The sequence below is a fragment of the Carya illinoinensis genome, chromosome 4, assembly GCF_018687715.1.
Source record: "Carya illinoinensis cultivar Pawnee chromosome 4, C.illinoinensisPawnee_v1, whole genome shotgun sequence".
Lineage (NCBI taxonomy): Eukaryota > Viridiplantae > Streptophyta > Magnoliopsida > Fagales > Juglandaceae > Carya > Carya illinoinensis.
In genome coordinates, this window is record NC_056755.1 from 4952649 (window position 1) to 5024255 (window position 71607).

The following is a 71607-nucleotide window of genomic DNA, read 5'->3' on the forward strand; positions in this document are numbered from 1 at the left end:
GTCATAATCCACGAAGCAACTCCAACAAAAGCATTTCATCCAAAACTTGGACATGAATGAATTAATGATTTTGTGATGCGTGAAAATTCCACGAAGTACCAAAGTCTTGATCCTGTGACATGGTCGGATCTTGAGACATGTCAAAAGCAGTTGCATAACTTTCTGGCATATTCCTACGAACAAAAAAAGAAGTTAATATTAAAAGACGAATAAATAAAAAATGAGAAATACAAATATACCAAGTGACATAGTATTCAAACATGTCAAACGCAGTTGAGATAGAGCCCGGTTGTGAATCTATGTGAAATATAGTTGAGCTTGGTTCCCCCATATGCCTACAAAAAAAATAAAAAAATAAAAAATTAGATTCCTTAATAAAGTAAAAAACTGGATTTAAGTAATTAATTAGAAACATAATTGTCACATTCTAAGTACCTATTTGATGTACAATTGGTTCTAACATGGCCCTCTTGTTTACAGATACTACATCGTCACTTCTTGGTTGGACCATTTTCCTTTGGGTTCTTTTGGTGTAACAATTTGGGCCTTCCTTTAGGCATAATATGTGGAGGATTTTGTAAGGTGAAATTTGAGAGTACTTGCCTATTGACCGGTTGTGCCTCTTCAACGTTCCTGTCATCAACATTCATTAATTGAAGTTCTTGCTGGATATTCTCTATGCCCCTTGAGACATGCTCGTATCTTTGGATAGACTGCGATCCCATTTCAACAACTTCATAAAACTGTCTTATCAAACGATGTTTCATGACAAATGCAGTTGGGATTGTGTCCACTAGCCCCTCATCGCCACATATGCGATGTATCACACGACTCTTTGCATTGATTGTCCACCTCTCTAAGACATATGATTGCAGTATGATGTTCATCATAGACTTTTTTCCCAAAATATGTAAGCTGTGGCGGCATAAAAATTCAATAAATTCAAATTGACAACATGTACAAGAAACATTGAGCTTCTCCCTCCCAATTGTTACTTCATATGCAGGACTTTCTTTCCCATCAGGTGTCACCAAATATATTTTTTCTCATCTTCCTCACGTGTTTTAGAGGCCTTGTATCGTTGGCTTTGAAATAGCTCTTCTTGAAAGTGAATAAATGACTTTCTTGTATAGATCTTGGCTGCTTCCTCTTCCACTTTGAAACAAGTTCTCATAATTGGTTTCGTAGTTTTTGTCTTCACATCTTTTTCTTTCTCACTGAGATAACGAGCTTTTAATGCTTTATCATATTGATGGACAAAATCACGAACCATTGTACTTAAACGAACAAAGTCTTTAAAAAACTTGTTCATACTCTCACTGCGCTGAGTTGTGGACATTCCAGCACAAAATATGCCTCTCAAATAAGCTGGTACCCACTTTTCCCTCCTGGCATAAATGCCCTGCAACCAACTATTGTCTTCCAATTTATACTTTAATAATATTTCAGTCCATTCAAATTCAAATTCTTCAATTGTGAGTGTTTCATGAATACAATGGTAAAAATCTTGCTGAAATTGTGGGTACTTATTATAGACACGAGCTAGATGTTCAGGAACTTTTTGTAACATATGCCATAAACACAATTTATGAGTTGTATTGGGCAATACCTCTGCGATGGCCTTAGCCATTGCTTTGTCATCATCAGTGATTATTGTTGTTGGAGCACGACCAAGCATCGTCTCTAGCCATGTTTTCAGCAGCCATGTATAAGACTCTGTTGTCTCATTTATGAGTAAGGCACATCCAAACATCACAGATTGATGGTGATGATTAACTTCAGTGAATGGAACAAAAGGCATCTTGTAGCGATTGGTGAGGTACGTGGCATCAAAAGTCACAACGTCCCCAAAATACTGATATGTAGCCCGTGATCTAGCATCTGCCCAAAAGCAATTTTCCATCGATCCATTTTCATCAACTTGGATCGAATACACAAAGCCTGGACTATTATGTTCGCTTTCCAAAAAATAAGTGTACAGGCTTTGTGCATCTCCCTCTCCCAGAAACTGTCTCCTTCGATTGCCCAAATAATTTTGAACGTTTTTATTAATACAACCAATATTATAGTCACCACCAGACTCCTTACTCAAGACGGACATTATTTTCCGTGTTGGTATCCCCGACTCATTTAGTGTGTCTATTAAATTTTTTTGCGCTGGTGTTACCCGTCTATGCCCACGCAGAAAACTTGTACTCCTAGGTGTCAGCAACTCATGATTATGCTAGAGTACAAACTTAGACACAACCCATTTTTCTCCATCCTTCCTTATTGTCATCATTGCTTTACACCCAATTTCGTTTCTGCAGTCTCGGGTCTTACTCTATCTTTCGATTTCAAATTCTGGCGACGGAATCCTTCCCTTGAACAAACATATTCTATCCCAATTAGTGATCTGTCTTCCTTTGCCAATCGGGTATGGTTTGTTCGAATGCTAAAACCAGTTCGTCTAGAGAAGGCTTTATAGCAAGTATGTGCATCTTCTACATCATCAAATTGTAACCCCACATACGGCTCCACATATGAAGATGACCCGGTATTTGGTTCATTGGGCAAGCTCTTATCTTCTTCAACCTCAACATCCAAATCATCAATTATTTCAACTTCATCGGCACTAGAATTTGCAGAATCAAATACCTCAACATTATCTCTAGAAATACTCATCTTTCAAATTTTTACTCCACCTAATATCATGAAAAATATGTCATTTAGAAAACAAAAATCTCATACACAATAGTTAATAATTTAATGGAATTGTACCCAAAAATAAGATTGGCTATAAACATCATTAATTAAAATAAGGTTGCACTACTGGTTGCACTCTTGGGCAAGCTCTTACTTTTTAGTTCCAATTATTATTATAGAGGAAACAAATAAGGAAAAATTTTGGTGATTCTATACCTTAAAAAGTAATCTAAACATTATTATCACAATACACGTTTTTAACTTAAACATATTTTATTCAATCATGCTGGTAAACTCAAAAGTTTCTGGTTTGGGATCATGTTCTTTACTATTTGAGTTTTATTAAATTTTTGGTGGGCCGTTATGTTGCATATCGGTAATTTGTAATAAAAAATTTTTTTATTTTTCTTCATGTTGGTGTATATGGCTTCAACAACAATCTAAAAAAATCATTTTCAAATATATAAAAACAAATTTTTTTTGTCACAATGCTATGCTACATATTATTAAGTTACTAAGACATTTTATTTTGCCTTTAAAAAAAAAAGATTAATGATAAAAAAAATAAACTTTTTTTTTTTAAAAATTTGATAAACTGTTTTGTGAGACAGGTTAATGCTACAAACTAAACATATTATTTTGCAGTACTTATCAAAGCAGAAAAAGAAAGCTTAAAACAAAAATAAAATGAAATAAAATATTGAAACACGTTAAAAATATCTCAGTTTGATCTGAAGAGAACAACAACATGTAAGAAATATGTCTGAAGAGAGCGACAGCGAGTGCGAGAGGGTAAAGTCTGAGAAATGGTCTAGTAACTTTAGTTTATCCGAATGAGGGAGAAAGAGATATTTGGTAGGGGTGGGGGTGGGTGAGGCAGGTGTAAAGAAACATAAAAGGTGGAGAGAGGAAAAAAAAAAAGTAAAAGTTTGAAAGAGAATCAGAAAAGTGTAACTACCGAGTAAAACATTAATTGAAGTGTAAAAAATCTCCTATATCTAAGTTATATTTTACTTTTAAAAAAATTATTACATATCATCTTGTGAGTGATTGGTGTAAAACATATATTTACATCAGGCTGCCAGGCGCTCTCTACTAATAATATAAGTAGTCTTTGCAAATTACTTTTCACGGCATTTTCGGATGTAGTAGTTTTTATTATATTATATTTTAAAAGTTTTTATCACTGATGATACAGTGATAGGACAGTAGACACGCTCCCCCTCCCTGATGACACAATGATAGGACAGTTTGTTTAATCTATTAAATAAAAAAAAATGATATTTATAATCGTGATTTTATAAGTGACGTGCAGTCATTTTAAAAAAAATAAATTAATATGAGATCTATATAAAAAAATTAACTTTTTAATCGTGTACCTCACTTTTTTTCAAAGCGATTATACAACGTTTATAATTTTATAATTATATATAACATTGTTCTTAAATAAATATGCAAAGTCATTTTTATATTATATTCAATTCATTTCATTAAAATTTATAAAATATTATTATTTATAATTTAATTTAATTGATTTTAACATCCAATGTCGTAGTAGTTTTAAAGGCTGACAGCCATGTTGATCGACTTTTTCTTCATGCTTATTTATCATACCTTTAAAAATACCTTTGAGTGGCACACCAGGTTGGTTGCATTTCCTTTACTAAAACTCGTAGGAACTACGTAACGGCGTACGAAAGTTCAGAGCAGCTTCGCTTCTCGTTGACTTGATAAGCTTGAATTTTTCGCACAAAGACGTGAATCAGTACGAGTCTTGGAAAATATAACTTAATTCAATTTATCTTATCTTCAAAATTTTTATAGTTTGTTTTCAAATATTATTAAAGTACATATATTTTTTATTTTTAAATTTTTTTATCTAATTATCATATAATTATTATAACTTTTTCAAAATAAAACATAAAAAATAATAATATTTTTTAAAATTTTAAAATAAAAATTATATTAAAAAATTATAATCTAAGGCGGCTTAAATGTATTTTGTCCATAATAAAATAATGAGTTAAATAGTTTTAACTTTTAGATTATGTTTAGTTGTTAAACTAAATTTAATTTATCTTAACTCCTTTTAAACGAATATCTCTTACTTACTTAATTTTTTTATTAAAAAAATAAACTCATTTCAACCTATTTATATATTTCAATCTAAAATTTTAAATCGTCTTAATCTAAACAATTCTCATTGCTACTGGAAGTGGGCTGTGAGTTCTTTTTTTTAAAAAAAAAAAAAAAGAGGATGGGCCACATGTCCAAGAGTGACCCTGCCCCAATTTTATACAAAAGATCCTCACGTATGGCGGATGAAAATAGTGGAACAAAGCAGACACTTAGGGAGTTACAAGAAACACCCAAAACCCAAGTGTAAAAAAGACATATTAAGCTAAAGACAATACCAACAACAAAGAACCACATCCGAGCGTGTGGAAAAAGGCAAAAATAAGAACTGGGTTTTACTTTCTGAGGGCATACAGACCCATTTTGTCCACTTTTAATATCCCTTTTAGTTTGTGAGGAACATCATTGAAATTCACCTAAGTTCCATATTTTTTTCCCGAAGCCAAACGAGCTAGAAAATCTGCCCCTGCATTACCTTCTCTAAAGATATGCATCACCTTAAAATCTAATGTATTTAGAATATCCAATATCTCGTCCCAGTAGTCTTCAAGGTACCATATGATACATCTCCCTCCTCTCAACCAATTTGCAACTAACAAAGAGTCCACTTCGATCTCTACTTTCTCAAGTACTAAGTCCTTACAATATGTTAGCCCATGATATAAAGCTCGTAGTTTGGCTTCATTATTGGTCCCAACCTCCATCTCTTTTGCATAGGCCCACATCATACGACTCTTATCATCACGAATTAGGCCACCAGTGCCCATCTGACCCGGGTTGCCCAAAGAGCTCCCATCCACATTAAGTTTAGCCCACCCCACACTTGACTTGTTCCATTTCACCAAACAAGGTGACGGACTATGTCCCACTTTCATTGGGATACCAAGGTTTTGTAAGACTTTGTCATCCCCATCATTAAACTTTTTGCTAGTGCGTAATTTTAAACCAACCCAAGCTAAGGCAGCTTTTATAGTCCCCCACAATTGATTTCCAGTTTGTGTCTTTCCTTCCATACAGGCTTTACATCTCCAAACTCAAAGAGACCAAGTTATAATACTAGGAACAATGCCAAGAAGCGTACCTTTTTTAGTTGAATGGGATGCTTTGCGAAACCATAGTTCCATATTTGCCTTCCACGGTCTCCTATGGTCATATGGCATTTCCATAAGAATATAAGCGCTTCTCCATATGTCTGATGCAGTCTTCCCTGTAGCAAGGACATGGTCTTGATCTTCTATACACCCATGCTCACAACACTCGCATCTGGAAGCTAGGGGAATTCCCAGGTTTCAAATGCGATCATCAACACTAAGGCTATAATTCAAAGCCTTCCAGATTGTAACCGAATACTTCTTGGGGAGGGCGGGGTGCCATATCCAGTTGGCCCATTCAGATTTTGGCGTGTGAATACGAATACACTCCCAAGCCGACTTAGATGAGAAAACCCCATTCAAGGTCGGTTTCCAAATTAGCACATTTGTGCCTTTTTTGTGTGCCCTTAGGCTATTTAGAATTTCTTCTGCTTTTGTTTCCCCCACCAGGTTTATTAACAAATCCACATCCCAACCATTCTGAATTCTGCACTCCCTTACCTTTAAAGACGGTTGTGCACTCATCTCGCAAGACTCCACCAAAGGGCCAGACTTTAACCAAGGATCCCGCCAAAAGGAAACTTGTCCTTCCTTAATCCACCACCAAGCATTATTAAGAATATTCGGAACCATAGTCATAATACATTTCCAAAGAGGTGATCCTTTAGTGTTATTAACTAATGTCACATACTTTCCCTTACAGTATTTCTTCCTGAAAAAATTTGCCCATAAAGAGTCACGGGACATCAGGTTCCAAGCAAGCTTCATGAATAGGGAAGATTGAACTTCTTCAAATTTTCTTAGGTCCAGCCCCCCTTCTTGGTCGGCATACAAACCTTTTGCCAAGCCATCCATTTACGCTTCTGTTTGCCATTTGAGGTACCCCAGAAAAAATTGCTCATAATCCTGTTTAGTGAGAAGACCACTTTCTTGGGAGCATGTAACACTAAGAGTAGATGAACCGGGATGCTTGATACCACATGGCGTAGTAAAAGGAGACGAGCACCAGCTGATAGGAGCCTATTTTGCCACCCCTCTAGACGATCAAGGATACGGTTCAGTAAATCCTCAAAATAAGACACCTTTATCCTTCCACTAAAGAGAGTAACACCCATATATTTAACCGGAAATAGGCCTTCCAAGAAGGAGGTCAACTGAAGAAGGTTTCTTTTTCGAGCCGAGTTGACATATTTGGGGAAAAAATGGATGACTTCTCCTTACTAACCACTTGACCAAACCAGCTTTCATACAAGGCAAATACATCAGAAATGGCTTGCAGGGAGGCTCTACCTCCGTTTGTGAAGACCACAATATCATCAGCATAAAGTAAATGGGAGACCAAAGGTGTGCCACGAGGGTGGGAGTAAGGTGCAATTTTCCCCATCTCAAAATTATGTTTTAGCAAGCAAGATAGGATTTCTTCAACTAGAATGAATAAGTAAGGGGACAAAGGGTCACCTTGGCGCAGCCCCACGACCACTGGGAAAGAAACCTTTAGCCGACCCATTTATAACCACTGAGAACCATGGAGTCGAAATACATTGTCTAATTAATTCGCAGAACCAGTTAGAGAAGCCAAAAGATGTCATGACATGTAATAAGAAATCTCAGTCAAGACTATCGTACGCTTTGGCTATGTCCACTTTGATGAGTACATTTCCCCCACAGACCTTTCTGTTTATCATGTGAATCATTTCTTGGGCCAAAGTGATATTTTCAAAAATGCTTCTCCCTGACAAGAAGGCCCATAGTTCAAGAGATATAATTCTGCTTAGGATAGGGGACATCCGTCGCACCAGAATTTTTGCAAATACCTTGTAAATGACCAAGCACAAACTTATGGGTCGAAACTTATCAAAACCTGTGGGTTGTTGCATTTTTGGAATAAGAGCGATGTACGAAGCTGAGTAGAATCTTGGCATTAGGACCCCACTATGCATGTCTCTGACTGCTGCAACCCCATCAGCTTCAACCAAATCCCAACACACTCTATAGAATCCTAAGCCAAACCCATCAGGACCAGGACTACTATCTACGGGGATGGAAAACATAGCCTCTTTTACCTCTTGGATCGAAGGGAGCTTTAGGAGGCTGTCATTCTCCTCCTCTAGAATAGTGGTCTGAACATAGGCCGACAAATCTAGGAGATCTCTATGAGGTCTTGCTTGAAGAAATGAGCTAAAGAAGTCCACCGCACCTGAATGAATGGATTCCGGGGTGGTCAAATGTGAACCATCCCAAAGTCTCATCTCCAGAACCACAGGCTTGGATCGTGAGACATACGTCCTGAAGAATTGTGCCGATGCCTCCCCTTTTTCTGTCCAGTTAAGCTTTGCCTGTTGGTTAAGTCTGATCTCTTCTCTTTGAAGCCATGTAGCAAGATTTTCTTTAGCAACTAACAAATCTGATTCAATAGATTCCGAGAAATCAATCTGAAGTTGGTTTTCTAAATCCTCGATCTGCTTTTCTAGATTCTGTATGTTGGTTTCAATGTGCCCGAAAACCCACCAGTTCCATTCCTTTAAGATCCCTTTCATTTTCTTCAATTTGGTAGTCAAACTGAAAATACCCCTGGGCACAATTGGGTCGTTCCACACATTTTTTACCACATCTTTGAAGTTCTCATAAGAGGCCAACATTTGTTGGAACTTAAAGGGGGTGGGACCATACCGAGTATAAGGGGAGTTTAGAACAAAAAACATTGGGACATGGTCAGATGTCGTGCGAGCTAAGTACCTGCAAAAAGCATCTGGTAAGGAGTTGGCAGCCAGTGAGTTCAGCATACATCTGTCAATCTTCGACCAGCTTCTGGAGAGACCCTTCTGGCCATTGCACCAAGAGAATTTACTTCCTACTGGCTTCATTTCCATGAGTCCACAATTATCAATAAACTCATTAAAATCATCCATAACAATCCTCAAACGAGGTCTCCCGCCTCTTCTCTCCTCCTCCCTGCGAATAATGTTAAAGTCTCCAAGGCATAGCCAAGGAGTGTCTTGCACGGCATCCAGTTGTAACGACCTCCAGAGTTCTCACCTTTCTAAATAACTACATCTGGCATAAACTACTAATATGAAGTAACGTTGAGAATTTATAACCAAGGATATGGTGATGTGTTAGGAGCTGAAATTAGTGACTGTGATATGTAAGCCACCTCCCCAAAGCACCCAAAGTTTCCCACCAGCACACTGATTGGAGAAACTGTGTTCGAACTTCAGTCTATTTTTCAACATATCCAACCTGTTCTCATTTGCAAAATGTTCAGCAAGCATAATTAAATTTAATTTCAACTTTCTAACCAACTTACCCAACCTTATTCGGGGATGATTTGAGGCCCCGGATATTCCAATATAATGGACTACAATTCATAAATCCATGCATACGGGCTTGCGAGGAACCCGAGTTGAGTTTCTGAGTTTTTTCCTACCCTTTCCTTGAGTTTTCTCCTTTTTTTCATCACTGTCCGATGGATATTGTTTATTTTTATTCAAGTGTTCCGCAATTTCATTTTCTGGTTCTGAGTAACTTTCTTCGGCCCTACCATCTTGTGTATTTCTAGAATTATATTGGTCCTCTTGTCCAGTATCTTGCGACTAGGGGTGAGCATTGGCCTGTCTGGATCGGCAAAACCGACCGGACCGGACCGAATTGGAACCGGTCCGATCCGGTCCGGTCCACTTTTTAAGGGACCAAAAAGATTCGGTCCAGTCCCGGTCCGAGGGATTTTCACCCCGGACCGGACCGAATAGAAATTAAAAAAGAAATTATTTATATATATTATTTATATAATAGTTGTATATAATTAATTATATAATTATATATGGTATAAAAAAATATTAATAGTCTAATATAGACTATAATTATACTAATATAGTTATACTAAATCACTATAACTAATACTTCAACAATAGCTATAGTGACCTATACTTATAGTCTACTATTAATACTAATATACTATTAATAATTTATATAGTTATACTAATCACTATAATTAATACTATGTATAGCTATATAGTATATTTATCACTTTAATTAATATAATTTAAATATCACTATACTAATCATAATAAGTTAATAACTAAATCACTAGAAATATAATTATATATATTTAGTATGAATATATTATTATATTATTTAATATATAACTATAATATATAGTACTAGTATATATTAATATATTATAAGAGTTATAGTATAAATATAATATATAAATTATAATATACTAAATCACCATAACAGTAACTAGTACTAATATATAGTTATACTAATAGTCTACTATTATATAATTATACTAATCACTATAATTAAAACTAATATATAGCTATACAATATACTTATATAGTTGTACTAATACTATTAGTCTATTATATACTCTAAAACTCAATTCTAATATAGGTTATATAGTTATAACTAATACTAATATTTATATTAATACTAATGATGTAGAATATAGTTATACTAACTAATTGATTCAATATAACTAATATTACTAATATAATATAGTCAAATTGAATTATTAATAGTCTAATACTAATACAATTATATAGTTATACTAATCATAAATTCATAATAACTAAATCATTATAAGTCTATAACTATATATATTTAGTATCAATGTATTACTATATTCTTTAATGTATAATTATTAACTATAATATATAGTACTAGTATAACCGATCAAAAATATATATATATATAATACTAGTATATATATTAATCTATTAACATATTATAAAAGTTATAGAATAAATTATAATATATCATATATTTGTAAATTTATAATAGTATTAGTATAGTTAGCTTAATATATAATATGTTAGTATTAAATCACTATAACTACATAGAGTATTAGTAATAAGAGTATTACTATTATTTAATATAGTATTACATATAGTATTACTATCATTACATATAGTTATTAGTTATAGTATTAGTACTAGTATAGTTATTAATACTAGTATAGTTATTAGTACTAATAGACTAATAGTATTAGTTATTGGTATTACATATAGTTACATATCACTATTACTATTATTACATATAGTTAGTAGTTATGGTATAGTTATTATTACATATATTTATTAGTTATAATATTATTACTAATAGACTAATAGTATTAGCATATTACTAATATATATACATATAATAGTATACTATATGTATATATATTAAATATATTACAATATAATTACATAAGTATTAAAAAAAATGTCATTAGAAAAAACAAAACAAAAAAGTCAACCTTGGACCAACCGGACCGGACCGGACCGGTCCTGATGGAGTTCGGTCCGGTCCAGGGTGGGAAAACCCTAGACTGAATAGGTCCGGTCCGGTCCACAAAACCTCCCTGGACCGGACCGGACTCACCCCTACTTGCGACTTCTGAACAAACATTTCTTCTGACCTAGTTTCCGGTACCATTTCCATACTTATTTCATCACTACCCACAATGGCATCCCCATCTAAGCGTAGGAGCAAATTTGCAGTCTGTTCCCCTATCGGTGAGAGTTCCAGAGTTTCACGAGAATTGCCTTGAGCTTCCATTACTTGGTTTTCAATGTTTCCCATCACGGCTTCCTGTTCCCTTTCATACGACCACAGTTCCACTGTATTTACCTCCCTGTTTGCATCATCTTGCACCTCTTCTCTTTCTGTCAAAGGCCCTTCTGTTATTGGTTTATTCCCTGTAGCCGAGTCCGTCCCCATTCTGGAAAATTCAGTCTCTGTCTCTTGGGTTAGTTCGGCAATCACTGGTTCGGTATTTCGGCAGTTCAGCAACTCAATAATTACTGGATTATTATTCTCACCATTTTCCCCGTTAGCTACCTCCCCCATTTCCGTTCGGCAGTTCAGCAACTCAATAATAACTGGTTCATTATTCTCACCATTTTCCCCGTTAGCTACCACCCCCATTTCCGACCACACCACTAGTTCATTAGCCTCTGTTTCGGCCTCTACATCTTCACCCTGTTTATTTGATTTTTCCTTTTCCATTTCCATCAGACAAATTCCTGCTTCCACTTGAAAACTCACGGTATTATCCACCTTTAAACCAATCGGACCAGCACCCCCAGTTTCAACCATTTTCAGCTACGGTAAAGGCTCTGTTTCTTTACTTTCTTTTTCTCCATTTGTTAAGTTCTGAAGCTGGCAAGTTTTTTTATTTTCCTCCCTTTCTTTCCCGTTTTTAACTCCAGCATTCTTGGCCCCCTCATTCTGTTTACACTTCTGGAGGTTATGGCCTTGGACTTTGCATTTAGAGCAATAGGCAGGGAGTGTTTCACACTCTATATTCACATACAAGCTGGAACTATGGTTGGGCGTGCCAATCCAGATTTCTAGGACTGGTTCTGCGGCAGTGTCCATCTCCAAGCAAACTCTCGCTTCATCTGTCTTGGTAGTGCATCTTGTGGCATTGTCACGGCGTAGGAAACGCCCAAGAGGGGAAGTGATATTTTCAAAAGGGATTCATGGTAAAAGTTAGGAGGCAAACCTGGAAGGAAAACCCACACTGGAACTAGGGATGGTTCGGACTCCTCATCAAAGTCCAGATGCCAGTGGAACCCTTGGTAAGGAACTCCATCTACGTTTGTTGCTTCTCTCGATAATGCCTTGACAAAATCTGGTTCATTTGAGAACCGAATAAACACGTTTCTGGCTCTTCTCATTGCCGAAATCACAGGTTGAAACTCTAAGCCCCATCTTCTCCAAATAAAGGCACGTATGGCATCTAGAGATGGCCTTTGCTTGAGAAACTTCAAAACCATTGAGTATTTGAAAGGGACGACATACCTCTCAATCTCTTCTTTAGAGAAAATCACACAAATTTCTCCATCCATCACCTTGGCCGGACGAAAAGGGATTTCGACCTACGGTAAGGGCTGAGGAGATTGAGCCACCATGTCCGCGAAGTTTCTCTGCCGCCCAGCATTCGCCGTTGGCCCAGGGCCCCTAGCGGCAGCCATACGGCATTACTCTGCTTTGAAACCGTCCGTCGTACTTTGGGGTGGGGTGTGAGTTTTGGTCGAGCTTTTTCTGGCGTTTTGATGGCTACCGCTCTTACGAAATTGAAGAAGCGCTTGGGTTTTTCAGGGAAGGCGAGAGCCTTATCACTGCCCGGAGAACTATGCCGCTACTTTTCTCTAGACGAAATCAAAACAGCAACCCACGACTTCAATAAAGAATTAATTGTCGGTGAGGGTGGCTTTGACACAATATATAAGGGTTTCATTGACAAGGGTAACTCCTGGCCTGTTGCGATAAAGCGCTTGAGGAAGGATTCATTTCAAGGTGAAGCAGAGTTCAGGACGGAGACTATATTGCTCTGTCAAATTCGCCATGTCCACCTCATTACATTCATCGGATACTGCAAAGATGAGGGCGAGAGGATCCTCGTCTACAACTTCATGGCCAACAAAACGCTACGACCATCCCTACGGCATCGACAAGATCCCCCTACTGTGGAAACAGAGGCTGCAGATTTGCATCGGAGCGGCGCGTGGCTGCACTGCCTACACACGGGGTTGAAGCACCCAGTTATCCACCGTGACGTGAAGACGACCAATATTCTCTTGGATGAGAATTGGGTAGCCAAGGTTTCAGATTTCGACTATCCAGACAGGTTTTGAATGACATCAAGTCTAGTAACCTCATCGGGTACGTGAAGGGTACGAGGGGACCTTTGGATTTTGAATTGTCCGAATAGATTTCGAGTAACAGTACTACGGCTAGTTACGGTTACTCTACGATGGCAAGGGGTACGCTTGGATATGCGGATCCGGAATACATTAGGAGTGGACGATTCTCAGCAAAATCCGATGTATTATCCTTCGGCGTGGTACTCTTGGAAGTATTATGTGCCCGAAAACTACTGGATTTTGAACTGATGGAGGAGCAATCCGAGCAATGGAGTTTGGTCCACTGGGCCCGAGAATGCAACGATAATGGGAGCATCGAAAAAATCATAGATCCGTATCTGGAGGGGAAGATAGCTCCAGAATGCTTCAAGGTTCACGTGGACGTTGCGATGACTTGCTTGCAGCTTAAGGGTATCCAACGGCCTACGATGGTAGATGTGATAGAAAGACTCGAACTTGCACTGGAGCTGCAAGAGAAGGCGGATTCGGAGAGGGAGAAGATGATGAGTCCTGGTAGTGAAAGCATGTCGGACTCGGGTCAAATTACAAGGTACAATGATATAATGGAAGATTTGTCCACAAATTCACAAACACCGTCGAATTGATCTCGTAAAGCTTCTCCCGGGGTTTGAGGTGAAATAATAAACAAAATGAATACCCCTTTTGATTTGTCATTAATTTAGACATATTAACTAATTATTTTAAATCTTTTAATCCTAATGCTATCAGCTTTGATAATTTTAATGGTTTCGTAATTAGTAAATGTATTCTGTGGCTAGTTCTAACTCTCGTCCTATCCATTTTATTTTTATTTTTATTTTAAAATGTATCCTTGGTGACCACAATTCTATTATTCTACTAACAACGTCTGGTTTGGTCCAAATCTATATATATTGCCTATAGCTAGTTTTTTTAATTATTTCCCAAGTGCATAGAACATTAGGTCTTCATGAACCTCGAGGAATTTTGTGGGAAAAATCTTCAAAATGTCAAATTTGTTAGTAAAAATAAAATAGCAAGTTTGAAAGAGACAAACCATAGCAATTTAGTTGCTGCTTTCCATTCTTCCTTGACTGAAATTGTTCACTGCTGAATTATTTTTACACGGAGAAATTGTTTGTCGATCTTAAGTACTTTTGTAGAAATAAAAATAGTTGATAATTTTTGTTTGTTCACTTTCTTGGAGGCAAGGCGAGTTCAATTCCGAGTCACGTAGCTCGACTTTTTATATTTTTATATTGGACTGTATCCTTGAGCAAGACTCCCATGCATAGCAAGTAACATATTGTGTATGGTGAGGAACACTCCACATAGTGAGCAATTGGTGAGGAACACTCTGTGGGTGAGCAACTGATGAGGAACACCCTCTAGGCGAGCAATCGTGGTGAGCAACACTTGTGGGCCAGAAACTGGTGAGCAACACTCCACGAAACCCACATGTGGCGAGCAAACCATGTGGGACTAAAGCACTGTGGCGAGGAAACACACTGGCCGCAACTAGTAGTGGTGACGAATGGAACTAGACCTCGGTGCTGGGCACGTGAGGACTTCTCATGGTGGCACTTATGATGGAGCTAGGCAGTGAGTTGGGGCAGTTTCTTCTTGGTCGTGGTTGGGAATCATCACAATGGCGACAGAAGTAGTCGACGAGCTAGATGATGACTGCTATTGACCTCATGAGCTCGTAGTCTTCACAAGAGCTCATACATAACTGTGCTTGGCTACGAGGGAATGGCGAGGAACATTTTGTGGACGAGGAACTTCAGTTGCGAGTACCGTGGTCGGGGACCACCATGTCGGTGACAGAAGAAGCTAACGAGTTGGGTGTGGCCAAGATGGTTCTCTCATCACTGTATATATATACAAGTGCACCCACAATTGGTGGGATTACAAAAGTAATTAAAAGTATTGGATTACATTCAGAAAAGGAAAGTACAGAAGCTAATTACATTGAAAGGAAAGTATACAAGCTAGTATGATGGAAGAAATAAAGCAGGACAGTTGACACTTTGTCATCTTGGTCTGTCTTTCCATATCTGTAGTTGGCCTTCACTTGATCCACTAATTAAGCCTCCATCATCTCCATTTAATCCTCCATTTGATGATGGTAATGAATCTGAATATTCTCTATTATCCCCCTTCAAGCTGATGAGTGAGGGAGTCACTCTCAACTTGTCTCGTAGTAGCAAAAATCGTGCTGAAGTAAGCCCTTTTGTGAAAATGTCAGCTATTTGATCAAGTGTAGGAAGGTATTTGATAATGATATCCCCATTCACAACTTTCTCTCGAATGAAGTGATAATCAACTTCTATGTGTTTTGTTCTTGCATGAAAAACTGGATTAGTTGCCAATGATAATGCCCCTAGGTTGTCACACCAGAGAGTAGGAGCTGCATTTAAAGGCACCTGAAGTTCTTTTAGAAGCATTCTAAGCCAATAGAGCTCAGCTGTGGTTACTGCAAGTGCTCTATACTCTGCCTCTGTGCTGGATTTGGACACTATACTTTGCTTCTTAGCACTCCAGCTAATGAGACATGAGCCAAGGTAGATAGCATAACCAGTAGTGGATCTCCTATCATCTGGACTCCCAGCCCAATCTGAATCACTGTATGCATTCGGGGTGAGTGACCCTTTGGTAAACAACAAGCCATGATTGAGTGATCCCTTTAGGTATCTTAAAACCCTTTTGGCTGCTGTCCAGTGAGCAGAGGTTGGAGTGTGCATAAACTGGCACAATTGATTTACAGTGAAGCTAATGTCTGGTCTTGTTAAAGTTAGGTACTGCAAGGCTTCAACAAGTTGTCTGTACTCAGTTGCATTTTCCAAAGGATCACCATTGTTTTAAGAGAGTTGAGAGCCTACTGGTAGTGGTGTCTTGGCTGGTTTTACTTCAGTCATTTTGAATCGAGAGAGCAAATCCATAATATATTTGACTGAGAAAGTAGCATACCAGTAGATAAATGTTGAGCATGAATTCCAAGGAAAAAATTTAGAGAGCCCAGATCCTTTATAGCAAAGTGTTGCTTGAGGCAGTGGATCAAATTTGTCAAAGCTGGAACATTATTGCCTGTGAATATGATGTCATCAACATAAACCAATAAAAACATGTGGATGTCAGCATGATGGAAAACAAAGAGTGAGTAGTCCACTTTAGATTCTTGGAAGCCAAATGCAAGAAGAGCTGTGGCCAATTTGTTAAACCAAGCTCGAGGAGCCTGCTTAAGACCATATAAAGATTTGTGAAGTTTGCAAACATGATGAGGATGCTTTTGGTCTTTAAATCCTGGTGGCTGTTCCATATATACTTCTTATTCGAGTGTCCCATGCAGAAATGCATTGGAGACATCAAGTTGTTTCAAGTTTCAATTGTAGTGAACTGCAAGAGCCAAAACAGTTCGAATTGTAGAGGTCTTGACTACTGGACTGAAGGTTTCAGTGTAGTCTATTCCATATTCTTGCTCATATCCTTTGGCTACAAGTCTAGCCTTAAATCTGTCCAATGAACCATTTGTCTTTTGTTTGATTTTAAAGACCCATTTTGTTGTGAATAACATTTTGGTTGGCAGGTCTTGGGCACAGAGTCCAGGTATGATTGGATACAAGAGCCTTGAACTCCTCTTCCATGGCTTGAGTCCAATGAGGTGAATTTGATGGCCTGTGAAAAGAGTTATGGTGTTGGTGGCAGTGTAGTGGTGGGATTGGAGACATGCAGTGCCATAAGAGGATGTTTTGTGGCATTGTAGACTTTGTAATCTGAAAATGTTTTGGCGTTCCTGGACCCATCCATTGATTTGGTGACCATAGAATGAGAAGGGACAATAGGAATAGCAATGGGTTTTGAAATAGGTGCTGCAGGTGCTACTGATCCTTCTACCAGAGGTGAATTAGGTAGAGAGGATGCAGTGGAAATGACTGGTTCTTCAACTTGAGTGTGGTGTTGAGGTGGAGATATTCCATCTTCTTTAAGGAGTGGCTCGATTTGTGGTAAACCAGTGAGTGTATTTTCAGAGCCTTGTGTGGATGCAATGTGATTTAAGGACAACATGACATCATTTAAAGGTAATGGACTTACTTGTAGAGAAGGCTCTTGTGCAGTGGACTTTGATAGAGATGGCTTCAGTCTAGAGTAGGGAAGGAATGCTCATCAAAGACAACATTCCTGCTTATGAAAATTCTGCCAGTCATAGGATCAAGACATCTGTATCCTTTATAGTTTGAGCAGTAACCAATGAAGATGCACTTTTTGGACCTGTACAGAGTTTGTGAGTGTTGTATGGTTTGAGGAGTGGATAACAAGTGCACCCAAAGACTTTGAGAAGAGATTAGTCAGGGGCTTTATTAAGAAGCTTGATGTAAGGACAAGCATTGTTGAGCACAGGAGTAAGGAGTCTATTTATAAGATAGACAGAAGTATTAAAGGCATCCACCTAATAAGTATTTGGGAGTTTAGACTGTGCTAGGAGAGCAAGGCATATTTTCTACAGAAGAACTTGTTAGCCAAAGAATCATCATTCTCCCCTTTTTGGTGTAGATAATAAATTGATCTCACAAATAGCGCCAATTATTAATGCAAAAATTCGCATAACGGATTGGAACGAAGGAAATAATTATCCTCGGCCAATGATAGTAATTTGAGCTTTGATACGATACTCTTCCTGTTCATCCATAAAATAAATAGCAAATAGAAATAAATAAAAAGATTTACGTAGTTCAACATAAAAGCTTACATTCACGGGTTATTTAGGGGTAAAATCTACTATAATCGATAATTTTACAATCTCTTATAACTTCATATATCGTTAAATATAATAGAAGAATTTAGTTTAGGTGTAGAGAAGTCGTCTCGAGCCTATGGAGAGCCTATTTATTCTATAGATATTTATTTCCTTAGAGTGATTGAGTCTAACTTATCTTATAAAATTTTTTCATTTTAAGAATTAATATGAAGCAACTTCTTTTGATTTATCTCTTTTATGTCTTATTTGCCTATACTTTTGAATTCATCTCTTTCCATATTATTAACGATAGATTTTCAAAATCCTGGACCAGTTAATGTAGTCCTTAGCAGCTTCCAGAGTTGCTAGCTTCTTTATTCAACAATCTTACTGGAGATTGGACTTCAAAAGAGCTTAAAGTTGAAAACCACCTATCTCTCCATTCTCTTTCCATTCCCCCACTCTCCGTCTCTTTCCCTCGTTATCATTACATTGCTGGCCCATCCGTGTTATGACCATTGACTTTCTCACGTCAACTTAAGGGAGTTGAAATGTATTTTTCCCGGGAATAGAAGAATTTTACGAGAGATTTTTCATATATTTTGTAGAAAAGAAAAAGAGAAAGGGACAAAATCTCTCTCTCTCCATATATTATATGGCTTTTAAAGTTGTTGACGGAGATGTTGGTCTACTTCTTCATCCATCTTTATACATTTTCATGGTTATTTTTGCATCTCATTTCATCATTGTTGCCAACAAGGCAAATACTAGAGAAAGAGATTCTGCCGACTATTCCTTCATTTCGTTAAAACGCGTAAGATTTTGTAAATAAAAAAATTAAAACGCGCTTACGAAGGTTCAAAGCAGCTTCGTCGGTTCTTTGACACGAAGGATGAAATTTTTGCACACTGATACGAAATGCTACCGGGACTCACTAAATTATGTTATCTTATTTAGTTATTATACTTTTTTAAAATTTATAAATAAAATATAAAAATCATTTAGTTTTATTTAATTTTAAAATAAAAAATTAAATTTTAATAATATTTTATTTAACTATTCTTTATATCATAACGAAATAATTTTTATTTTATATTATTTCAAAAACTTCGCCCAAACTTTTGATTGGCTGAGGTACATCACTGTTAAAGAATCTTTCTTTGTCTTCATGATATATATTATAATAATAATATAAATATGTATCTTCTAAATTTCTTGTGGTCAGCAATCTTTGCGTCACGACGTAAATTGCAATGATCTTGTGAGTCGTGAATGCAATGATTGCAATCTTTGCGTCACGACGTACATTGCATTGATCTTGCAATGATCCTGTGGTCAGCAATACAAAGAAAACAATTTTCATTCCCACTGGAAGTGGGGTGTGGGTTTTGGTCGAGCTTTTTCTGGTGTTTTGATGGCTACCGCTCTTACGAAACTGAGGAAGCGCTTGGGTTTTTCAGGGAAGGCGAGAGCCTCATCGCTGCCCGGAGAACTATGCCGCGACTTTTTTCTTGACGAAATCAAAACAGCAACCCACGACTTCAATAAAGAATTAATTGTCGGTGAGGGTGGCTTTGGCACAGTATATGAGGGTTTCATTGACAAGGGTAACTCCTGGCCTGTTGCGATAAAGCGCTTGAACAAGGATTCACTTCAAGGTGAAGCAGAGTTCAGCACGGAGACTCTATTGCTCTGTCAAATTCGCCATGTCCACCTCATTCCATTCATCGGATACTGCAAAGATGAGGGCGAGAGGATCCTCGTCTACGGCTTCATGGCCAACAAATCGCTCGGCGACCAGCTCTACGGCACCGACAAGATCCCCCTGCCGTGGAAACAGAGGCTGCAGATTTGCATCGGAGCGGCGCGTGGCTTGCACTGCCTACACACGGGGTTGAAGCACCCAGTTATCCACCGTGACGTGAAGCCGACCAATATTCTCTTGGACGAGAATTGGGTAGCCAAGGTTTCAGATTTCGGACTGTCCAGACAGGTTTTGAATGACATCAAGTCTAGCAACCTCGTCGGGGACGTGGAGCGTACGAGGGGACCTTTGGATTTTGAATTGTCCGAACAGATTTCGAGTAACAGTACTACGGCTAGTTACAACGGCGACTTAAGTGGTTATAGTACGTTGGTGGCCGGCACGTTAGGATATGCGGATCCGGAATACCTGAGAAGCGGTCGAGTGACAACAAAATCCGATGTATATTCCTTCGGCGTGGTGCTCTTGGAAGTATTATGTGCCCGAAGATCATTAAATACAAAATTGGAGGAGGAGCAAAGGTATTTGGCCGACTGGGCCCGAAAATGCAACGAGAATGGGAGCATCGAAAACATCATAGATCCCTATCTGAAGGGGAAGATAGATCCAGAATGCTTCAAGGTATACGTGGAGATTGCGGTGACTTGCGTGCAAGATAAGGGGATCCAACGGCCTACGATCGTAGATGTGATGGAAAAGCTCGAACTTGCACTGGAGCTGCAAGAGAAGGCGGATTCGGAGAGGGAGAAGATGATCAGCGCTGGTAGTAATATAATGGAAGATTTGTCCGCAAATTCACAAACACAGCCGACTTGATCTCGCAAAGCTTCTCCCGGGGTTTGAGGTGAAATAATAAACAAAACAAAATACGCGTATGATTTGTCATTAATTAAGACATATTAACTAATTATTTTAAAACTTTTAATAATGCTATCAGGTTTGATAATATTAATGGTTTCGTAATTAGTAAATGTATTCTGTAGCTAGTTCCAACTCTCGTCCTATCCATTTTATTTTTATATTTTTAAAAAATGTATCCTTGGAAACCACAATTCTGCTAACAGTCTGGATTGATTCCTCAACTAAACAGATTGCAATCTTCACCAGTAAATGTCTAAATAAGTTCAAATCTCATCAAATATAACTCCATTATTAATGTATAAATTCTATTAATATAAGAGTACTGTATACTGCAATGTGTGTGTATATATATATCATAATTAAATACAAATCAAATCTATATTGCCTATAGCTAGTTTTTTATTATTTCCCAAGTGCATGCATGTGCAATGTAGATCGGTAAACAAGAGGCACCTGATCCTTTTGCATGCTTATTAACTGTTTCCGCTTCACATAATTTTTCTCGGTAGAGCAAACAAACAAGCCTCGTACCCAACCCGAAGGTTTCCCCTACTCTTCATCTCATCTCCTTGTTATCATTACATCGGTGGCCTATCTGTTTCATGACGTTATCGCGTCAACTTGAGGGCGGCTTAAATGTATATTTCTCTTAATACTATAATAAGTTAAATAGAAAACTTTTACTATAGATTTTTCATATATTTTGTTAAAAAGAATAAGATAAAGGTAAAAAATCTCTCTATATATATAATATATATATTATTTAACTTTTAGATTATATTTAGTTATTAAACTAAATTTAACTAACTCATTTCAAATAAATCATTAATAAGATTTACTACTTAAACTTTTCATTAAAAATTAAATTCATGTTAATTTTCTTTATACATATTAACAAAAAAGTTAGACCATCTCAATCTAAAAAAGTTAAACCCTTTTTAATAGAATTTACAAAATAATACTATTCACAACTCAACTCAATTCAACTCATTTCATTTCATGTCATCTAATTGTTACAAATTTTCTATTTTAACCGGCTTTTTAAAATTATGATATAAATAACTATTTCAAAATATATATTATCCCTTTATAAAATTTAAATATTTATTTTTATTCTTCTTCTATATTATTTTAATATCATGAGAACGCGAAAGTTTATTTTTAAGTTTGTTCAGTTATACAAATCATTCAATCTCATATCACCTCATCTCATTATTATAACTTTTTAAAACTCATACACAAAACACAATAAACAATTTAATTTTTTTAAATTTTAAAATAAAAATTATATTCTAACAATATTTTATCTAACTTTCAACTCTTATCTTATCTGTATAACCAAACGAAGTCTCAAAGTCTTGTTATCGATACCAATAAAAGGTACCGTACGTTATAGTTTGGACTGATAAGTGCAAATGTACTTTTATTTATTTATTTTTCTTATTTTAATTATTTTTTATACATCTTTAATAATTTTTAAAAAATTTTAAAAGAATACAAATTTAAAAATTATTTCTATTGTCAAATTCCCGACGGACATATTCTTTGACCATAAAACTACTCAGATTTTTTTCACCAGTTTTATCCACTTCAATGCAATTTCCTTTCCAGATTAGAACTTAGTTTGTCCCAGTGGATCATTTTTATTTTTTTGCAAAATAACAATTCATAATTGACAAAAAATTATAGACATCTAGACAACTTTTCATGGAACAAGAAAGATCAACCTCATATGATCGTTCTAAAGGATCGAGCACATTCAGTAGGCATGATCTAATGGAAGCTCACCAAAATCTTATTCCACAACTATTTCATTGAACAACTGGTATATGTACGTCCACACACATATTTTTTTAAGAAGTTTTCAAATGAGTCATTTTTTTTTATAATGCTTGCATATGGTATTATGGCTAATTTTATGAATGACTATTTGTACATCGAAAAAGCCACCTATAAATTCGACCGAGATGATATTGCTAAATTGCTAACTTTTGGCAGTGAAAAGTACGAATTTTTAAGTATGTTACAAATATTATTCAACTCACTTGAAATAAAAGAACATAAGAGTGATTACAGATATCCTTAAAAGAGCTGATAACTTTTATTTTATTTTATTTACAGTAAATTTTGTGCCCAGTATTTATAGTTTTTATACTACACATCATCTATATTGTATGTAAATCATTAATATGGAACTACATAAGAACATATTTGATAACATAATTATTCTTAGATATTATTAAATTAATTTATTATTTATATATAATTTATTATTATTTACAAACTATTAACTACGAAAAGAGAGAGTATATATAATGGAATCATAGCATAGGCCGGCCCCGTAACCGGAAAATGCAACCAGAAAACATAAATTAAAATCGACAAAACATGATTCTTTTTAGGAGAAAAAAGAGTCAAGGGTAAATGAGAAATTACTCAGCAAAAACAAATTAAACTAATATTCTTCAGAAACACAAAATGCTATTTATAATTTTTTGTCTGGAGTAAAAAGACTTGCTTCCGTAGTGGACATGGTTGATTTGTCCCAAGAGAGAGAAACTAGTCCCAGCCATGTAGTACCCATCAGTAGGGTCCGAGTCCTGCCCATCCGGAAAATCAAGAACCCGATAATCGAAGCCACAATTAATCCGGTTACTCCACCAACAGCAACGAAAATGGCTTTTCTTCTATTGCTATTTGAGTTCGTCAATTGTTTTGGGGGCTCAACCGTCGGAGGGGTCACCAGAATTGGGTTGGGGTTGGGTCCGGCGAGATTGCCTTTGGAAGAGTCGCTTACTTTGAAGATTTCGATACCGTTCATGATTGCATCTTGGTAAAAAGTCATCCACCTCCACGATTATGCTCCTATAGCAATGTAGAGGTTCACCTTCTTGTCTCTTTCTTTAGTGAACATTGAAACGGCGTAGTCTTTATACGCGGGCACACCATTTCCACCACTCCAGAGAATCACGTCGGCATCTTTCTCAGCGGTTTGATTTGCTATGAAAATACGGAACTTTCTGTCGGACGTCTGGACAATCTCTGGCTGAAACTCGCAAAAGTGTAGCCTTATGAAATAAAAGAAACCAGAATCAAAGGGGAATTCCCAAGTCAGATTGTAGCTCAGGTTGATATCCGTGTCGTTCCCCAGAGTTCGGGTAGTCCGAAAGACATATTCCGGTGCAACGTACGCAAGTACTGTAGTAAAGCTTAGATTAATGGTGTCGTTGAAAGGTAGAAAAAGTACGTCATATTCTTTAAGTACTTGTAGCAAGAACCTAATTTCGAGCTCCAAGAAGCAATCTACAATTGCAAGATCAAGTACCCAGATTGAATACAAGGTTTTGGCTCATGCCACTTGTGAAGTAATATGGCTGCAAGCAATCCTATCAGAATTGGGCGTTTTTTTTACCAAACCTCTCATACTCTATTGTGACAATTTGGGAGCAACATATCTGCCCGTAAATCCTGTGATGTATTCTCGCACCAAACATGTGGACATTGACTACCACTTATGCGATCGGATTTAAGCAAAAACTCTTCAAGTATCTTTTCTTTCCAGCATGGACCAAATTGCTGACATCTTCACAAAGCCCTTATCAACATCAAGATTCTACACTTTACGATCGAGCCTCACAGTTCTTCCATCACAGCTTAGCTCGTAGGGGCATGTTAAGAATATCAAGATGCAGCACCTCCTACCTCAAAGAATCAGTCTGCTCCACCACAAGCACTGCACTGCTCCACTACCAACACTGAGTTGAGTCTACAACAATAAAGAATAGTCTAGAAGAACTTTATACATACACGTGTCACTCTCTTATACATTCTGTTATGCAAAAATATTCTCTATATTTGTGTATAAATAGTCTAAAGTGTACTGAATCAATTCAATGAGAAAATACAAAAGAATACTTTCCATTTTTGTGTACTTTGTTTTTAACAAGGTGGAACGCCCTCCAACGTTGAATCTGTATACTGTCTCGAGAGTAGTGCTGTTCTTGATGCTGTACAGGTTTTGCTGGCCAATAAAATCCTTGATCGTCCACCCGAGTGTAATAGAGATTTGGAGGCATCGATACGATTTCGATTCCATTGATAAAAGCTTAGGAATCAAAAACGGCAGGAGATGGAGTGTAGGTTATGTTCAACCTCTGATCTTCCTCAATGTTGACACAGTATTCTCTGAATATGGTATCGCTCGGATCCCTATCAGCATCTACTGTGAGTGAAGCGTTGAAGTTGCTAAAAAGAGTAAAAGGATCAGCTTTGACGGAGAAGAGGGCTTTAGAGCGATTAAAGTCGGAGTACGAATTTGGGTAAAAGTATAGTCGAATGAACTTTTGTCCTGCATTGACGGGGAGATCGTAGGTGAACGTGGAGAGAGAGATGCGAGCTGTGGCAAAGGGCACTTGGGTAGCAGTGGGGGATTGTCTAGCTGCGATACGAGTGATAGATGTGTGGTTGTTCAACAATTATTCAAGAGGGAGGAATTTTGAATTTGCTTCTCCAATCCAAGTCCGACCATCTAAGGCAGTTGAATTGTCAGAGGAGCCACAATTGAAGAGAATTTGGTCGATGGGTGTGTAAGAGCACTCACATCCGTATCCCCATCCCCATCTCTATAATTTAACTTAAAATCATATTTTTTCAAATTTTTTCCTAAATTTTATTCATCTTCTAAAAACCTCCCACATCCCATTCCCCATCCCTATCTCTATTCTATTAAATAATATTTCTCTATTCTTTTTTTATTACTTTTTTCTCTCTCTTCCATTTACAATCTTAACTACTAACTCTTTTGTCTTATTATCTTTTTTTTCAAATATCAATTTCTATTAAATTTTTTTACGGTTTTGACTATCAAATACAGTATTTTTTTAACCGGAATTAGTAGTATAAAAATAGTAATTTTTTATTTAATTAGTGAATTTTCTAACGTGATGGTCATATTGTATTATTTAGTATTCTTTATTCGTTCTTTTAAAATTTCCTCTCACGTATTGAATATAAAATTTAAACTCATTTTTTTAACGGTAATATTTTTTGTCTTCTCTCAAACGGTAACATTTTTCGTCCTATGTGTAACGGTAACTTTTTCCTCCATAAATACTGCGATTTTCTAACATTCACTCTCACAAACTCTTCTTTATTTTGATCTATAGAACCGAATTTCAATAGTCTCCCCTGATCTCCCACTTCTTTCATCAAATGGCTCGTACTTTCTTTCGCAAATTGTTGACATACGTATCCTCTGAAGATGATAGCGACATTGTTCTTAATGAGGAGGCCGATGGACAGTCATCGAGGCATCATAACAATCGCCAACGTCGTAAGTTTATTCGGCGTGATCATATTGAGGGGCACGAGCGGCTATTTCGCGATTATTTTGCAGAAAATCCAGTATATCCCTCGAATCTATTTCGAAGGAGATTTCGGATGAGCCGTCCCCTATTTCTTCGTATTCTAAATGAGGTAGAGTCTTACGAGCCGTACTTCATCCAGAGAAGAGATTCCGCCGGAAGACTCGGTTTATCTTCTATGCAAAAGATAACTGCAGCACTTAGAATGATGGCGTATGGGGTGACTGGAGATTTTATGGATGAATACATACGTATTGGTGAAAGCACCGCAATGGAGAGCCTGAAAAAATTCTCTGAGATAATAGTAAGTGTTTTTTCAGATGAATATTTACGTTCTCCAAATGCCAACGATATTACCCGATTGCTTGCTGTAGCTGAACAACGAGGATTCCCAGGAATGCTGGGCAGCATTGACTGCATGCATTGGAAGTGGAAAAATTGTCCCGCAGCCTGGAAATGTATGTACTCTGGCCACATCCGTGAACCCACTATTATTTTAGAAGCAGTTGCTTCATATGATCTCTGGATATGGCATGCATTTTTTGGTATGCCCGGTTCACATAACGACATTAATGTTCTAGAGAGATCTTTTATTTTCACGGAGCTTGCCCAAGGGCGTGCTCCTCCAGTCAATTACACAATCAATGGCAATGACTACACTATGGGGTATTACCTTGCTGACGGTATTTATCCCAAGTGGCGAACTTTTGTGAAGACGATTCCGTCACCAAGAGGGAATAAGAAGAAAAATTTTGTGAAAGCACAAGAATCTGCAAGAAAAGATGTCGAGCGTGCATTCGGGGTTCTTCAACAACAATTTGCTATCATTCGTGGACCTTCCCGAATGTTCAAAGTGAAGGATCTAACGTATATAATGAAAGCATGTGTTATTCTGCATAATATGATCATTGAAGACGAGCGTGATGATAGTGAGAGTCTGAACATTGAGTATGATCAACTTGATGATGATCTCCCGGAATTGTCGCGTAATCATACATCTGAGCTTACGGACTTCATCCAGCGTCATCATCAAATTAGAGACAGCTCGGCGCATAATCAGCTTCAAGAAGATCTAATTGAACACCAATGGTTATTATATTCCCAACATTAGTCGCGGTCGCGTTATATTCTATTATTTCCACCAATGTTATTTTAAACTATGTTTGAATTAATCTGTTTTGCATTTGTAATTCCTTAATATTATTAGTGATTATATTAATTGTAATCAAGTTTGTTGTCGTATCTGTGGGAGTATAATATGGGGATTATTCGAGGTAATTTATCAAGATGTCTGAATTTGTCTTATCCAATTTACTTGCACAAAAATATCAATTTATACAATAATAAAAAAAAAAAAAACACAAAAAGATCTAATTTTACTTTTTACACATATATCATTGTCCGAAACTAAATAAATATCAAATACATAAATATAAAATCAATCAGGTCCTTGGGCATGACTACATCTCATGATGATTTCCCTCTGGAGTTGCTCGAAATATAGCCGATGCATTTTTGGCATGACACTCACATCCATCATCATAATGCGCTGATCTGATTCCTTCTTCGCAAGCTCCACTTTCTCAGCCTCCAACCTCAGCCTTTCATCCTCTTGACGGATTTTACTTTGCTCTTTTGCAGCTTCAATTTTAATCTTCTCTGCCTCCAACCTCAATATTTCATCTTCAAGACGTAATTTTTTCTCCTCTTTCTCCTTGTCATACTCCATCTTCTCGGCCTTCAGGCGATAAAACTCTTTCTCCTGAGCGCGTGACTCCTCTAACATAGTATACTTCAGCTTTCTGAGTTGGTAATTTTCCTCTGCTTGCCTACCTTGGGCCTTTCGTTTTCCTTTTTCAGCTTTCCTTCCCATTGGCCGGTCCAATTCGATAACCTCATTCTCTATCACATTCTCTGTCTCGAGATCAAAAACTGAATCCTCCGTAGCCGCGGAACATCGAGTCGGGGTCGGGGTCGGGGATGGGGACATCGTCCTCCTTCGCTTTGGATCCTCCTTTGTGGCGCGCCAAATCCACTTAGGTTGGTCCTTTAACAGGTGCCAACAATGCTCGAACTGAAAGGTGCATTTTTCTAACGATTGGTACATAATCTTCGCCTTGTCAAACTAACATGTAAACAAATAAAATTCATGTTAAACCAACTTTAACAAAAAATACTGTGAACGTAAAATACTAAGAGTAACAAAATTCTACCTTATCTTGGTCGGTCATGCCACTTTGATTCAACCCTTCAATTTGAGCTAGTTTCGCACAAAATTTATTTGTGGCCTTTTGAATAATTGACCACCGATGTATTAGAGACTTTATTGTCCGCTCATTTGTGGTTTTCTTATATTGCTGAAAGTAATCAAAGATTTTTTCCCAAAGTTGGGAGTGTTTTTTATCCGTTCCTTGGACGGCATCAAGGCTACAATTTAGCCATGCAGAGACAACTAACTTGTCTTCTTCAGGGGTGAAGTTCGCACCCCTGACTGATTTCCTAACGCCGATAGGCTCATTAGGGGGTAGGGGTGGAGAGTCACCAAGAGTCATAGGAGAGGATCCACTTTGCCCACCGGAAGTGGGGTCGAGTTGAGGATCTTGACTAAGGAGGTTGGTGAAGTACATATGTCCATGGTCTTGTGAATCCATCTCTAAAAAAATGTTTAAATGTTAGAACCAACAAGTTTGGGGTCGGGGTCGGGGTCGGGGTCATTGGCTCAGAAACCGATTGGTGACATAATGGAAATTTGGCCACCCACTCATGGCTGCAACGTCCTGTTGCCACTACTTGATGGCCGTCTGGGTTACCTAGTCATTGAGGGAATGAAACAAATTTTCGGAATGCGTGCCAAGTCCAAAACATCATCACAGCCGAGTTCGATTAGTTTCCACAAGCCAATTGTATTACAACATAACAAGAAAACAACAACCAAACAACATGCAAATCATAAGAATTCAAGAAATAAGAGCATCCCCATCCGGTCTAAATAATATGTGGATATATATTTATAAATGTGGCTCAGAATGGTGTAAATATTGACAGCATGCAGAACAAAATTGCCAAACATCAAATGGCTGCAAAACCCCACCCAAACCCCGATTGCCTTTTGTGGAAAGTACCACAAACTGCAATATGTCCATCTGGGTGGGGATTACCCCGCCATATTGATGGGACCCCATTAACACTTGTGAAACAACAACAACTAAACACCATCATCATTGCCTAATAATACTCCCCCTTCCCCCACAGATCCGAGACACTGCAATGGACCCAATATGATGTTAATCACAGCCTAATTAACACTTGCATGAACTTTTGTGAAAAAATAACAATTTTAATAATGTATAATATGATATAACAGTTAGCTCTTAGGTATATTTGATATTAAGCAAGGACCCCACGATAAAAAATTTCCTACATATTCATTAGATTGTTTATAAAAAGAGAATATATGCTAGATGCTAGTGGACCCCACAATAAAATATGGTTTTCATTTTCACAAAGAGAATTTGAATCCGAATATAGTATGTTGATATTAATCCATGAATATCACTGCATGTGCATCCAGCATATCACATGCTTAAACTAACTACAAGAGTAAACCATGCATCCAATTAAATAGTCCAAGTTATGACATAATAGAGGAAACGAAGATTGCATGAAAGGGGGGACAAATAACTCAGATTCTAATAGTTTAGCACAATAAATATTCTATCAACTTTAGTACAATTAAAGTTGCAGTCTATTTTGAAGGAGAAATGTGACAATTCGGACAAGAGAGAGTTTAACATTAAAATGGCAAAATAGACTACAATGGGTCTGCACAGACCAACCCATAAAAATGGCATTCAAAACCAACAGCTTTCAAACCAACAATCAACAACCAAGTCTCATTTCAACCATCCATTACAACTAAGTTCAAAATGATAAAGCTCCATATTTGTCACAACTACAATGGGTCTGCACAGACCAACCCATTAAAATGGCATTCAAAACCAACAGCTTTAACACCAACAATCAACAACCAAGTCTCATTTCAACAATCCATTACAACTAAGTTCAAAATGATAAAGCTCCATATTGTCACAACTACAATGGGTCTGCACAGACCAACCCATTACAAGTATATATAGAATAGTACAATCAACCAAAACTTACAACTGAGTAGTCATGAAAGAAAAGAGATGGCAATGTGTAAGTACATATGTGCAAGAATAAGGTTTAGATATCCAGCCCCCAATAGATAGATACTAAATTAACAATTTCACCCTACTTGGTACACCTAAATGAGATATCAAATACTAAAAAAGGAGCTAATATTGCACGGCATCAAGTCATATTATTGGTCACAGAAAATCTCAGTGCAGTTCCACCACAAAACTCAGTACAATGCCAATACAAGTTGAAGATTTATCAACTTGCCAAACCCAGAGCTGAAATATACAACTACAGAAATCTGTTTTGCCAAAAAATTCATACGTATTGCAGTGTTTTTGAGTAGAAAATTCCTAGCTATTGCAGAAAAAATTTCAGCCCCAAAGTCCAACAACCATTTCGGTCCTTCAACAGATCCTCATCCCCATATGTAATCTCATAGCAATGGTAATCAAAACTTACAAATTCAGAGCAACCATAACCGAAACAACAAAATCAGAGCAACCCAAATCGAAGCAACAATTTCAGAGTAACCAAAATCCAAACTCAATCGGGGACATCAACGATTTTGAGCAAGAATAGCTAGGGTTTTCAGACTGTAATACATGGCTGCATTAATCTATATTTTTCGCAATAATCAATCTCCAAATACATGCAACCATGGAAGGAACCGAGTGAATTTCTAAGAAATGATAATGCAGAAGCTCGGTGGCCAACCATGGAGGATCCCGATTGAAACAAAGCCCAACAATTTTCAGATGCCGAAACTCAAGGTATGCAAGAGAGAATGTGAGAATCCGGCCATGGAGGAAACCGAAAGGGAAGAAAATCACTTACAATCGATCGAAGATTGCTTGGATGGCGAGGGAGGAGGTGAAATCGCAACAGCACCCAACTGTCCAGAGCAAGAACCGCGGGACAAGAGAGAGAAAATCAAATTTGGGGATGTACAGTCGATGCACAAATATGGGGATTTACTGTACAAACCGGAAACCCAAACCCCATTTTAGGGAATGGGATGGAGGAGCCAAATTGGAGAAAACCCTATAATTTTCCCCAAATTATAGGGAAAGTATCGGTATGGGGATGCTGCTGGGGATGCTCTAAGGAGATGACGATTTAGCGGAGACCGTGCAGATAAGGTGGTGCAGCAAGAAGAAGAAGAAAACAAGGTAGAGAGGTGTAAAAGGAGGTAGGAGGAGGGAATTCCACTTCAAGGCAGAGAGAATCAAGTGAGAAGATCAGGCAACAGAAATGAGTTTTTCCTCTATGTTTTGTGTGGGTAGGGGGAGAACGCCAATTGAGAGTTATCATAACAAGGGGTCAATACTTGCAAAGTTTGACGCAAAGGGTTTTAAAAAATGGACCCTTCTATAGCCACCGTTGGGAGCTCCCGTTGGGCTTAGAATTTTTTTTTTTTTTCACATCATTTTTTAATACTTTTAAACATTTAAAAAAATTCATAATAATATTAAATAAAATTTTCTTAATCATTAAGAAAAAGAAAGAAAATAAAAATAAAAAAACACTGGGAGCAGTAGCTCCCCATCTAGCATTTTCCTTAAAAAATTATGACCACAGCAGACTTCACGCGTTAATATCTAGACCCTGCACCGAAGTAATTTGCACTTCATAATTGAGACATGGAAGCCAAGCAACTTGTCCTGCATCTTCGGAGGCAAGGGACCCTTGGCCTTTGTTGTGTGGTGTAGGCCATCATTTGGATATTTATCTTCATCCAAGAATACAAGTTCGCATTTGTGAATGTTAAGTCCGAGCATGTTTTTTCAACAAGGTGAAACTATTTTCACTGGCCTTCAAGCAGGGGTGGGCATTGCCTCTCAAAGTCGACCTCAAAAAGTTTGGCTACCTAAAATCAAAGTTCAGGTTTGGGCTCCATATCTTTTCAATGTTTTTTAATATAGATTTTCTTTAAATTTTCAACTTCATTCGAAAAATATTTTAAATCCAAAAAATTAAAAATTATTGCATGCTTTAAAATTTGTTTAATATATAATAGATATATACTGATTCTCCTAATCCAAAAGACCCACACTGATTACAAGTCTGCGTCAAGCAATAACACAACAATCTATCATATACTAAATTAGGCAATGAAGGACTACAAATTTAGTATCCAGTCAAGAGAATCCAAAACAAGTGCTCCATGCCCAGCAATCCTTTGCCACTGAAAACTTCAATGTTATAGGGCCAGACCATTCTTTCGCCTCCACGATCATTTAAGAGACTGCTCCAACTAAGGTGCCTGCACATGAAGAACTCTTTTCATAGGTGATTTGTTGGGAGCGAACACATTAGTATTAGCTTCCCTGAGAGTCACAAGTACCTCTGGGTGATTTGAGTTGGGATGGATGAAACAAAGATATCTATATATATGTATGTATGTATATATGCATTAACTTTATTTTACTCTCTTCTATCTTCTCATATAGATGGTATCTTTGTTCTCTGGATCAATGATTTATTACCGGTTTCATCGTGATTTCAAGGGAAAAAGTTCCGTGTCTATTTGGAATTGTGTTGTTTTTCCTTGGATTGCTTTTTGTTTTTTTCCCTTTTATGCTTCCCAGTTTGGAATTTATAACTCCAAATCCAATTTGGAAGTGAATTTGTTGAAGTTGATAGCAAGAAAAAAAAAATTTTGATGCAGTGAAAAAGAAGCAGGGATTAAGGAATTAGAGTTATTATAGAAGGCGGCAACAAAAAAAGACCATACAAACCTGATATTCCGATTTCAGTTCAGGAAAATAATGGATGGCACATGCTGGACTTTGAAGAAATCCTCTCCTTCAAGTCTAAGCTTGAATGTCCTTGGCATCCAACGTATCTCCAGTTCCTGAAGGGTAGAGACAGACCTTAATCCATCTGGAACCATCTTCAACTTGATGCAGTTTGAAATCTTCAAATAGCGAAGACTGGGCATGGCACCTGGCTCAACTGTCCACTCCTCCAAATTGAGCAAACCACGTAGGAGTAAAGATTCCAGTTTAGGAAAACCATTTTCCAAGCAAACCATCTGCTTCCCTACAAAAACTTCCCATCCACTTAAGACCCTCAAGTTAGGCAGCTTCCCTAGTGTTGGCATTACGTCTTCCACTAGGCTGGATCCCCACAAAGTTAACTTGGCGAGGTTCTGAGGAAATTCGTGACAATCTGGTAGCTTCTCTATCCGTCCTTCCAAGTGCAGCTTCCAAAGACGAGGACATCCTTGCACTACTTGTTGTATATCTATTACCTTATGAGGGAATGAAAGCAATCCAGCCTTCATGGACAAGGACTGAAGGTTACGTAATTTTTTGTTGGGGTGATTGATGATTGGCCCGAACTCATGGAAGTGTCTCGAGTCATTCAGCACCAATTTTCTAAGATTGGTCAAACTAAGAAGATCTCTTAGGTCACATTTGTTTGCGGGAAGGTTTACTAGTGTCTGCAAGTTTCTCAAATTTGTCAGTTGCAGTTTATCATCAGTTGAATTGTCACACCACTTGGGAAGATAAAGATGTCTCAATTGTTCCATCTTCCATATAGCATCCGGTAATTCTACAGTTGATTCCCAGCCCAGATCGTCGATGGTTTCTAGATTCAAGGTCTCTAAGCATACTAAATTGCCTATGGAAGAAGGCAACTTCCTCATACCAGTTTTCTTTAAGCTCAAGTACCTCAAATGAACCAATCTTCCTATTTCCTCAGGTAACACTACATCCAGTAACTGTATTCCTTCTACATCCAAAACTCTAAGTAATTTGAAGTACTCAAACATGGATTCTATTTGCTGGTTATTTTTATTAAAGTATAAAACAGACCTGATGGGATTCTTTTTGTAGTTTTCTGGGAGAAAACTTCCAGAAAAGATGGCAAGTCTTCGAATCCTGCCAGTTGAACTCACCCTCCGTACGCTGTGTGAAGAAATGGGATCTGTCTCATGTCCACTAACAATATGGAGAAAATTTTCCTGCTTTGCTTTTGACAAACATAGGTCGCGCATAAGATCATGGAGGCGGCAAGATTTAATCCTTCCACTCGCTCCAATTACACCCACTTCAACAATGCATCTATTTATCAAGTCAATTAAGTACAGTTCTGCAATATCTTCCAGCATTTCATCTCCCTCTCCTTCAAACTCTGGTGAAACAAAGGCTTCCGCCACCCATAGCCGAACCAATTTCTTTGTGGGTATATCAAAGTCCTCTGGGAAATGGCTCAAATAGAGAAAACAGAGCTTTAATTGGGAAGGCAAATCATTGTAACTTAAAGCCAACACGTCGTGAATTGTTGTTTTTTGTCTTTGGCCACTGCCTCTCCCTAAGTATGATTTGATATTTTTGTGCACAATCTCCCACTCGTTCAAAGTTTCTTTAGTTGCCAAAAGTCCCCCAAGCACAATGATTCCCAATGGTAAGCCACCACACCTTGCCACCATATCTCTTCCTAACCTCTCCTTGTCTCTGCAAATGCTGAAGTCTGCATGACACGACGACAAGAACAATGAGTCCAGCAATAAATTCATTGAGTTTCCATTAGACTACTAATTTCTTAACGGGTAGAAGCACAAGAGCATTTAAAAGATGTTTAGGGTTATTCTACCCTCCAACCAAGCGTGCAATCTCGCTTGATGAGGTCCTACACTTATAGAGAGAGCTTATCAAGGGCCAGCTACCATTTAAAGTTTTGTTCAGCTGTAAACAACACTTAATAGAATAACCCCGTAGCACCAACTGCCATAGCTTTCCTTTTCCGCACTTTGATGGTCTCTGTATCATCAAGTCGACCATTTTTGGTATTATTTTGACTATTTTAGTATCCCCTGTGATTATACTTGTAAGAGAATGTTTATGAGATAGTCTTATTAATTAGATTTTTGTTTATGTAAGTTTGTTTTATTACATGCTTGGATGAAGATTAAGAATTTTGCCAAAAAACCGAAAATGTGTGTTTTCTACATAAATATATGGTTGGATGAGTACAAACCTGTATCTTTTCTGGGAAATGCCTTTTTCTGAAACAACTTCCAACTCTGTTCTCCATTTAAACACTCTGGGTTATGTAAACCTCCGGGATCAATATGCAATGCTAGTTCTCTATTGCGAGTTGTTACTAACATTTTGCTGCCCACTTTTCCAGATGGGAAGCCAGGACGCAGTGAATCCCAATCGTCGGTGTTCCAAATATCGTCGAGGATCACCAAACATCTCTTCTCCTGCAGAACTTCATAAAGCTTCTTTGCTACCTCTTCATCTTTCATTTGTGAGATCTGATCCCTCTCGTCTTTGGATGGAGAGGTAAGTTTGATTAAAGTTCCTTCCCAAACATCTCTGAATTTGCATTGTTGAGAGATATAAGCCCAAGCGAAACCTTCAAAATGACGCCGAATAGTTCTGTGATGATAAACTTCCTTGGCAAGAGTGGTCTTGCCTAGTCCACCCATCCCCCAGATGGAGACAACTTGACAGCTCTTTTCTTCGTTTACCAGCTGTTCAACTACTTGGACTATGTTTTCATCTAACCCCACGATGTACTCTTCAACAACATGGGAATAAGACCATCTCAACTGTCTTTGCCTCTCGAAATCTGAACTCGAGCCTTCATTTCTTACAGCACTCGTTACTCCGTAGGTTTGTAGGCTTCTAGTGAGGTCGGAGATTGTAGCTTTAATGGCCTTGATCTTGGAGCCCAGTTTGTGAAGTTTTCTGCCTTTGTCGAAAGAAGGAACGAACCTTTTGAGTGAATTTTCCGATCTCTTGTTGGAGTACGATATTTCAAGGGCAAAAGTTTCTATGGCGTCCTCAGCATCGTAAGCAGCGTCCCGAATCTCAGAAACCCAATTTCGGACCCTCTCGTCTTCGTTCTGTCTATTATCGGCGTCTTTCAAGAAGCATTGCATCCGCGTTAATTCGGTTTGCAACTGCCTTAGTTCATCGCCCACACCTTGTAAAAACGCGGCTTCTTCAATTAGAAGGTTGCCGAGCTTTTCTACAACGAAGGACACCACAGAGGCTGCCATGGTATGCGCGGCCAAGCTCTAGAAACTAATGGGAGTTTAGAACTTGTTTGTGGCCTGCACAAATGTTATCCGTGTTTGCCTTCTCTTTGCTCAAGCAATCATCATTACATTGTTGGCCCATCTGTTTTATTTATGACTTTATGACCTCTCAGGGGGTCTGATTTGTATTTTTCTTATGAATAATATAAGTAATCTTTGCTTAAAAAAAAAAAATTCTTCTCTCTCTTAGAAAAAAAAAATCATTTATATTCTCTATTATTGCTAACCTTTAATGGTTTACCTCTCGTGGGCCCCGACGTGGTCACCCTCTGCGGCGTGTATTTTCAGATGCCTCTAGTTTTAAAACGCGCCAATTACTTTAATAGGTGTTGTATGACTTTTAGGTTGTGATTTCCCTTTAGAAAATCACAGGATTATTACTATTTTATTACTTATTTATTATTTATTATATATTTAATTTTTTAAATTTTTTATTTTACTTAATGGTTAAGGAGGTAACTATTAATAAAATTCTATATTTTTTTAGTTTTTTTTAATGGTTAAAGATATTAAAAAAATACTTAATACCTTATAAATAATAAATGGGTAGTGATAGGATAGTAAGCCTATCATTACCTTTGGCTTTTAGGTTGTTGAACCAACCACTCATCTGACATCTCAATTTATTTTAATTTAGTTATAGCTGAAATTTGTTTTTTTTAATTATTTCTAAAAAATTAAATTTATTTTAATGTATTTTATATTTTTTAATTAAAAAATTAAATTTATCTTAAAAAATTACTACAGACATAAAAAAAATTATATAAAATAAATTCATAAACTGATATTACTTTATATGATCCATTAGATTTACTTTAAAATAAAAATAATTTTATAATATAATTATATTAATTTATAGATTTATTTTTATGTAATTCTCTTATTGTTAAGATATTTTCCTTTTTAACAAGTTTGACAGGCTGACAGCCATGTTCATTGACTTTTTCTTCATCCTTATTTATCATACCTTCAAAAATTCATTTGAATGGCACGAGGTTATGTTTACATTCCATTAACTTTTTAGGTTGAAATATATTAAATAAATTATTTATAAAAGTTATTATTTTTTTAACTTTCAGTAAAATAAATAAATTCATGTCAACTTATTTTATATATTTTAACTTAAAAAATTAAATCATCTTAATATAAAAAAGTTAAATCTATTTTAATAAATTTTTAAAATATCATTATTCATAACCTCAACTCAACTCATATGAAAATGTAGCCTTTTAAGTCGTTGACAGTGATATTGGTAGACTTCTTCTTCATCATTCTTTAGTTTTTTATTTTACTTAATGGTTAAGGAGGTGACTATTAATAAAATTTTATATTTTTTTAGTTTTTTCTTAATGGCTAAAGATGTTAAAAAAATACTTAATATCTTATAAGTAGTAAATGGGTAGTGATAGGGTAGTAAGCCTATCATTACCTTTGGCTTTTAGGTTGTTGAACCAACCACTCATCTCAATTTATTTTAATTTAGTTATCGCTGAAATTTGTTTTTTTTTAATTATTTCTAAAAAATTAAATTTATTTTAATGTATTTTATATTTTTTAATTAAAAAATTAAATTTATCTTAAAAAATTACTACAGACACAAAAAGATTATATAAAATAAATTCATAAACCGATGTTATTTTATATGATCCATTAGATTTACTTTAAAATAAAAATAATTTTATAATTTAATATATCACATTTAATTATATTAATTTATAGGTTTATTTTTATATAATTCTTTATTGTTAAGACATTTTCCTTTTTAACAAGTTTGACAGGCTGACAGCCATGTTGATTGACTTTTTCTTCATCCTTATTTATCATACCTCCAAAAATTCATTTGAATGGCACAAGGTTATGTTTACATTTCATTAATTTTTTAAGTTGAAATATATTAAATAAATTATTTATAAAATCTATTATTTTTTTAACTTTCAGTAAAATAAATAAATTCATGTCAACCTATTTTATATATTTTAACTTAAAAAATTAAATCATCTTAATATAAAAAAGTTAAATCTATCTTAATAAATTTTTAAAATATCATTATTCATAACCTCATCTCAACTCATATGAAAATGTAGCTTTTTAAGTCGTTGACAGTGATATTGGTAGACTTCTTCTTCATCATTCTTTATACCTTTCCATGAATATTTCTTCATCTCATTTCATCATTTTTGCCAAGCAAATGCCAGAGAACGATTTAATTCCCACAAATAGCCATGAATAAAATGAAGAAATTTGAACGTATAGAAAGTTGAAAGATAATGCTATAGGTACCGAGAAACCAATCGAGAAAATCGATCGAATGATTCTATCATGACTGATGACACCTTGCTTGACAAATGATCAAAAAGAAAATGATATTTACCGTTTCGGAATGCTTAAGTATTGTATAATTTTTTAAAAAAAATAAATAAATACAATATTTTCATAAAAAAAAATTTAATAATGAATCAAAATTTTTTTAAAAAATAATTACGTGTTACTTACATATTTAATGTAGCATTACTTTAAATAAATAAATAAATAAAAGGTCTAAATTGAAACTAGTCTGAACCAAATTTCTTCCTCATTTAGCAGTCTCTTTCCTCGGAAAACACTGGAAGATTCACAAAAAACACTTTCAAATTATTCACAAGAGCACACTTTCAAATTCACCCATGTCAACCAATTAAGTAAGAAAACATATAATAGAAAAATAAAAATTAAAAGGATCGAGCACAGTGTGCCAAGCCAGAAATGTAAAATAAAGAAGTGCAAAATACTAGGAAGCAACCTGGACTCTGCCGCTCGGTCTTTCGGACTCACCTCGATTTTTCGTAAAAAACCAGCCACCTCAGTCGGTCGACTTTTTCAGTTTGAATTGTCGATCGAGTATTTTTTATGGAGGGCGCTTCTAGAGACACCGCTGTGGGAACTCTTTTTTTTTTCATTATTTTTTAATATTTTAAATATTTAAAAAAATAAAAAATTTACAATAATATAAAACAATTATTTCTTAATCATCGAAGAAAAAGAAAATAAAAGCGGAGGATCCTATTTTTTTATGGACAATGATACGAAACACTACCGGCGAATCATCTCATATTATTTTATTTAATTATTATAATTTTTAAATAAAATATAATAAATAATTTAATTTTTTTTAATTTTAAAATAAAAATAATATTTTATTTAATTTTTAACTTTCCTATCATTTTCTTCGCGTAATCAAACGACTAATTATTTGTACAGTTTTTCTACGGGCAGGAGACTTGGCCCAGGGATTGCGCACACCTGCCACGTCCACTATAAGTCAAGAAATTAAAAAACACGAATGAAATGAAAAACACAAAAATTATCTCTCTCGCCTCGTCTTCTCACCTTTTTTGTCCGTTTCTATTAACTTTCTTGTTTTCCTAATTTTCTGTATCGCAATCTTCATAATTACCTTTTTAGATTCTAAACCCCCCTACTTACTTAACACTGTTTCTCATTTGTTTCTCGAGAAAATGTTTTTCTGGACCTCTTTTTTTTCTTTTGCCGCTTCTCTTTCTGATTGTGCTCTTGCATTCTGTTTTGTCCTTAACTTTGGAGGTCCAACCCCAATCTACCATTCCTCTAGCTCCTGTTGCTAGATTTTTCCAAATTTTGGAGGTAATTTCTCATACGAACCATGGACTTAAATACGAATGAAGGATCAAATACTTTTCGTTTTCTTTTGGTTTGGTTTTTCATTTATAATCGTCTATGTCACTGGCATAATTCTGAAGTTGTTCAACGACTCAATATTTTATCGCTTCGTTGTTAATACTCTTGTGCATGCTCGTATATAATTCACAACAACGTCGATTCTCTGGACTCTGACTTTGAGGACGACTTCCAAGCAGTAAATTCTTTATTTTTTTTTTACCTGTTGGAGACTTGCTAGTTGCTACATATGCAAGTTCTAGTTTATTGAAGAGCGGGAATGACGATGAGTGAGTTTATGCTTGATTTGGTTTTGGATCTATCGAGCAAGCCAAAGACTGATACTTTTGCTTTGGAGGCTAGAAATGGGAAGGACATACAGGAAATACCATGAGAGAGGCTTAATTTTACAAGAGATAAGTACCACGAGACGTGATTTACAGTGGAAGAGCTTGACAAGGTAGTTTTATGGTGTGCCATTTTTCCTCGTTGGTTTTAGCCCTCTCTTGTCATAATGAAAATAGAGGAGGAAGATGAAGGAAGGGAACGGACACGCAAAACATGTGAAACCAAAACGCACCGCATCACTTTCTACGTTGAAAAAAAAAAATCAGCTTTTCGTGCGCAAACTCTCCTGCAACCATCATTTTCCTTAGGAAAAATAGGAAAAATATAGTTGCAAGCACAATTGTGCACTAATCTATGCACCAATATGATGTGATTAGTCAAAAAGTAAATTTTATTGAAAACAATGTTAATTTAAATTTTAAGTATGAGTAAATCAATATTGGTACACAGATTAGTGCGCGACTGTGCTTGTATGTAGCAAAACTCGGAAAAATATAGTTGCAAGCACAATTATGTACTAATCTATGCACCAATGTGATATGATTAGTCAAAAAGTAAATTTTATTGAAAACAGTATTAATTTAAATTTTAAGTATGAATAAATCAGTATTGGTACACAAATTAATACGCGACTGTACTTGTATGTAGCAAAACTCTTTTCCTTATTTGTATAGTGAGTGAAGCAATTTTTATTTTATATTATTTTAAAAACTTCGCCCAAACTTTTGATTGGTTTAGTTATATCATTATAAAAGAACCTTATTTTGCCTTCATGATCTTGTGAGTTGTGTCCAAGGCCAATACAAAGAAAACAATTTTCATTGCTACTCGAAGTGGGGTGTGGGTTTTGGTCGAGCTTTTTCTGGTGTTTTGATGGCTAGTGCTCTTTCGAAACTGAGGAAGCAATTTTGTTTTTCAGGAGCTATCGAAGAGAAGTCAGGAAAGACAAGACCCTCATCCCTGCCCGGCGAACTATGCCGCCACTTTTCTCTAGATGAAATCAAAACAGCAACCCACGACTTCACTAAAGAATTGATTGTCAGTGAGGGTCCCTTTGGCATACTATATAAGGGTTTCATTGACAAGGTTAAATCCCGGCCTGTGGCGATAAGGCGCTTGAAGAAGAGTAATATTTCATGGCAAGGTGAAGAAATGTACAGGACTGAGACTCTATTGCTCTGTCAAATTCGCCATGTCCACCTCATTCCCTTCATCGGATACTGCACAGATGAGGGTGAGACGATCCTCGTCTACGACTTCATGGCCAACAAAATGCTCCGCGACCACCTCTACGACACCGACAAGGCCCCCCTTCTGTGGAAACAGAGGCTCCAGATTTGCATCGGAGCGGCGCGTGGCTTGCACTACCTACATACGGGGTTGAAGTACACAGTTATCCACAGTAACGTGAAGACGACCAATATTCTCTTGAACGAGAAATGGGTAGCCAAGCTTTCAGATTTCGGACTGTCCAAACAGGTTTTGACTAACATTAAGTCCGGCAACCTCATCGTGGACACGGAGGATACGAGGGGACCTTTGGATTTTGGATTGTCCGAACAGATTTCGAGTAACACTACGGCTAGTTACAACGACTTAGGTTGTTACACTACGACGGTATCGGGTACGTTGGGATATTTGCATCCGGAATACGGATATTTGGATCCGGAATACGCTATGAGCCGACTACTGACAGCAAAATCCGATGTATATTCCTTCGGCGTGGTGCTCTTGGAAGTATTATGTGCCCGAAAACCACTGGATTTTACACTGAAGGAGGAGCAAATTTATTTGGTCGACTGGGCCCGAGAATGCAACGAGAATGGGAGCATGGGAAAAATCATAGATCCCTATCTGAAGGGGAAGATAGCTCCAGAATGCTTCAAGCTGTGCGTGGAGGTAGCGATGACTTGCTTGCAACATCAGGGGATCCAACGGCCTACGATGGTAGATGTGATGGAAAAGCTCGAACTTGCACTGGAGCTGCAAGAGAAGGCGGATTCGGAGGGGGAGAAGATGATCAGTGCTGGGAGTGACATAATGGAAGATTTGTCCACAAATTGACAAACACACCCGAATTGATCTCGCAAAGCTTCTCCCGGGGTTTGAGGTGAAATAATATACAAAATACCCCGTTTGATTTGTCATTAATTAAGACATTAACTAATTTTAAATCTTTTAATCCTAATGCTATCAGCTTTGATAATTTTAATGGTTTCGTTAGTACATGTATTCTGTAGCTAGTTCTAACTCTCGTCCTATCCATTTGATTTTTTTTTTTTTTTAAATGTATCCTTGGAAACGACAATTCTGCTCACGTACAAAGTCTGGTTTATGTAATCACCAGTGATTAATGAAGATAGTTAACTAATCAGATTGCAATCTTCACCAGTAAATGCCTTTTTTTTTTTTTTTGGAATAAAACTATCTTCATTAATCACTGGTGATTACATAAACTCTCACTTTCTACAATTCTTTGAATACAATCAGGTATATCTTCGAACCAAGCGAAATCAATCTGTATAGATAAGCTTTCCTTTGCTAATAAATGGGCGGCTTCATTGTTAGTTCTGTGAGTATACTGTACTGTCCACTCAGTCCTTTGCTTCAGTAACATTTTCATGTCTTCGATTAAGCTACCATAGAAGGAAAGATCTTCAGTTGCCGAGTTAACTGCATTAACAACCACTTGAGCATCCCCTTCAAACAGCACCTTAACCAGGCGAAGTTCTCTGCACACATCTATAGCCTTCCACAAAGCATAAGCCTCTGCTACAATAGGTTGATCAACATTGAGCTTCTGTCCTTCCACAGCCACTAAAAACTCCCCATCTTCATCTCTAATTACAACCCCTATACCCACCTTCTTTTCCATCTTTCTTACTGCTGCATCCTAGTTTACTTTCACAAAACCCAAGCTTGGTTTTTGCCACTTTAAGGCTCTTCTGCAACTTCCCTCAGTGCTACTGTCCCTTGCTTTAACCAGCTGTTGAGCCTGCTGAAATTCCAACAAATCGTTCTTTGCTATTCTTAAGACTTGACTTGGGGTTTTGAATTTATCCTCAAAAATACTTTCATTTCTCCTCAACCATAAACCCCTCATCACTGCAACTGTCACCTCTAACTCAGCCTCATTCAGTAACTCCCTAAGTTTATCCCACAGTACCAACAAATCAGGTTCATTGGTCTTCATTTTACACAAGGAATCTGACCATACATCACAGGCTGCTGGACATTGTCAGATTACATGCATAATGGTTTCCTCCCTTCTACAGATATGACACAATGGGTTGTTGATAATTTTCCTCAAAAAGAGATTTCTTTTAGTGGCCAGGAGTTCATTAGCAGCTTTCCAAAAGAAAAGTTTGGTCTTTTCTGGTACATTCAACCTCCAATTACTGTCCCAACTTTTTTCCCTCTCTAATTGCCTTGAAAATCCACCTCGAGTAGCCTGCTTCCAATCATTCTCCAAGTGATATGCACTTTTAACAGAAAACAAACCTTTATTTGAGGGTCCCATATCATCCTGTCCTCCACCCATATTTCACTCAGTGGCATGCTACAAATATGATCTGCTTCCACTTTGTTAAAAATGCTCCTGATCAAAGGTTCATTCCACACCCCTCGACTATGCATCTAACTCACACACATAGGCTTCTCTATCTGGTACAGAAACTGGAGACTGTACCATACCAGAAGATGGTAATGCAAGCCATCTATGACCCCAAATCTTGATTTTTTCCCCATTTCACCAGTAAATGCCTGGGCCTTCATAGGTGTCTAAAATTTGTATTGATAGGTGACCTTGTCTTTGGGTGCCACTATCTATAATTGTTGTAGGAGACAGCTTGTTAGAAAAATTAGCTCGAAGATAAGTATGTAGTGCAAGGAACAAAAATATTTGGCTTTAGATAATACATGCTTAACTTCATTGGATTTTTGTAGGAGATAGCTTGTTAGAGAAATTAGCTCAAAGATAAGTATGCTGTGTTTCATTTGTGAAGTTCCATCTGCTCTCAAGTGTTGGTTTTGTAGTTCTGGCTTTGTTAAGTGGATCTTTGAATGTGAGTTTATGGGTGTGTGTGACTTGCAATGCATGGTTAGTTAAAGTGAGTATTGCACGTGGTATGTTTATAGTGGGTAAGTGGTAGAATGCGTAGTCAGGTCATGGGAGAGGAAGTAAAGATTATGGGGTGTTTGCACTTTTATGTAGCTATTTAATTAGGTGCGATGGTGGTAGGCTTTCACCTCATGAAGAGGATCTTGTTTGTGTTCATTGTATTTTTTAGATTTTCTATTCTAAATGATATACCTATAAAAAAAAAAGTTTTTATTTTATATCCCTTGGACTCGTCTAGCTCCCATCAGAGAATCTTTAAACCATAAACTTTCCAGCTGTACCTTTTTCTTGCTGTCACATTTGTCTTCTTAGCATTCTTATTTGGCAAGGTGGATTTGTATCTGTTTGACCTAGAAAAATAAATCTTAACAAGACATTAGCATGATATATGCCCCCGGTGCAGAAAAAAATATAATTTTAATTCCTTACCCTGAACCTAACTACTGCCTCCCTTTGTTTCACTTTGTTGTTTTCTCATGCTCATGTGAGCTTTTTCTGATAATATGCAGGAAGAAGTTGTGCGGAATCCTTTTTTTTTTTTTTTTTTTTTTTCTGATAAATAGAAGTTGTGCGGAATCTTTGAGCCAGATATTTGTTTTAGGAAATAATGCTGTTGAAAACGATGCCATTTGTTCTTTGAATCCTGAAGTTTGACATTATGAATGATGTGTCGGGACCTTGGGAAGAATTTTCAGGGCACATGGAAAAATGGTAAGAGCCAGATAATTAAATGTTCCCACTGTGTGCAAGGAAAAGTGAAATGTAAATTTTTCGTTTGGGTGGATATACTTCACTTGCTAGAGTAGAACACTCATACAAGAGATAATAAAGTTTGGAAGATATGAGATGATGTACTCACGCCCGAGTTGGAAGTTTAGAAAATGGAAGATAAAGTGAGAGAGAGAGAACTCTTCATAAAGGAAAATTGAAAATTATTGTGTTTGTACTAGATTGTTACATTTGTAATAGTTTTGGTTTGGTTCGGATAAATTGTATATAAATAGCACGTTGTATGGAGTAGATATTTTTTTTAATGTATCAGCTGTAATGGTACTTCTCAAGTGTTTTGGTTATGATGTACAAAAGTGGTATCTGTAGGTTCATTAAATTAACCTTTGTAATGAAAAGTAGTGTAATGAAAACAGCTTGTGCACATGGTTTTAGAGAGATTCCATTGAAATGAGAAACAATAGTTCTTGAATTGAGTTCATAATTGGCAAATATTACTGCAAATGAAACACAACAAGTAAAGAAATATTACAACAAATATTACAGGTCTCAAAAAGCCTAGTATGACTTTTTCTCTAACTAAAAAACAGCTTCCTTCCTTCTGACCCTGAGATTGTGGATTTGGGTAACTATTGATGAGCTTGAACTTGCATAAAAATAAAACCTCCAATATGCATTATGCATCATGTGCAACCTTCACCCAAGTAAAAATCCTGTGAAGTGGATATATAAGAGAAGCACCATACAAGATAAGCTACAATCTATCAATGTTAAAAGTCTTAGAACTGCATCTTACAAACAACAAGTGGAAAACATATAACCTGGACTTAATAACCTGCATCTTATACAAAAAAAAAAAAGGCATTGGAACAGGGAATCATGGTCTTCAAGTGGAAACCATATAACCTGGACTTAATAACCTGTTCTTCAATCATCCCAGGTAATCAATATACATTCTCAGTTGCAAACCACTACAAGCAAATCCCAATTTTCATACCAATAGCAGAAAAATGACTGAAAGCTAGAGGATCAAATTAAGAAGTACTCCTTCCCTTTCTCTAGCTAGAGAATATTTGATGGTTTAAAAATCGTCTTAAACCAACTAGAAAAGAATCAAACATATAATTCAGAACAAATCCAACTTCATTGAAGAAAGTCACGAGAAGAACTGATGTAATGACGGATTTTTAATGCTTGCCTGTGTAGGGACTGGTTCTAATGCATTGGGGTTATTCCATGAATTTAATAATTTATTGAAGATAAAGATGTGAGGTTGATTGGAGTTGAGGGTGCTGGGCTTGGCTTAGAAAGTGGTAGGCTCTGCAACTCTGGCTAGAGGTGATGTGGGTGTTTTTCATGGAGCCATGAGATATTTGTTGCAAGATGAGGAAGGGCAGATTTTAGAACCATACTCTATTGTGTCGGGTAGGTAAAAAAAAAAAAGCATCAGGTTTTTCATATTTGAAATTTGTACCAATCCATTAAAAAATGCATCAGGTTTCTAATATTGGAAAGATGAAAATGCTAATTGCTAGCTGTGATACATGTGAGCCTAATCCACTAATTAAATGCAAGTTGCATACTTTTTAATGCAGAAAACTCCATCAGCTAAGGTTGAAATGAAATGCAGCAAGCTCTTGAATGGGTTGAAGTTCTTGAAGTAAATAGACAATCAAATAAATCATATATAACATATTGAACTCGTGAAATGATTGACCTAATGAACATTACAGATACTGACAACAGAAAACTAAATAGTTTCAGATCAACCAAATTATTTAAAACCTAGAAAAAGAAAGACCACAAACAACCAAACTAATGGCTGCTTGGTGACAGAAAATAAACAAAACACAAGTCAAATTCAAGAACACCAGACTAAATGAAAACAACAGATTTTAAGCAAATTGTTTGAGGCAGGTCTCTACATTGCAGCTTCAGCAGTGATCATCTATCGGGCTAAATGAACATAGATCAGATCACAAACGAAGTCAAAGAAATGGGCATAAAACTTGGGCAAGCATATATGACGGAATGGACAGAAATAAAACAAAGACAAGGGTATAAATCAACCAAATCTATTTGATAAAAAAGCTAAATAAGATGCTGCATCTCCAGGAATAAAATAAATTGGGTATCGAAAGCAAAATGCATGGATGCAGCGTACCTACCAGAGACGACACAAAGGAGTTCACGTGAGTGGTGGAGCCGTGAAGGACTGCAGCCAACCTTCAGGATCTGACGCTTAGGAGGTGGGTCGCGGTGGACATTGGCCAATCTGCAGAACAGAGGAGGAAGTACGAGGGGAGACGAAAACCTTTGGTTGGCAAACTGCGGAGGAGATCAGCCAATCTGCAGCAGAGGGGAGATGAAAATGGCTGAGGAGATTCGCATCGTATTTTCAAGTGGAGACACAGACGAAAATGGCCGAGGAGATGGGCCAATCTTCTTCCCTTCGCATCTTCTCTTAATTTTTTTAAATTCATTTTTTAATAAAAAAAAAAAAAAAAGCTCCTGCCATGTCATCGTAGTGCGCCAATTGGTGCGCCAATTAAAAAACATGCTTCATCTAAAATATAATTATATAAATTCTATTAATATAAGAGTACTACCGTCATCTTGCATCTCTACTGAATTAAAATGACTTGCATGCAAGACCTTGCTCTAGTATGCATACAATATATGACTAAAATTCAATGTACTAATCTCAGAAAACAATACGTTAATTTGAGGATATCGATCTGCTTGAATCTTTGTAACTAGTGTCATTAAAGATTCGACGGCTCTTCACTACTTGTTATGGTCCCCCTGCTACTACTGCTTGACACATGCCGGCCACAACTACTAAACAAGTTATCACTGTAGTCACCCTTGGACTGAGGCAAGCAAAGTGCTTTCCCAGCATCAACCATCTCAGTTTCAGCCACACCTCTCTCTCCATCTTTGTCAATGCTCTCTTGTAACTGCAATGCGAACTCAAGGCTCCACACCACATCATTCATCGACGGACGTTCGACACCATTGTCAAGCAAACAATTCACTGCAATGTCACCAAATTTCTTCAAACACTCGGGTGCAACTTGTGCTTCCAATGCTGGATCAACAATCTGATCAAGCTTTCCATTCTTATAGCTTTGTCGGGCCCATTCTGCAAGGCCCACAGCTTGCTTCATCTTTGCAGTGCGCGATATGGGGGGCCTTGCTGACAACACTTCACACAGCACGACACCGAATGAATAGACATCGGATTTCTCCGTCAATTGTTGGCGCCTGAAATACTCTGGATCTAAATAACCAAAACTACCCTTCACGACGGTGCTTACGTGGGCCTTGGACACTCTCGTAGGCCCCATTTTGGACAATCCGAAATCAGACACCTTGGCCACCCAATCATCATCTAGCAAGATATTCGTGGTCTTCACGTCACGGTGAATGATCATGTGTTTTGCGCCCGTATGGAGGTAATTCAACCCTTGCGCCGCTCCGATGCAGATTCGGAGCCGCTGCTTCCAAGAGAGAGGTGGGTTGTTGGTGTTGTAGAGATGATCGCGGAGAGTTCCACGAGCCATATAATCATAAACTAATATCATCTCATTGCCATCGTTACAATATCCGATCAAGGAAACCAAATGCAAATGGCGGAGTTGGGAGAGCATCTCGATCTCGGTCTCAAATTCGTGAGCCCCTTGTTGAGAGCCGGGTGCCAACCGCTTGATCGCCACTTGGTGGGTCCCATCATCAATGTACCCTTTGTACACTTTTCCAAAACCCCCGACACCAATAATGAAAACATCGTCGAAGTTGTGGGTGGCAGCTCTAATCTCAGCCAACGAAAAGTAGCGACTCAGGGACGTAGGTAGAGATGATCCGTACGTCTTGGTTGACTTGGTCGTAGAGCAAGAAAATGGTGCCCACCAAGTAGTCCCAGAGGTGGAGTTCGAGTCCTTGACTCTCTTACGCCGCCAAAAAATCAATAATGCAACAAACGACGCTATAACAAAGCCGGCTACTCCGCCAGTAGCGACGACAATTATTTTCGTTTCATTATTCTTCAGCTTCGACGATGGCCTTGGAGGCGCAATCTGTGGTGGCAACGGAAGAGGGTCGGGGTTGGGTCCGGCCAGATTATTGCTATCGATGTCGCTCACTTTAAATATTTCGGCGCCATTCAATATTGCATCGTGGTAGGTAGTCCATTGCGGTTCTGCTCCTATTGCAATATAGAGGTTCACTTTCCTGTGGCTTCCTAATTTATCAACCATAAAAACAGCATAGTCCCTATACACGGGCACGCCTTTTTCACCACCACCCCATTGAATGACGTCGGCCGCGCGTTTCTCAGCCGTATAATTTGCTATGAAAATACGGAACCTTCTATCTTGGGCTTTGTTAATCTCTGGTTGAAACTCGCAAAAGTGTAGCCTTATGAAATAATAAAACCCAGAATCAACGGAGAATTCCCAGGTCAGATTGTAGCTCAGGTTGATAGCTGAGTCGGTCCCCATAGTTCGAGCAGTCCGATAGACCTCTGCCGGTGCTGTGTATTCAGGTACTTTGGTAAAGCTTAAATTGATGGTGTCGTTGAAAGGTAAAAATAATATTCCTTCATGTTCTTTCAAGTACTTGTCGTCCTGAATCCAGCTCCGGAACATTCCGGTGTCTTCCGAGGGTGAGATGGAGCGCCCTCCAACATTTAATCTGTATACCGTCTCGAGAGCAGTGCTCTTCTTGATGCTGTACTGGTTGTTCTCGCCGATTAAAGAAAATCCTTGATCCTCCGCTGGACTGTAATAGAGATTAGAAGGCATCGGCCATATTTCGATTCCGTTGATAAAAGCATAGGAGTTGGGAACGTTCGGAGATGGAGTGAAGATTATGTTAAACCTCTGATGCTCCTCAGTGTTGACACAGTATTCTCTGAATATTGTTTCGGCCGGATCCTCATCCGCATCTGCCGTAAGTGAAGCGTTGAAGTTGCTAAGAAGAGTAAAAGGGCCAGCTTTGACGGAGAAGAAAGCTTTAGAACGATCAAAACCGGAGTGCGAGGCCGGGTAGAAGTATAGTCGAATGAACTTTTGGCCGGCGGTGACGGGGAATACGTAGGTGAACGGGGAAAGAGAGACCCGGGCTGTGGTAAAGGGCAATTTGCCGATCTCAGAGGTGTTAATAGCAACAGAGGATTGGTTTGGTGATTGTTCAATGAGCAGGGAGTCTGAACTCATTTCTCCAGTCCAGGTCCGACCATCAGCAGTGGAGTTGGCAGTGGAACCACAGTTGAGAAGAATATAGTCGGTTGGAGGGTAATTATACGGAGACGGCGAGCCGCTGTCGACGGTGCTGGAGAGGTGGCTTAGGAAGAAGACAACGTAGAGAGGGGTAAAACGTGGTAGGAAGGTGGAACTCATTGTAGCATGAGAATAGGGTAGTGGGTGCAGAGCCTGGAACCTGTTATTGGGAACTGAGAAGTGGGGCATGGAAGACTTGAAAAGTCTTCAGAAGTGGTTTGCTTGATTTAAAATACTTTAAAACTAAGTTTAGATTTTTTTAAGAAAAAGGTATATATACTGGGGCAAGCAGATAATTAATTGTTGACTTTGACGTACTGATGTAATTACCAGATTGCATTGCCATCCACATTTGAACCCATATATAGACTTTGCCGTTTTATATGGTTCGATAATCAGAACTATATTCCATGCATGAAGTTTAAAAGACGTATCAATATAAATTCTATTGAAAATATCTATTTATCATATATTTTTTTTATTATTATATAACTTGTCATTAGATAATAGGTGTACAAATGAAATATAATAAATAATTTCTAATCAATCTAATGTCACATTATAAGATGATAAGAAGCATTACTCATTCTGATTAATACGTATTTTCTAGTGACTTCGAGATACAAACTATGACACACTCGAAAGTTGAAAGTTTATAAATCAAGAACATATTCAATTATTTAAACTTCTGTGGTTATTCTTGTAATGAAGAAAAATTCCGGCGCATATGCATGCACAAACTAACATGCGAAAGATGGAATAAAACAATATAGTAATGTTATATATGTAAACATTTTAGATATACATCGTACAGGCTCTTTTTTTTTAAAAAAATTATACCCCTAAAATAATTGTTTTTTTTACATCTGCTTAGAGCATCCTCATCCGGTTCCCCAAAGCACCAAATTCCCTATAATTTGAAGTTTATTTTGGAGTTTTGATCAAAATACCCCCCACATCCGAATCTCTATTTTAAGAAAAATGTTTAGGAAATAAACAGTAAGAAACTTACTATTCATTCCCTAAATCATTTTTATCAATATTTTATTCTAATATATAAAATAAATAATTTTTCAATCATCTACACTTTCTCTCATACTCATTTTTATTATAGTTTTAAATAATAATTTTAAAAATAATTTAATTAATTACGAAAATATAAAAAAATTAATTTTAAAAATATTATCATATTCACAAAAAAATAATTTAAATTTTTGTTTAAAATATTCACTAGAGTAATAGTTCAAAAAATAAGAAAAAATATTGAGTAGTTAAATTTGTAAATAGAAGTGAAAGAAAAAAATAATAAAAAAAGAATAAAAAATATTATTTAGTAGAATAGAGATAGGGATGGAGAATGGGATGTAAGAAGTTTTTAAAAGATGAATAAAATTTAAGGAAAATTTTGAAAAAATGTAATTTTGAGTTAAATTATAGGAATAGAGATGAAAAATAGGACGAGGATGCTCGTCCCGTAGGATCAATTTGTAGGATAAATTTCTAGAATAAATTTGTAGGATCGATTTCTAGAATAAATTTGAGTTATTTATAATGGACCTGCTTCACCGTCACGTAGGATCGATTTGTACAAATCCATACTCAAAAAGAATATACACTACTACTAAAGCAGGAACGCCATCAATTTGGCGATAAGAGAGAGACAGATCAAAGCCTTTTTTTTTTTTGAAGGGATCTTCACCCATTGTCTGCCATGCATAAATCTAAAAAGCTGCATCCACTACAACTTTTGTTAGTCTTTGCCACAAGGGCATTTAGTTGGAAAAATTATAGTCATAATAGAAAATGCTCTTTACCTATTAAATCTATTTGTGGGAGAATAGTGATTTAAAGTTGATAATACTAAATATTTGTTTCCACTAATTCGTGAAGTGGTGAAAAATTGTGACATTTTTTCACTAAATAGATAGTGGAGATAGCCAACAAATTTCATGGTAAAAGGTTACTCAAATTAGATTGGTTAGTGAGAAATACTATATTTTATGATGAAATGTGCTGGTGGGTATTAATATTATCCATTAGAACATTTGGTAGAAAAAAAAATGTTTTAAGCAAAAAAAAAAGCGTATTTGCCACGAGACATATTCGCGGCAAATAGTAAAAGAATTTAGAAAAAAAATAATTGTAAAAATTAAAATAATGATATTGTTTCACACCTACTGATCAACATTCAACTAAATTACTAAATATCACATATAAAAGAATTCAGAAAAAAAAAAATTGTAAAAGCCAAAAAAGTCATCTTATGGAAGGATTTACAATCGTTGACAATTTGTACAGATATGGAAGGATTTACAATCTTATATTACACAACTAACTATGGAAACTATCACCACGAAATATCTCCTATAATCAAGGAGGATTTCATGAATATGGTTCACAATCAGGGGGCAATATTCTCGAATCCTCGACACAACTTGTAAGAATACTAAGCTCCTACATACAACCCATGGTTTTGGACTATGCCTATTGATGTTATCAATCAAATTTATGATTACCTCTAAATAACTCAAGTACATTATATACCTGCTTTTACAAGGACCACTCATAAATCTCAACCAAGTGATCGTTGATCCTATACATGGCAGGTTCATTAGCCTCCCCCACTTTATGGTGTTCTACATTCACAACCTATTGATCAAACTGCATCTTAGATATTATTAAATAATAAACATAAGTACTAAATAATAAACATAAGTGAGGGAGAATAAGATGCTGACCTTGAGATGCCCTCTTGTTCCTGGAAAACCCATTTGCTAACTTTAGTAAAAAAAAAAAAAAAAAAAAATCTTGATATATTGCTTGTTTTGAACTCATTTCAACTAAAAAATGTGTAATATGCAGTGAACCAGAAACAATTCCCCCCCACATAGGTAAAAAAATACACAAGCCCTAAACCAGAAACAATTCCCCCCCACATCCTGCAACCAGAGGCTCCACAACATTCTTTTCTTTTCTTTTTGATAACACAAGAACAATGGAAACAACCATTCATTGGGCCGTAAATTATTTCTTCATTAAAGTGTATCACAGAACAATTAAAAGAATGAAAACAAAAGGAAGTTAGGAGATCTCAACACTTCACCGACTACGAACACATTCTCAACAAGGCCCAACACTTCACAAATCACATCACCAACACCCTCAACACGACATACATGTTCTTCCAACACTTAGCCCAACTTCACAACTACAACACAAGACCCAACACTTCACAATCCAACAACAATATCACAACCAAATCTATTTCTCCTCCAACTTCCACAACAACACAATGAAAATACTACATATCCATGAATATAAATTTGTCTAAGCAATCAACACCACGCTATACACGTCAATTTACTCTAAAATAAAGCACTAAAGATATAAAAGTAGGATTTTACCATGCTTAAGGGCTTCGATAGTGAATGAAAGCGTGCGGGAGGTGCTGTTGTGTCTGTGGGTTGCTCGTGGTGGTGCGGCGTCGTGGCTAGAGGCGGAGATTGTGGCTCACGGCAGCAGATCCGATGGCTGTGCACAAGGGATCCATGAGAGAGAGAGAGAGAGAGAGAGAGAGAGAGAGAGAGAGAGAGAGAGAACGGGAGGGAGGAAGAGGGGTCGTCGTCGTCGAGGTGGGGGGCTACTGGTGGTGGTGCAGCTCAACCGCTGGCAGCAAAGTTGGCTCACGACGACAAGGAACCGAGTGAGGGAGAGGGAACTCGGTTTGGTCTTGCCTCGGGGAGAGAGAAAGGGAAGAGAGGGAGAGGGAGGTGTGGGGTGGCTGGGTCAGGTGAGGTGGTCGTGCTCAGTGGTGGCGACGGTGGCCTGGGATGGAGCCGAGGAGAGAGAGAGCGAATGGGGAGGGGGTGATGCGGCGTGGGGAGCTGATGGGAGGAGACAGAGAGAGAGTAAAGAAAGGGCGCACGGTTAGGGGGAACTCCAACGATGAAGATTAAATATCGAATTAAACTAACTTAAGGGAATACTTATTTGCGACGACTTCTTGTCCCCGCAAAAGACGTATTTTTTTTCCCCATCTCCCCTATTTGGTGTCAACAGGTTGGTTTTTTTTCACTACATGAAATGGTGGCAAAAAACAGTTTTATCCACGATTTTGAAACTGTGGGATATGAAGTCGTGGCAAAAGAACATATTTTTTTTCACGAATACAATTTGTAATAAGAAGTAAGTATTCTCCATGAGCATATATCGTGGGAAAAGAACTAATAGAAAAAGTTTTGTTGTAGTGATTCTGCTGTAATTTTGCGTTGCGTTCATCACTTGAGATGGACTCCAAGCATTAACAATATGCCCCGTCGACAAAGTCTTGGTCAGCATTGTCTCTTTCGGTTCAGCCAATCAACGCCATAATTAATCAATTAATATATCTTATTAAGCTATATATGGCTGATTAATAAGAGATTTACGCAAGCACATGCACAGCTTATATATCTACAGCAGACATATATATCCACAAATGCGAAAAGTGGCTTTTCTTGTCATTTCACAGGCGTTGTGATCATAATTATCAACTATTGATGTCTTTAAAAACGGAGTAGTACTCTTCTATAACTCCTCATTCAAAACGCACAAGTCTTCTAGTTCGCTGACAACAAAGTTCCTGATAGATGGTGGGAGAAACGGCAGAGTGGTGCTACTAGTGGGTTGACCCGTTAAGGGCTCACAAACGGCAAATATGAACGCCATTAATTTGGTTAATTTCGTGTTAAGTGGATTGATCCGTAAATAAATTGTATAGTAATGGGTAGACCCTTTTTAATCCAAACTGGTTAACATCAAATTCAAACTCATTAATTTTGTTTAATCCTATTTATATTAGATTTACAAATCATGCCAAATATTACCATTTCTAATACGCAAAGGAGTCACTTGCACAGGACTGTATGGCATAGAGAGTGCGTATGAGGTACCACACCCGAAAAGAAAAAACAATAAAGTTGTTTTCAGAAATAAAGTTGTTTCCACTTGCACCGTTGCGCATGACTGTCTGCCATAGAGACTGTGCTTAAGAGGTATCCCACCTAAAAAAAAAAAAAGAAGTTGGTTTTAGAGATAAACTATTATATAGAAATAAAATAATCATTTAAAAGTTATTATTCTGCACACTATTTATGTAGTATAATTTAATTTTAAAATAAACTAATTTTGTTAAAAAACTTGATCTACTTGCAGTTACAGTCCCCATGAAAAATGCAGAAAAATATTATTTTTCATCTTGAACAATATTATGTCATATTATAAGGTATTGATGTGTCGCATTTTTAATGACTGTTTATTAAGGTATTGTTTTAATAATGAGTTGAGATGAGATGAAATTGGTTGAGATCAAGTAAAGTTTAATAAAATATTGTTAGAATATTATTTTTTAATATTATTATTCTTTTAAAAATTAAAAATGTTGAATTATTTATTATATTTTATGTGAAAATTTAAAAAAATAATAACAATGAGATGAGATGAAATATTTTCGCTATCTGAACCGAGCCTAAATGATTGATTTGTGAAACCACTTAAAAGTAAGTTATTTTACTTATCATGGCATTATGTAGCAACTTTTCTATAAGATGAAACCATGTCTAAAAAATAACTATATATCGACCACGGTATAAGAGGGATATACCACGATATAGGATGAATAAGATTTTTTTCCCCCTTTTAATTTGAAAATATCTTAATTACTCTCATATAGTAAAATCCGTGCTAGCATTTGCTAAGTACTTTTACTACGTACACTACCAAAAAAATCTCAAAATTTTTATTTTTCCTATCGTAAAAACTTTCGACTTCAATGGTCTGGGAACCAGATTTTTGTGTGAGTAATTATAAGGAGACGGCGAGCCGCTGTCGACGGTGCTGGAGAGGTGGCTTAGGAAGGTGACAACGTAGAGAGGGGTAAAACGTGGTAGGAAGGTGGAACTCATTGTAGCATGAGAATGGGGTAGTGGGTGTGGAACCTGTTATTGGGTAGAAAAAAAATCAAGCTAGAATACAGTCAGAACTGAGAAGTGGGGCATGGAAGACTTGAAAAGTCTTCAGAAGAGGTTTGCTTGATTTAAAATACTTTAAAACTAAGTTTAGATTTTTTAAAGAAAAAGTATATATATATATTAGGGCATGCAGATAATTAATTGTTGACTTTGGCCTACTGATGTGATTACCAGATTGCATTGCCATCCACATTTGAACCTATATACAGACTTTGCCGTTTTATATGATCAATCTAATATCATATTAATTAAATGATTAGAAGCATTACTCATTCTAATTAACACGTATTTTCTAGTGACTTCGAGATACGAACTATGACACACCAAGGTTGAAAGTTTATAAATCAAGAACATATTCAATTATTTAACTTCGGTGGTTATTGAAGAAAAATTCCGGTGCATATGCAGGCACAAACTAACTTACAAAAGATGGAATAAACAATAGAGTAACGTTATATATGTACAAATTTTATAATACAAAAACATCGTAAAGGCTTTTTTTAAAAAAACTTATAGCCCTAAAAAAAATTTTTTTTTTATACATCTGCTTATTTATTTCAAATAAAATACGTTAGACAAAAATATTATGCAAATTAAATATGAAGTAATTAATTGAGAAATTTAATGTTTTTCGTGGTAAGTTTCGCTATTATTTCTAATCATACATAATATTAGTTGAGTTAGTTTCTAGGTAATTAAGTAATTGATATAAAAAATTGCTTAAAGAAAACCATATTAATTAGTGTGTGTTATAATACCAGAAAAAAACTTAAAATAAAGAATGATATTAACGCCCAAATTAATGAAAAATGACGTGCATGTCCTGGCTTTCGATGTGGCCCCAAAGTTCCGTAATGAGCCAACCGACACTCACATGGGAATCAAGATCTATCAGGCCGTCAAGTCAAGCCTTTTAGTATTTATTCTACGCTTCAGACAAACTTGTCTGATGATCGATCCATCTCACGGGAAAGAGGTCCACTTGCACAATACCGCATGGCATACAGTCGGTGCGCAAGAAGTATCCGCACCTGAAAAGATCATTGAAAAAATAAAGAATGTTATTTTTAGAGATAAATTATTATATAGAGTGAAAATAACTTTGTGAATAAATTTGAGCTATTTGCACTTACAAGCAACTTTTCTATAAGATGAAACATGGGCAATACCACATACATCTAAAAAAATACCCCTGCTGTAATTTTGCGCTGCGTTCACATGCACCATACAACAGGCCAGCATATATATCCACAAATGCGAAAGGTGGCTTTTCTTGTCATTCCACAAACGTTGTGATCATAATTATCAGCGATCGAAGTCTTTAAAAACGGAGTAGTACTCTTCTGTAAGTCCTCATTCAAAACGCACAAGTCTATCAGTTCACCGAATACAAAGCTCCTGATCAAGTTAAGGGCTCAAAAAGAGGCGTTGAGATGGTGGGAGAAATGGCAAAGAGTGGTGGTGCTAATAGTGATCATCGGATTCTGGCAATTATTCTGGTGATGATTTTGCTCCACAAGAGCCATTGTGGAGCAAGTGACGTTGCTGCTGCTGATGCTTCGATATTCGAGGACAATGTCACCTCCCTTAACTACCAAGGCCACATTATTGACATGGACGAACCACACCTGTGGTTCGATTCTGAAATAAGCAGAATGCTCGCTGGGAAACCTTCATACGCTGGAGGCGCTTTAAAGAAACCGACAGTATCCAACTGTGGCAGAGGTAAAAAGTATAAATCGTGCGAGCCCTTTAAATCTCAAAATCCTGGACAAGAAAAATGTGGCACGTACAAACGCAATTGCTAGACCTGAAGAATTAAGTGTCGGATATAATATGCATTAATCTATTTCTTTAAATTTGCTTTTAGTTTTTGCTTTCCTTTTACTGAGCATTTGTGCTCAAATATTGTAAGTCTGTAGGCGAGTACTGCTAGTGGATGCTCTTACTTAATTATTGCAAAATAAAAATCATGTTGTGGGTGTCGCTTCTATTATAAATAAATAAAAATAAAAATAAATAAAAATAAAAATAAATAAAAATAAAATAAATAAATAAATTATAAGCGCTTAATCTTTCTTATTCCTGCTATTTAATGTGAAATTGGCCTTAATTGAATGAATCATGTTATAATCCAATTAAAAGTCAGCAATATTACAAAGGAGCTGGCATGCGTATATGGGGGAACCTTTTTTATCACACAAATTAATGGAATTTAGACAACACTAACTAGGCAGATGTTTGATGAATGCGTGGAATCACTTGCATGGCGCTCGTTCACCCTCGTTCCTGGCCCCCGAGAAGTTCCTGATCCAAGGTCAGGTTAAGAAAAAGGTTACTTCTTATAATTAATTATTTGGTACTAATTATATGTTGTGGTCATGCTGATCATCCTGCTAGCTGCAATATATATTGCATCCACACTATATACGTATATAGTCCCTATGGAGCTGCGCACTGCTGATTCTTCTATATTAATAGAAAAATTCTATTTATAAGTCTCATACACTATACATCAATTTTTTTATTATTTTTAAAATTTTTTTCTTATTAAATATGTGGTATATAGATAATTAGTAGAAAAATTTAATTATTTTAAAAAGAATAAAACTAAATAAAATTTTAAAAAAATTATGTGATGTATAATATGGAGGCTTATCAACAACAAAGCTCTTATTAATATTCCAGAACATGAACGGCACCTCCCTAGGCTTAAATATTATTTATAGGCTATTTATGACATTGACGTCAATGCTCCCCAACTACATATGCTCCCCATCCACCTTGCGAGCGATGTGGCCCCAAAGTTCATAACGAGCCAACCGACTCTGACATGCAATCAAGCTATATGATCAAATTCTGGCCTCCAAGTTCTTTTTTTTTTACATTTTTTTTTTCTTTTGAAATAAAAACCGAGCAGGCTTTTTATTGTACTAGAATCCAATTAACCATTCCAGAGTTTTTCAGTCAGAACAAGATTTTGAATGGATACAGGAGTGAAGACCATCCTCAATCAAGCAATGTTTACCCTGTAAAGAAAAGGTAATCTTTAATAAATTTAAAAAAAAAAATTGAATAAAATTATTATAAAATTAAAATGTTATTAAAATATAATATTTTATTATTTTATTTTAAAATTTAAAAAAATTATATTATTATTTACGTTTTGTTTGGAAGTTTTTTTTTATTTTTTTTGAAGTAAGCTGGAGTTATTGGATCTTCACAAATATCTTGCTGGAGTTAATCTAAAAATGTTGTATGTTTTCTTAAATAAAAATTTTATATACATTTATTAATTTTTATGTATTTTATATATATTTTAATGATATGATTGATTGCATTAATTTATTCTATAATTTAGGTAAAAAATAAAACAAATTAAGAAATGAATTGGTACCGTGTGTACGGTTAATACGTACTATTCCATCTCGGAGTACATAAACCCGTGAGAGAGAGATCATAAATGACTACAGAGCCCCGGGATAATATAGAGAATTCAAATACCATTGTTTGGAAGTAAGATAATCAAAATTGTTTGGAAGTAAGATAATCAAAATTTTGAGTTTGAGATAAAAATTTTAAATATTAATTTTAAATATTATTATTATTTTAAAATTTAAATAAGTTGAATTAGAATTTGAAAAAATTAAATTATTTATTATATTTTGTATAGAAATTTTAAAAAAAATGTAATGATGAGATGAGATGAAAATTTTATATCTCATCTTACTTTCAACACAGACATTTAAGATATTAATTTTGTATGAAATCCGATATGTAAGAAATAGTTACGGCTTCAAAATACACCCTGCATTTTCCTTTTTTAAAATAAATAAATAAAATAAACCAATAGGTTTATTACTAATCAAAAGACTTATATCATCTCAATGTGAACAGTAAATATAATATAGTTAGGAATTTCTTCCAACTCATACAAGTCTTCATACAACAAGAGAGCATTTCGAGCTAAACTATGAGCGGCTTTGTTAGCCTCTCTCTTAACATGACTAGCAAACTGGTAGCACACGAATTGAGGATTTTTTTTTTGCTTCTTCGATTAGCAATCCCCCTTGCCTCCAATTTGTGACTTCCTTCCTTAGGTTGTTAACCACTTTTAGAGCATCTCCTTCCATTATCATTGCTGTGATTCCATTTTCTTGACAGACAGTTGATGCTAACATAATAGCATATGACTCGACTATAAATGGATTGGCCTTTAATGTTCTTGAAGCTTGAAGAGTGCCAATAGCCTGTCCATGAGAATCCCTTACAATGGCACCGACTCCTACTTTGGCAGCTGCTTGATCAATGGCTGCATCCCAATTCAGCTTGTATTTTGCCTTTGTTGGTTTTTGCGAAGTGCATATCAATTGAACAGCTTCATCTTTTTTATTTGTTTGTTGTTTTTCCATAGCTTCCTTGAACCATTGCATTTCCAATTTTGCTGCTTAAATTATCGATCCTGGAGGGGTAAAAGATTTTTCATGTATCAACTTGTTCCTTCTAAACCAAATCAGTCAAGCAATGATAGCAGCTTATACTATTTCTTCTTCCTTTAAGTTCTTGATCATGTGACTCCATAGCTCATTAAAGGAACTTTCGTTTCCTGCCATTTTTTGAATTTTGATACACCCCTAACCCCATACATCCCTAGCTGCTTCACAATCCCATAACACATGAACTCCAGTTTCAGGAGTCTGTTTGCAAATAGGACATTCCATTTCTTCGACTACTTTCCCTTTGTATAGATTGGCAAGGGTGGGTAAAACATCTTGGCATGCTTTCCAGATAAACATTTTAACAGGGTTTGAGGCTTGCATATTCCATATTGCTTTCCATGTTTCAGTGTTTTCCTTGCTTTTTGAAGATTCTCCCTTCTTCTGCAAGTGGTATGCACTCTTTACAGTGAATATATCATTGTGTGCACTAGCCCATACTAGCTGGTCATCCCTTCCCCCTAAACTGATTGAAATGGCTTTTATCATCTCTGAATCTGATTGGCTAAAATGGGACCTGAGGGTGCTTTCCTTCCACTGCTTCAATTCACAGTCAATAAGTTTAGACACCCATACCAAACTCTTCTCTTCTTCTTTTCTATTTTGAAGCTTGTAAGGCCATGCAGTTGGAATCCAATGGTGTTACCATATTTTAACTATTCTACCATTTCCTATCCTTCAAATTAGACCATCTTTTAGTAACTAATTCCCTTTCATTATGTTTCTCCAAGCAAATGATGGTATGTTCCCCAGCCTAGCCTCTAGTAATTCTGAATGAGGGAAGTATTTACTCTTGAAAACTTGAGCTAGTAGTAAATCTGGGAACTTTAGAATATGCCAGTTTTGCTTAGATAGCATTGCTATGTTAAAATTGTTGAAATTCCTAAACCCCAACCAACCTTGTTCCTTAGCTTTTCCCAGTTGACTCCACTTCACCCATTGAATCTTTGAGTGGTCTTCATTATACCCCGATCAGAATTTTTTCAAAAGTTTATTGAGTCTTTGGATGATTGACTGAGGTAGGAGGAATATTCCCATGGAAAAGGTTGGTATTGCTTGAAGCACAACTTTTAGCAATATCTCTTTACTAGCTGCTAATAAAAACTTTGTCCTCCAAAGTTCGATCTATAATTGAATGAAAGGCAGCCACCTTAGTTCTTCCAACCATGGTAGAAAGGCCCAAGTATTTCTCAAAAGATCTTTGAGATTTTATGCCTGCAATCTGTAATATTACTTGCTGGTTTTCTTTTGGTGTATTTATGTTGAAAAGTATTGAGGTCTTCTCCTTGTTTAATATTTGGCCTGATCCCTTTTCATAAATTTCTAGAATATGTAGGATCCTACTCCACTCTAGAGAGTTAGTGTGACGCCCCCAAATTCCGTTTGGGATCGGACGGACATTTGAAGCGTCGAGACATGCAACACAAGGTTACCTGCCCCCGTTCATGACATATAAGATGCAATATTCTTAACATACATCTAACATTATGCAATATTCGCAGCGGATAATTTTTTTCTTTAGCAATACTATGCACCAAATTGAAAATATCTCAATTGCTTAAAACATACTTCATACATAAAGACCCATTGAACAACTAAGATCACATCACTAGTCCAAAATGCTTATGATCCAAAAAGTACTGGAGATGCAACTCCATCGTACAAGTAGTAATTTAACTACTATATTAACATTAACGACGCACCGTCGTTCAGTCGACTGTGTCTAGTTGGTCAGCTCCTGATTCTCCTTCAGGTCCTGTAACAAGATCTACCATTCAGGGGGAATGGTAGTTGGGACTACCACAGTGAGATTTGATTACAAATCTCAGCAAGTTAACAAGAAACTTCCACACAGACTAATGATGCATGGATGACAGTAAAAGCATAAATGCATAATCAAATTCATAAGTAATTAAAGTATAACTTAGCGTACAACATAGCATAATTGACATGACTTAAATTGAAACATGAACTGAACTTGACTTGACATGAACTTGATCTGAAACTTGACTTAGCATGAAAAATACATACTCCACAGTTGTTGTGGCCCCATGTATTCTATGTGTAAATACATACTCCACAGTTGTTGTGGCCCCATGTATTCTACACATCACAATGCAGTTAAATACATACTCCACAGTTGTTGTGGCCCCATGTATCCTACATAAACTTAACTTAACATGAAAAATACATACTCCACAGTTGTTGTGGCCCCATGTATTCTATGTGTAAATACATACTCCACAGTTGTTGTGGCCCCATGTATTCTACACATCACAATGCAGTTAAATACATACTCCACAGTTGTTGTGGCCCCATGTATTCTATGTGTAAATACATACTCCACAGTTGTTGTGGCCCCATGTATTCTACACAAACTTAATATGAAACCTGACTGGAATACGAAAGGATTGAAGCCCTAACGTAACATAACGTGATTTGAACATAACTTGAAATACATGACCAACTTGAGATAGAAACATTTCGTAACATGGCATAACATATAACAGACAATATATTTAACATGACATACTTGTAATGTACAGTAATACATGACAGAATATATTATGTAACAGATAAAAATTGATGACAAAATAAATTCTGTATAATAGACAATTACGTGATAACTTGGCATGGCATGACATATTTGATAACATACATACATACACTGTAGTTCCTTTACTTAGCACACATACACAGTAGACTGCTAGTAAGTTAAAAGCTAACTTACCTCGATCTTCGCGTTTCTTATAAAACTTTAAACGCGATCACGAGGAACTGTAATTAATGATTCTAAAAGTTAGCACTAAATCACTAATAAATTGAAATATGGAAAATACTAACTTAAAGAGTAAAATTTCTATTTTACTCTCTGCATGTAGGAAAATGACCATTTTACCCATAACTTAAGGATTTTGCATACTAACTCCAAAAGTTTTCAAAATTTACATTCCTCATGTAAATTTTATCATAAACTTAAATATCAACTCTGAAAAATTTAAAACAAAACACAACTATGGAAAACACACTATGGCCAAAAAATCCATAGGCCATTTCCCTTGATTTTTGTTGCAATTCCTTCCAACTTCAAAACTCATGCTTAAATCAAAATTTTGCAACAAACATCTTCCAATCTTAAGTTCAAAACCATACTTAAAACATCTATTTAAAAAAACCTAATAATCAATACCAAACTTTTTTGTAAAAAGATCCAAGCACTTGAATCACAAGTTTTGACCTTAAATCAAAACATCTCCAAGAATTTCAAAAATCAAATCTTACTTCTAACATATTCATAATATCATCCTAACATCAACAATGCTTTAAATCATCAAACTAAAGTCACCAAAATCATAAAATAACATTTGGAGTTTTTGGTTTTACGCTTAGTCCAAAAACAGAAACTTTTTCCTCAACTAGCTTTGATAAATCTCTTGATCTATGACTTATAAATATATGATCTTCAAACCAAACCATCACATGGTTTAAAAAGATGTCCTAAAACATATATAAGCTTCTAATTCAAGATCACATGGTTAGAAATTAACCAAAATATAAATTTAGCCAAGAATATCCACACTTTGGCTTATCTGAATATCTCTTTGCATAAAATTTCATATCTTTGAAACTAACATGAAATATCTTCAAAATAATAATATAACATGTATATAAGATGTTTAGGATTCTCCAATAAAATTATCAAAGTCATTAGAATAGGTTTAGACCACCAAAGAGTTAAACTTTCTCAAAACAGAAACTGTTTTTCCTCTTCGAGTTTCTAAGTTTCTAAATCTAAGAAAATCTTTCATCAAAACCTTTAATCATGCAAAAATCCTCAACCAATAGTCATATATACATGTTAACAATACTCCATAAAAATTTCGGACCAATATCTATCCATTAGCTTGGTCAAAAACTCCAAACCATAACATATTCTCCAGTTTATCTCCCAGAATGACCTTTCTATAGTTTACACAATATTTGACTGACCAAATGATCTTCAAATGGGGCAAATAAGATATCCATGTAAACTAGACTAAAAAAGGAACAACTTATATGAAGGAGACTTTATGATAAAACACTTACAATAGCTTCGAAATGGGCGTGCAAAAGAACTCCTAAAAGCTGTCCGAGAGAGAGTGTTTGATAATCTTTTATTGGAAGGTGTAATTGAAGATAAGTTCGTGGGTGATGGCTGGACATACTTATGGACGAGATAAGGGAGGTGATAAGGCTGGAGTTGAGAGTTGAGTGTGGTTTTCTCCTACCCAAAATATCTATAAAAGATTATCTCAAAATATTCTATCCATTAATGTCTACAAAAATCAGCTCAATATATTTTCCAAATGTGGAGTAGACTTGGAAGAGTAAGGTGGCTAAAATATTTCCATGTGTCCAAATAAAATTTCGCTAACCTAATTTGGACATTACACACTGTGATTTTGAAAAACACTGCGCTTGGTACATTTACCAAGGTTACGATTCACTCCAAAAATAAACGTAATAAACTTAGTGCTGAAAAATCCTAAATATTCAATTAAACCTAGTGGTGTAGACTATAATGTATTCTGACACTTTTAACTATCTCAAATAATTAAAATCGCATTTCTGGCACCATAGTGAGTGATAACACTAACTATGTTGACATGCTAAAATTTATGTGATTAGTCGATTCGTGTAAACTTACAGAGTTTTCACGAGATTCCTAAAGTCAATAGAAATTCCTTAATTGAATTTCTAACGGGCTGTTACAGTTAGCCTTGCAAAAAAGCAAGCTCTTGTCTTCAAAAAATAAGTGTTGATATGGATAGGCCATTTCCCAACTAGAACACTTGATATGCTGCCACATTTTGTTGCATCATTCAACATTGAGGTTAAAGTTTCAGCACAAAGGATAAAAATGTAGGACGGTGAAAACGAGTCTTAGGGATTTCCATTTAGGAGGAGGATTGATTGTATTGAGTTCCTGCCAGATAATTTGTAGTTCTTTATAGTAAACTTCAAGGGTACGACCTTCTTGTTTGATGTTGACAGATCTTCGTGTTAACTCATATACTCTTGAAGAATTATCACTTATAGTATAGGTCTTCTCTACAGCATACCAAATAGCCGCTATTGTAGGAAGATGATCGAAGAGAACTCTCACATGTTTCTTCATTGAATTAAGAAGCCATGTTTGAACGGCGCAATTTTCAAGAATAATTTTGAAATTATTAGATGTATCACCAACCATATTTATAAAGAGAAATACCGGGATAGAAACGAAAGTATATTGCAATGATATAGGACAGTAAAAATCCTATATATCTAGGATTAAACCAAGATGTTTGTAGTTTACAGACAGTTTCAGAAGCAGGTATATCAATTAAACTTGCTCTGATACCATGACAAATAGAACAATAGTGGAGCAGTTTTTCATATATTCATCTCTCTTAGGCCAAAAATATATATGGATAGAGAGACAACTAATTTAGGAAAATAGATAACCTAATTGATCTAATTATAGTAATTACAAGGAAACACTAATTACAATATCAATTAAGAAATTTTACCAATCTTTCCTATAATTAACATAATAAAATGAAACACTAAAATCTCCTATAATTAAGCACAAATCACGCTAACAATTTTTCATCGTGAACAATATTATTTCATATTATAAGGTACTGATGTGTCACATTTTCAATGACTTTTTATTAAAATGTCGTCTAAATAGTGAGTTAAGATGAGATGAGTTGAAATAAAAATTGAATAAAATATTATTTTTTAATATTATTATTATTTTGAGAATTGAAAATGTTGAATTATTTAATATATTTTATCTGAAAATTTAAAAAAATTGTAATGATGAAATATTTTCACTATCCAAACAAAGCCTAAATGATTGACTTGTGAGAGTATTGGCAATGATCTAGCTATTGCTAAGTCTAAAGTTTAGCTAAAATCTCAACTTTTGACTAGGTGAATCCACGTTGGACTAGCAATCTTAAAATTAAAATAATAATATAATATAATATATTTTAATAATATTTGACAATTTTTTTTATATATATTTTACAAATATACTTTCATATATTAATTAATAATTTCATTATAATTAGAGAATTCTTCCTTATCCCGAAACCAATTGCGAACTACATGTACAAGAAATCTTAGGCAAAACCCAGCAGCTCCCAGAACAACAACCATTCGAACCCATAAACTAGAATCAAATGCTTGTAGAACAAAAGCATCAAAAGACCATAACCACAAAATACAGAAGATGGATCCCAAGACAGCACCCACAACAACTTGGCTAACTGTGTGGGATTGTTGCGATCGAGACCCGCAGCCACGTCTGTAAACAACGATGGCAAAGAGAAATAAGCATAGTTTTCACATCCAATATCCAGTACATAGACTTGCTAAATTCAATCACTGATTCTGGGTCAGAGGAAAAATGCCATACACAAAATCATGAAACTTGCAATAGGAAGGGCTTTTAGATCCTCCACTTCTTAAGTTTACAATTTTATAATCGACTACATTAATATAGTAGCAACAAGTGCTCGGCAGAAATTTTGTTTCCAATAATTTTATGCCAATCAATACTTACAACAATATTTACTTGCTCAAATACTCATGATAAGTCAAGATGCGAATTAATTCTAAATTCTAATCCATGAATTACTGCTGGAAAACAAAAGAAATCCTCTTTTCAAAAACTTAATTGTTCATTAGCCTATGAATCAGAATTTCTGCACCATAATTGTGAAAAGTTGTTGACCTCGTACTTTCTGCACCAAAATTTCTCTACATGCATTTATATAATATGTTCCAGAAGTACATAGAAATTAATTAAAATGCTCTGCTTTCTTCAATTGAACTCCTGAAGCATTATAGACTTCAAGAGATTCTGACCAAGAAAAGATAAAAGCACTCGAGAGTTAATTTGGAAAGAATAAACCTACTAGCACATGGCACACAAGGGAATATCATGATTGAGGGGCCTCATCCAAAGTCTATAGGTGCTAATTTGCAAGGAAATGTAGAGTATCTTGATCAGTTTGAATTTTAATGTGTGTATCCAAGAAGGAAAAATGGAAGAGCAACTACATACAGAGAGGAAGGATGGATCTTGCGAAGCTCGGTCATGTCGCTAAGGATTTTTGATAGAAGCCATTGTGAGAGTCGCAGAACCACGACGACGACTCCATTTAATCGCTTATTGAAAAGAAAAGGAGAAAAATGAGAGTGCATCATAATCAAATCAAAAAATGAGAGGAGTGAGATGAGAGAGTCAGAGCAAAACGAACAAAGAAGAGGATCTAGAAGAGCAAGAAGGAGACTTACCGTTTGGCCGGGAAGAAGATGTGGAAGAAGACGACCGACGGAGATAAGAGGGATGAACGGGAAAGCTTGTAGATTGAAGAAGAGCAAGGGAGAGAAGAGCGCAGGTTGCTTGCAGGTTAAAAAAAGAGAAAAAAAGAAAAACGAGAGAAAGAGATAGCAGGAGATCGATGAAATAATAAAATATAGGAAAAATATAGTTGTTATTACAATGGTGCAATATGATTACTCAAAAAGTATATTTTATTAAAAACAGTGTTAATTTAAATTTTAAATATAAAAAAATCAATATTGATATACAGATTAATACGTAATTGTGTTTATATATAGTAAAACTTTAAAATATATTTATCCATCATAAACAGTAACTCGTCGTGTATGGAGAAGGGTCAAGATTTACTGCAGCTCGAGTTATGAGCTTTTGATGTTTGACTAGTCCAATGTATTAGTTTTTTTCATATTTAGTTAAATTTTAGACTTTTATTAATATTTGATTAGGCCATTATCAATGGTCTGAAATTACTTAAAAAGTAAGTTATTTTACTTATCATGTCATTATGTAGCAACTTTTCTATAAGATGAAATCATGTCTAAAAAATAACTATCGACCACGGTATAAGAGGGATATACCACGATATAGGATGAATAAGATTTTTTTCCCCCTTTTAATTTGAAAATATCTTAATTACTCTCATATAGTAAAATCCGTGCTAGCATTTGCTAAGTACTTTTACTACGTACACTATCAAAAAAATCTCAAAATTTTTATTTTTCCTATCTTAAAAACTTTCGACTTCAATGATCTGGGGTGGCCCAGATTTTTGTGTGAGAGTAAAAGAGTGTTCCGTCGTGATGGATACACCATCAATCAATGCTGTAGGGACGGCTTTTTTAAAAATAAAAAAAAATAAAAAAACAAAAACAAAAAATGCTGTAGAGACGTCTGAAAAGAGAAGACAGACAGGGAAGGTGAGAGCATTCGGATGGTGGAGTATTTTTAAATATTTATTATTTTATTATTCTTGTTGATATTTATTTTTTATTTTTTATTTTTTATTTTTATTTAATATTTTATTATTAATTTTTTGTCATTTTTTTACTAATATTTTTAAGATATCTCAAATAATCTCCCCAAATCACGAACAGAACTTAAATCTACGCTGACGCTGTTTTAGTTGAATATTCAACATGGGTCATTCCCCGTGCAGGTAAAAAACTTCGCCTGTTGAAATTTTGCGCCGCGTTCACATCGCACCATGGTACAGCAGGCAAACTGCATCCCCGAGCGCGAAAAAAGTGGCTTTTCTTGTCATTCACGGGCGTTGAGGTCATAATTAACGTGTCCCCCCTATTAATTATCAATAATCGATGTGTGTCTTTAAAAGCGGAGCAGTACTCTTCTGTAACTCCTCGTTCAAAACGCACAAGTCTTCTAGTTCGCCGACAACAAAGCTCCTGATCAAGTCAAGGGCTCACAAAGAGGCGTTGAGATGGTGGGAGAAACGGCAACGATTGGTGGTGCTAGTAGTGATCGTCGGATTCTGGCAATTCTTTTGGTGATGATTTTGCTGCACAAGAGCCATTGTGGAGCGAGTGTTGCTGCTGCTAATGCTTCAATATTCCAGGACAACGTCACCTCCCTTAACTACCAAGGCCACATTATTGACATGGACGAGCCACACCAATGGTTCGATTCTGAAATAAGCAGAATGCTCGCTGCAAATTCTCGATACACTGGAGGCACTTCTAAGAAATCTACCCAAGTATCCAACTGTGGCAGAGGAAAAAAGTACATATCGTGCGAGCCCCTGAAATCTCAAAGCGGCAGCATAGGAGAAACGTGTGGCAGCTACTACAAACGCAATTGCTAGACCTGAATTAAGTATAGGATGTAATATGCGTTCTATTTCTTTAAATTTTCTTTTAGTTTTTGCTTTCCTTTTATTGAGCATTTTTGCTCAAATATTGTAAGTCTGTTCGCGACTGCTAGTAGATGTTTTTACTTAATTATTGCAAAATAAAAAAGTTGTGGTGTCGATTCTGTGAAAAAGAAAAAAGAAAAAAATAAATTTTAAGGTTAATCTTTCTTATTCCTGCTATTTAGTGTGAAATTGGCATTGAATGAATCATGTTATAATCCAATTAAAAGTGAGCAATATTACTAATAAGTAGCTAGCATATATGGGGAACATTTTTATCACACAAATTATTGGAATTTAGACAACAGTACTAACTAGGAAGATGTTGAATCCGAGGAATCACATGCATGCTCGTTCACCCTCGGTCCGAGAAGTTCCTGATCCAAGGTCAAGTTAAGAAAAGGGACCCGCTACAGGCCGGACGTTGTGTAATTAGAAGATTTACACCCTCTAATGGGAGGGTGACACGTTGCAGGTATAGCAAATTTACAATAGATGTAAAACACAAAAACTAACTACTACTGAAAAAGAAGAGTAACTTTTAGAGAGAAAGAGAGTGCAGAGTGATTGTAGATTGTTGTTCCTAATGGAGAGAGCGCATCGTGGGGAGAGGGTGATTGCATTTCTGAAAGAGTAGTAGTTAGTTTTTTTTTAGTTAAAAATTTGATGTACAGTTAATTTTATATATTTTTTTGTACATTTTAATAATATGATTAGTTATATATTAAAAAAAATTAATTTAATTAATCATATCAATAAAATATAAAAATAGATAAAAATAACTATACATAATATTATTCATCCTTCTCTTTCCACGACTTACTCTCTCTCTCTCTTCACTCTCTCTCCCTTTCTGAAACCATGATCTACAATCTCTCTTCACTTTCTCTCTTTCTCTCTCTAAATCGGAGATGCGTGCCCTCCATTGCCATATCTCTATCTCTCGCTTAAGAACAAACCAGCCTAGACATCATCTCTCTCATGCTCCCAATCAGCACAAATTTGATATCTGTCTCTTGAGATCCTGTAAGTAAGTTTTATCTGTTAAATGTGAGAGCACTTTATCTTCAAAATACAATTTGTTTTAGTATTCATATAAATTTGTTGAAGGATAATAAATTACTCATGGCAGTCAAATGTACGTTCTGGTGATGCTGATGTTGATTGGCTCGAGAAACCTGCTCCTCTCAGTGGTGGGGTCTCCCCATGAGAAGCTGCCTGATGAGTGATTTT

At 36.1% G+C, this 71607-nt stretch overlaps 9 protein-coding genes across 13 annotated transcripts; 3 read left to right on the forward strand and 6 right to left on the reverse strand.

The window, feature by feature from the left end:
• Nucleotides 1-1027: 1027 nt before the first annotated feature.
• LOC122307484 (protein FAR1-RELATED SEQUENCE 5-like) lies at nt 1028-2101 on the reverse strand. The gene has a single exon (XM_043120391.1). It carries the CDS (start codon nt 2099-2101, stop codon nt 1028-1030), a length of 1074 nt encoding a protein of 357 aa, XP_042976325.1.
• A 176-nt stretch (nt 2102-2277) lies between these two features.
• Nucleotides 2278-2664, reverse strand: LOC122307485 (protein FAR1-RELATED SEQUENCE 5-like). The gene has a single exon (XM_043120392.1). It carries the CDS (start codon nt 2662-2664, stop codon nt 2278-2280), a length of 387 nt encoding a protein of 128 aa, XP_042976326.1.
• Nucleotides 2665-12958: 10294 nt separating this feature from the next.
• On the forward strand, nt 12959-14287 carry LOC122307958 (probable receptor-like protein kinase At5g38990). Its single transcript, XM_043121091.1, has one exon. The coding sequence runs from the start codon at nt 12959-12961 to the stop codon at nt 13538-13540; it is 582 nt and encodes a 193-aa protein (XP_042977025.1). The 3' UTR covers nt 13541-14287.
• Nucleotides 14288-19475: 5188 nt separating this feature from the next.
• LOC122306640 (receptor-like protein kinase FERONIA) lies at nt 19476-21021 on the forward strand. Its single transcript, XM_043119079.1, has one exon. The coding sequence runs from the start codon at nt 19678-19680 to the stop codon at nt 20842-20844; it is 1167 nt and encodes a 388-aa protein (XP_042975013.1). The 5' UTR covers nt 19476-19677; the 3' UTR covers nt 20845-21021.
• An 11380-nt stretch (nt 21022-32401) lies between these two features.
• On the reverse strand, nt 32402-36553 carry LOC122307437 (putative disease resistance protein At1g50180). The gene is made up of 3 exons (XM_043120331.1): nt 35400-36553; nt 33152-34892; nt 32402-32676 (listed from the first exon to the last, which is right to left on the reverse strand). The coding sequence occupies exons 1-2, from the start codon at nt 36430-36432 to the stop codon at nt 33166-33168; spliced, it is 2760 nt and encodes a 919-aa protein (XP_042976265.1). The 5' UTR covers nt 36433-36553; the 3' UTR covers nt 32402-32676; nt 33152-33165.
• Nucleotides 36554-41250: 4697 nt separating this feature from the next.
• LOC122307049 (receptor-like protein kinase FERONIA) lies at nt 41251-45404 on the forward strand. Of its 3 annotated transcripts, none has more exons than XM_043119658.1 (2): nt 41251-42602; nt 45172-45404. In XM_043119658.1, the coding sequence occupies exon 1, from the start codon at nt 41365-41367 to the stop codon at nt 42553-42555; it is 1191 nt and encodes a 396-aa protein (XP_042975592.1). In that variant the 5' UTR covers nt 41251-41364; the 3' UTR covers nt 42556-42602; nt 45172-45404. The 3 variants fall into 3 exon arrangements, with proteins under 3 accessions (XP_042975592.1, XP_042975593.1, XP_042975594.1); XM_043119659.1 differs by having other exon boundaries at nt 41251-42601; nt 45121-45404; XM_043119660.1 differs by lacking the exon at nt 45172-45404 and adding an exon at nt 42982-43068 and having other exon boundaries at nt 41251-42601.
• LOC122307486 lies at nt 42929-43366 on the reverse strand. The gene has a single exon (XM_043120393.1). It carries the CDS (start codon nt 43364-43366, stop codon nt 42929-42931), a length of 438 nt encoding a protein of 145 aa, XP_042976327.1.
• Nucleotides 45405-45766: 362 nt separating the features above from the next.
• On the reverse strand, nt 45767-50847 carry LOC122307048 (receptor-like protein kinase FERONIA). Of its 3 annotated transcripts, XM_043119657.1 has the most exons (3): nt 48059-50847; nt 47505-47689; nt 45767-46053 (listed from the first exon to the last, which is right to left on the reverse strand). In XM_043119657.1, the coding sequence occupies exon 1, from the start codon at nt 50809-50811 to the stop codon at nt 48106-48108; it is 2706 nt and encodes a 901-aa protein (XP_042975591.1). In that variant the 5' UTR covers nt 50812-50847; the 3' UTR covers nt 45767-46053; nt 47505-47689; nt 48059-48105. The 3 variants fall into 3 exon arrangements, with proteins under 3 accessions (XP_042975591.1, XP_042975590.1, XP_042975589.1); XM_043119656.1 differs by having other exon boundaries at nt 47509-50847; XM_043119655.1 differs by having other exon boundaries at nt 47505-50847.
• A 16345-nt stretch (nt 50848-67192) lies between these two features.
• Nucleotides 67193-68628, reverse strand: LOC122307776 (lipid phosphate phosphatase epsilon 1, chloroplastic-like). Its single transcript, XM_043120866.1, has 2 exons — nt 68226-68628; nt 67193-67463 (listed from the first exon to the last, which is right to left on the reverse strand). The coding sequence occupies exons 1-2, from the start codon at nt 68366-68368 to the stop codon at nt 67202-67204; spliced, it is 405 nt and encodes a 134-aa protein (XP_042976800.1). The 5' UTR covers nt 68369-68628; the 3' UTR covers nt 67193-67201.
• Nucleotides 68629-71607: the final 2979 nt, after the last annotated feature.

What these genes read in the sequence shown, in the direction of transcription:
- LOC122307776 (XM_043120866.1), bottom strand. Translation starts at nt 68,368, where the DNA reads ATGATGCACTCTCATTTTTCTCCTTTTCTTTTCAATAAGCGATTAAAT. An exon ending in AAGATCCATCCTTCCTCTCT is followed by an intron (nt 67,464 to 68,225) that starts GTATGTAGTTGC and finishes CGTTGTTTACAG; the next exon opens with ACGTGGCTGCGGGTCTCGAT.
- LOC122307484 (XM_043120391.1), bottom strand. Translation starts at nt 2,101, where the DNA reads ATGTCCGTCTTGAGTAAGGAGTCTGGTGGTGACTATAATATTGGTTGT.
- LOC122307437 (XM_043120331.1), bottom strand. Translation starts at nt 36,432, where the DNA reads ATGGCAGCCTCTGTGGTGTCCTTCGTTGTAGAAAAGCTCGGCAACCTT. An exon ending in ATTTCCCAGAAAAGATACAG is followed by an intron (nt 34,893 to 35,399) that starts GTTTGTACTCAT and finishes CGTGTCATGCAG; the next exon opens with ACTTCAGCATTTGCAGAGAC.
- LOC122307958 (XM_043121091.1), top strand. Translation starts at nt 12,959, where the DNA reads ATGGCTACCGCTCTTACGAAATTGAAGAAGCGCTTGGGTTTTTCAGGG.
- LOC122307485 (XM_043120392.1), bottom strand. Translation starts at nt 2,664, where the DNA reads ATGAGTATTTCTAGAGATAATGTTGAGGTATTTGATTCTGCAAATTCT.
- LOC122307486 (XM_043120393.1), bottom strand. Translation starts at nt 43,366, where the DNA reads ATGGAAAAGAAGGTGGGTATAGGGGTTGTAATTAGAGATGAAGATGGG.
- LOC122306640 (XM_043119079.1), top strand. Translation starts at nt 19,678, where the DNA reads ATGGCTACCGCTCTTACGAAACTGAGGAAGCGCTTGGGTTTTTCAGGG.
- LOC122307048 (XM_043119657.1), bottom strand. Translation starts at nt 50,811, where the DNA reads ATGCCCCACTTCTCAGTTCCCAATAACAGGTTCCAGGCTCTGCACCCA.
- LOC122307049 (XM_043119658.1), top strand. Translation starts at nt 41,365, where the DNA reads ATGGCTAGTGCTCTTTCGAAACTGAGGAAGCAATTTTGTTTTTCAGGA.